The following is a 66,821-nucleotide window of genomic DNA, read 5'->3' as shown; positions in this document are numbered from 1 at the left end:
CATTCACATCGCCCATCCTCAGAGACCCCTTCAGCTCTTCATAGAATAGAATCATAGAATTGTTAAGGTTGGAAAAGACCTTTAAGATCACTGAGTCCAACCATTAACCTAATACTGCCAAGTCCGCTACTAAACCATGTCCTTAAGCACCACATCTACACGTCTTTCTAATACCTCCAGGGATGGGGACTCCACCGCTTCCCTGGGCAGCCTGGTCCAGTGCCTGACTACCCTTTTGGTGAAGAAATTTTTCCTAAAATCCAATCTAAATCTGCCCTGGCGCAGCTTGAGGCTGTTTCCTCTTGTCCTATCGCTTGTTACTTGGGAGAAGAGACTGACCCCCACCTCGCTACAACCTCCTTTCAGGTAGTTGTAGAGAGTGATAAGGTCTCCCCTCAGCTTTCTCTTCTCCCGGCTAAACAACCCCAGGTCCCTCAACCGTTCCTCCTAAGACTTGTGCTCTAACTTCCTCACACAAAACCTTCCCTGGGCCAGGGCAGAAACTTTACAGAAACAAGCTAAGCAAGGAAGTAATCTGGATTTGTTGAAGTGGTGGACACAGGCAGGACAAAGGAAAATCCTGAGGAATGATAGGCTCAGGAACAGCCAGCACTGCCAGGGAACTTGTGATGAAACAGGTTCAGGTCCTTACTGGAGACATTGGAGTCTAGGCAGGCTGGAGAGTAGTAGACATGCTATTTTGAACTTTGCTAGTAGTGGTTCAAGCCAAAGTACTCAGCTATCAGCAACCATCACCTTTCTTATGAGTTGCAATTAAATAACCATTCTGGCATTCATTTCAAATGTATGGTTACTGGGTATCACCAGAATTAGGATCCGTAAAGCTCAGTAATTCCCTTTTGGTATGACATGTGGTATGACATGTTTGTTGTGTGTTCACTATCTGGATGGCTTTGGTGGGTTACATCTATCTTGAAATGAACGTGGCCACTGTGACTTCTGTGTGTTATATTCAAGTGCTACATACTTACTTCTGGAGAGGAGGCTACCTGTGTTTCTGCAATTTTTAATTATCACAGCTGTGTTAAACCAGTTGTAATTGCCAATGCCTGTACAGCCTACACAGACAAGCTATTTATCTAGGCACAGACTGTATTCTAACTTCTCCACACTGCATGGGTTAGTACCTCATAGCTATTAAAAGCAATAGCACATGGTCACATTGAAGTTCTAGTTTGGTAGCTCTGGTTACACTGGGTCATACAAATGTCCTTCCAATGCTATAGAGCATTTGTGGAAAAGTTAAGATAAAATTTATATGCAATACATTGGCTCATTGCTAGATAAAGATCCCACTAGGAAAAAATAAAAATATTTCCACTACTAACATAAGAGATTTTGTGGATGCTGAGAAAAGCCCTAGCTCCAAAAACAATTAAAACACAATCCAGGGGTACATGATTCTATTCACCTTATTTCCATGTTCAGCCTTGGTCAGAAGGCCCTACGGATTTTGCAAAACATAAATAAGAAAAGCAAAGTTACAGCAGTACATTAAGTATACTTAAAGTCAGCATATATAGGCCATATCTCCATTGGAATGATTGAGGAGTCTGCAATTCCAAAAAGGGTTGTGTGTGTACTCATAAACCCATTATACAATTGCTTTGATGCCATTTACTGTAAGAATGTTTCTTACTCTTACATTTCTTTGAGCACCAGGGTTTCTCCTCTCTGTTTCCATATTTGCATATTTGAAGTTGCAGGGTTGCAGTGAATTTTAAATTCTCTGTCCATCAAATATTTTATTGGCAGCTAGTCAGTCTATTTTGTTTATAATACTGTGACTCAGTTTCTGCTCTCCAGACCTGAAGGAAAGCTGTGCTGATCCTAGCACATGGCAAAGCAACACTGGAGAACCAGTTACAAGCATAACAGAATACTACTTTTTCAGCTTCTAAGGACAGTTGTGTTTTGGTTTTGTTTTGGGTTTTTTTTTTTAATACTGGTTGGTTATTGGAAAGCTTCAGGGAACAGAAGGGAAGGTTTGGATGCAGAGAACAAGTTGACTGACAGAGCTCCAAGCACTAGGAACAAAACGGAAGACATCATAGTTTGTTTTTCCTTCTACCCCTACACTTGCAGAGTCTGTCATTCCAGCAGGCCCAATACATCTTGGATCTGGAACCAGCTGTGCTGCTTGGGAGGCCCAGTATTGCATACTGGCACCATGGTGGTCTGCCTAATGCTGTGTCATCAGAATCCAGCCTTACGGTTCCCATCTCTTTTTTACACCAGCAAAACTCTCATTGCAGTCATAGACAGAGTAAGGACTACAGGGTTCAGATTGATTTAATTTTCTCTTGATTTAGATTAAATCAAAGCACCTTCCTGCTCCCACGCATTTTAAATTACCTTCCCCCCACTCAAAGAAACAGTTCAAACAACTACATTTCATCAGCTAATTAGCTATATGTAATCAAATGCAAACCTCCAACACAGATCAGCCTCAGTCCCCTGGTGTTGGTGCAAGGCACCATGTAATGAACTGGGCATGTCCTCAAAGTCGAAATGAAGCTATGTCAGCTATGACTAAAAAGGCCCTGTAACTCATACACGGAGTATCTCCTGTTAATGGAAAGAGGTACATCACATTAGCAGATTACTACTGCATTAGGGTACTAAAATAGCAGTGGTACAGTACTAAAAATAGTGGTGCTTTGCAGTAGACTTGTAACCAAGCCTGTAGCACACTGTATGCCTAAATATGTGATATTTCAAACAATATCTGAAACGTTACTGCTCAAGAGGGGGTGCTCTAGCACTGAATTTTATACTGCAGTGCAGCATAACGTAACTTCTTGAAGGAGATGCTCTTCCTATACTAGCTATCATACTTGTCCTTTTTGAAATTCCAGGACAGATTTTGTCTTGAACATTTCTGTTTCTCCACTGTAATTCCCTCAACAAACCTTAAGGGGCTTGAACCTTTCTTGGAGATTTCTCTCTCAGGGCATACAACCAGCCTGTGTTTGCAGCAATGAAGGGCAACATTTTCGAAACAAGGTATGGCTACAGCAAATCCCAGACTGCAATTTGCAAAGTCTTGGTAAGTGATACACAGAACCTATTAAAGAGGGAAGGTTTCCATCTGTTGATTCAAAGTATTGTTCTGGAAAGGGTATATTGTCAACAGTAGTGCAGTGGTCCAAAAGCAAGAACACCATGAGCTTTCTGGAAAGCTGGTGTTAAAGGTTATCAGATCACAGTGGTAAAGCCAAGTTTCTGTATAAGCTCAAAATCAGCATCCTGCCTAAGTTCCCATCTAACAGCAGGGCCACATGGCAAACTACTTTCATTCCTGTCTCACATTGCAACCAACCCACTTCCACGCATGCAGGCCTCTTCAACCAGTACCGCCATTAATCCTTCATGATTGACACATCTGGTCTTCCACTCCATCTTAAAGTTACCTCAATTCATAGTTCACAGTACACAAGTTCATGCCTTCATAATACAAAAAGGAATGGGGAGACTGAATCATACACAGTTCTCACCACCTGCCCCCAAACCCCTCCTCCACCCAAACGTCACAGCTTCCAATTAGCTAAGCACGAAGCAGCAGCAACAGTTTACATAGCATAAATAATCATATTATCACAGCCAGAGATGTTTGATCACTAATGTTAAGCATTTTAGATCTCACGTGTGTGCCTGTAAGTCAGAAGATGAATCAATAGTGGAGCCAGGAGGCTTGGACAGTTACCCCTTTATGTTCTTCTCAACTTGGGGGAGACAGGGGACAAGAATGATGCTTGACTGCTTTTATAAAGCTCTTGAGAATTATGATCTGGAAGGCTGATATAGCCTCTAAAATAATGATTTTTGCCTTTATGCTCTTTATAGATCTGTATTTGTTCCTCTCTATAAAGAGCACAAAGGCAAAAAGTCTTCTCTTATAGGCAGAGGATGACACAGAAGCCATGAAACATGATGACTTCAAAAGGTATATATTACTCTTTCCAATCGCAGTTATGAGCTACTATTGGAATAGAGTTACACATCTCGCAGAAGAAAATAAAGTTCTTAAATAAAAGAAGTAGGATTTCTATGTTTTATTATCATCTACTGAATTAGTACAGTCCTTACAACTATGAATTACCCCAGGTAAAAATGATCAAAGCGAATCCGATTTATTAGAATGAATTAATTTATGCAATACTTGGCTACCCTCTTTCATCTAGCCATAAAAGCACAGTAAATGCCCATTTCTAATGCATTCAATGCAATGCAATGACCCAGGTCTAGCACTTCCTTCCATCAAAAGATTCTGAAGTATACTTTAAACTAATAAATTCAGCATTGCCGAACTTCGGTTGAACAAAGCAAGTATTTTAAGTCCTGTTATAAAATTAGAAGAGTGAAGAACAGAGTATTTTAGTGACTTATTGCATGTCCCCCATTATCTGAGAAATGGCACTGTAAAGCAGTCTCCAGCTCTCCCAGGCTCACACCATGAACGTACAGCTGTCACCTTTCCAGGCTCTCTGGAGATTAACCAACAGAACAAACATACCACAGTTCTAAGGATCTTTAACAGATCAAAGGATCTCCTTGCTGATACAAATGAAACTTGGGCAGATCAAGTAACACCTTACAATTAACATCATAAATATCCACTCAACATCTTTTGTAGAGGCCAGCCCGTCTTCTCTGCATCCCAATAAACTCTTTAATAACATATCTACCCAAAATCTCCTCTGGCTAGAGGAGAATTTAACTGGGCACACTGAAACAAACCAAAAAGCACTGCATGTTTATTCCTCCAGTATATACCATCTCCTAATATCTTTCTATTTATTCCGTATTACAGTTCATTCAGAAATACTGATGATTTTGCCCGAGGCTGATTTGTAACAGGGGTTAGTATGATTTACAGTACAGTTCAGACAAGCCTGGTCCATATGAGATACCTAGTCTTGACGAGACCAGGCCGGATGACTGGGATGCATGAGTTGACTACTTGTGAGGAAAACACCAAGCTAGCAGAAAGACAAGTATTTAACAGCTCAGAAGACTTACTAAACAAGTCTTAGTAAAATAAGAAGAGTATCCCCTTAAAATTGAACAAAGCAGAGGAGCAATTGTGGAAAACATTACCTCACCGCAGTAAGACACAAATCTGATGAAAGCAGATGATCATACATATGTTTAATGCTCACATTTCATGTGGACCAACACATTTGCTTTCAACTTCTAAATCCAGTAATCTGAATCAACCCTTTAAAACAGTACTTCAATAAAAATTAAAGGTTTCCTTCAGGTTCTGTCTTTAAGATTGGTGTCTGTAAGATTTGTAGAGACAAAAAAAACACAAGCAGCAACACACTCTTCCCCAGGTCCGATACTGAAGCCGCACACTTAACAAAAGACTAGTACTAACACTCATGTCTGCCTGTTGCCTTAAAACAAGTAGGCAAAACAACGCATGTACACAAAAAAGCTTGATTTTAGAAAACTCACTTCTTCAATCAATTTTCAATCACCTCCTCCAAAAAGAATTTCTTTTTAGTAATTACTTAAGGAAATTAGGTAGTATATAATATAAATAGGTAATATATTATTTTGAACCACTGCTAAGACATCTCAATATATTTCTCAGATCCATTTTTTCCCTGCTTTCACATTCAGAGGAGCAGCATGGTGAAATGCAGTTATCCAGACCACGGATGTGTTGACTAAATCACCTGATCAGCAGGAGTGAAACCAGCCACAGGTCACATTACAGACATGATTAGTCTCAAAAATCACAAGATAAGATCCCTACTTAGCAAGTTGAAGTCTGTTGAGCAGCACATCTTAATCATTGCTGTTTATTTAGATTCTTACATTATACAAAGCAATAGAGAAGCTTCAGCACTAAAAAGTGAATTTTAATATGAAAACATCCATGCCAATAAACTCACATGTACTGTTAATGTCAGAAGCTGTGCACAAACTCCTGATCCTACTTTACAAAAAAAAAAAAAAAAAAAAAAGGAACTTTGACATACACTTCTATACAGCCACATTTATTAACTTACTGTTTAAAAGCGACAAGCTCTTTCTGGTAGAACTATGGTAGTTTTCTCTGGAGAAGAAAATTCCCTGCTCAGCCTCTTCTGTAACTAAACAGTGATGATACACTCAATTACTTAACCGCTCACCACCTTTCCTGTAATATTCTTGTTCAGTATCAGTCCAACAGACTCAGTTACAAAGCACTTGACTCTCTGGTGCAGATGCAGGCTAAAAAAAAAAGAGAGACAGAGAAATATAGAATTGCTTCACAGCCATTTCCTGTATCTCATCCAAATTTAGCGGAAGTGAGTTTATGACACCATTAAAAGTTTGGGACATTGTTTATTTATGAAAATAACAACAACATAGTAACAGCATTTGACATTTCTTTACTTGTACCATTTCATAGTTGCTTCATTAATGCAAAAATATACTCCACCAACATGGGACAAGTTCGGTTATATGTTTATTAAACTTAGAGACCTACTTTATTACCAGAAATATCAAACTTAGAGAAGGGAAATAATATTTTTGCTGCTGTAGTACTTAGGTTCCCCAGGTATTATCTGAACCCAGACAGTGATAGGTTCTGTGTGTAACAAGTTAATCATAGCTCCTGTAACAGTGGGAAAAACACCAGAAAGGATCTATTGATAGACTACATGAACCGTGCATGTCAAGTTACTCTCCTGATGTTTCCAGAGCAGATCACTCATTCCTTTGATTAAATTATTATGAAAATTATGTATTTATGAAGTAGCAATTTCTAAGTGTTCTGTGATTTACTCATCAGTGCAGCTGTACTTTGCACTAAGGAAGGTTTTATTGAGTAGAGCAACAACTTCTTCTAAGAAAGCTACTTAACTCGCAGCCTCATTAATGACATCAAGGACTGAGTGAAAGGTAGATGAAATGATTCTTTTACCATTGCTGGTAAGTCCTTCTGGTCAAAAAAGACACATGTAACATTTTCAATGGGAGAAGAATAATTTCATTAACAAGATTAGTATGGAATGTACTTTCTACACCAAAAATCTCTAATCTTGTGTCAAATTTGGCACTAGATTAACGTCAAAAATATAATGAATCAAAAAAAAGCGTAAGCTGAAATTTTCCAGAAGAAAATATATAAACAGCTAAAACCTCATTTTTCCCGTCCATGTTCTCCTGTATTAAGTTCAACAATCATAAAGCTGTCATGCCCATTTAAAAAAAGAAAAATTTTTCCCTCTTGGATAGTGAGAGTTCACGGTTTCAGAAAACATCACGAAAACTGAAGTTCATAGATGGCTTCTCAACTGTAGTATTTACTTAAACAACACAGAATTGAAGTGTTACAGCTGTGTCTCCTCTAACTAGGGGGAAAGTAGCTGCCTCCACATATTGTCAGACAAGTTTATTAAGCTGTTTTATATTGAAGAGAATACGGAAGAAACCTCCGTACTAACATGTTCAGGACTTACCTACAAATGAAGCATTCTTGAATTTGAAATAAACACTGCCTGCAAAGTCATTTTTTAAAAGTTTAAAATTAAACACAATTGAAAGTGTATTTCTCTTACATTAAAAAAAAATCCCTTTTGTACAGTGCTTTTAGTTTTGAATATTATTTTAATTACACTTTTCAACATATAAAAATAAACCTAAGGTACAGGCTGAAAACTTTTTTTCTGTTTACATATTAGCAAACAAAATTAAGTTTTAGATTCTCTTTAGGTAATAACACTTCACGATATCTACAAATTTTAATTGTCCACACTCCAATCTCTGGTGAGAAAACTACATCTCTCTGAACTCAGCACCTACTGATTTACGTTACTTTAGCCATTTACAGATGTCAGCATTTGTGTCACTATGTCCAATTCTCACTTTTAAAATTGGGATAACACCAAAGGCAAGAATCGATTGCTATAAAACTGAAAGTATCACCAAGTGGCAGGCAGGACCCATAATATGCCCCAATTAGTAAATCATTGTTCAGAATTCACACCTTTAAGATTATTTGTTTTACCATTATAATGCAATTTTCACGTTAACATTTACAAAATTCAAGATTATTTTTGTCTGGCTTTTTTTTCCTCTAAGTGAACGGTTAGCAAAATTAAAATACATGAACTCTAACCTTGTTTTGTTACAAACTAACAAAAAGACAGTGATGCAGAGATGCTTCAGACCTAAAAGTAGAAGATACACACATCACTATGGCATTACTGCTTGCACCGGTCATACACGTGAATGAAAAAAATAACACAGTAATAAGGACAGGTATGAAGTATACAATAATTTGTAACATACAAATCAGCCTTTACTTCCTATCTCTTCCTTAGACCAAAAGAAAATCACAAAAATCCCTAAATCTAATAACTATTACAAAATACCAGTACAAGATAAGGGCAACACAGAGAAGCTACCATGTAACGAACACATTTGCAGAGTTTCAAAGTAATTTCAGGTATTACCTTAGATGTAACTGGGCCAGAGAACACTAGTGAGCAATGCAAAGCATGCTATAGACTACAGAATTTACCTTCTTCGCAGCAGACTAAACACACTCAAGTGGCCACAGCTCAGTTCAGAATCCAAGCTGTGCGTATGTTGCTGCTGTTAGCCAGCTAATGTAAAGCTAGTTCAGATGTATCTATCTGAAATTACCATCAAAAAAATTAGCAGGTGACTAATGAGTAGGCAGAACCCACATCTCACCGACTTCTCAGGTATTCTTCAGATGTTTCTAGTTTCCAACTGAAGTGCTTTTTCCCCCTTTTAGTTCTAATTCTGAAATATGAAAAACAATATTCTTTACATACCATACTACTATCAGTGTTTGCAAACAAAATTTCATCCCTCACACCTGTGTAAACCTATTGACTTCAATGAATTTATCTAAGTCACAGCCACCCCTACTTTGAGCTTGGAATCCTGCTTCATCTGTCTTCTGCTACCTTCTTCTTTCAAAATCCAAAGAAAAACCCTATCTGTTATCCAGAAACACTGTTGTGAAATAACTGTGGTCACTAATGGAAGCTTATGCATATTCTTTACATGGTCTTAGCAAAATGGCACCATATCATTACTTTTCTGAGCAATTATGAGTCATGACATTTTCAAATAAAGACTGACTCACATGAAATTACATATAAAACAATACAGCTATCATGAACTACACTGTTCTCAAAACCTCCACTCAATTTAATCTCATTTCTAAAGTGCAAAACCGAACAATCTTACATGGCAGCTCAGCATGCAAACTTGTTAATGACGAAGGCAATGCGCTGCCAGTGGACAATGGACACATTTAATGAATGATGCACACAGTCCTGTTGGAGCAAGCAGGAACTTCATGACTGTGCTACACTACTGGTTTAAAAATGAGCTACCCTCTGCAAAGATAGGCATTTTACAGAATAATAGTTCTCTAGTAGTGGCTTTTTAGGAAGAGGGTAACTGTAAAACACCTAACAAACAGAAACAGACAGAACTTAACTACCTCACAGATCTGCACAGTATTTACAAAGCAAACCCAGAAAATACAACATTTGTAAGAAAATATGACTTGAGGTGGGGAGGAAATGTGTGTGTTTGGTGATTCGTTGTTTTTTGAGGGGTTTTTGCCTTTTTTTTTTTTTAAAAAAAAAAAACCTTTTTGTAAGGGAACCATTAATTCACATACAATATAATGATGTGCTGCATATGGACTTACACGTGGTAAGTTAGCTAGCAAGGCTGCCATCCTTAACTATTAATTTCCAAAGGCATGTTTCTTAGCTAACTGTACACAATCCTTTACATACTCTGTAACTGCTATATAATAGAGCTATGCAAGTTCAGGATAACAAAACTCAAGAACTCAAACTAATATCAGCTGAAACATGACACACTGCAAGAATTCTAATTCCTCCCAAAGGAGAAACTTAGATTTTCAAAGATACTATAAATAATACATGTATATTTTCACTGGTAGCCACATTTCAAATCAAAGGAGCTGCATGAATAAGACCAGGTCAACTAAAAATATTCCTTTAATAAGTATGTACCAGCAGAAACTTCCCTCTAAAATACTTAATTTTATTAGTGAAATGGTACCAAAGATAACAAGTATACAAACAATCTTTGCTCTATGCTACTTACACATCATAAATAAGACAGCTGTTGTTGCAAGACACAATCCTTCACAGTCTTCCTGTAAGCATACAGATTTGTCATTCATTTATCAGAATAAGCTGTTTACCAGCCAACAGCGTGTGGCTTAAACATCACAAAAATGACTGTCTATACTTTACATGGTAAAGCATTTTCTATAGTCTTAAATGTACACAGTGGCAAGAACATTAAATCCTATCGAAAATGAAGAGTGATTAAGCAGCTTCACAATCAAATGGGGTTTCATTACCTTAGGAATTGGGCAAATTTTTCATTCCCTGTAATATGCTTTCTCCTCCACCCCCCACCCCCCCGAAAAATTAACTATGCAAAGGAAAAGAAAAACAAATTGAAAGCAAATAGCTAATGTGCTATTCTTTTAACTGAAAGAAATAACTCTTCCCATGAGGTAAGGCAATTAAGTCATTTGATTGTATTAAGTTGTATTAAAAATAATTTACTCAATTTTAGGTATAAGTAAGTTTTAAAGGTATGACTCTTAAGAAATCTCATGTAACCGATTAAATTAGTTCAGAGAACACAAGCCATGTTTTACCTTGACAAAAATATTTGCTTTGTCATTCTCTTCTTACATGCTTTCTCCCCAAAAGAATGAAAACAGAATCTCTACCATATAACTCCTGTGTAAACTAGAACTTTTTCCCCCAAATTATTTATCCCCCCTTCTTTGCATACAATTCCTTTTATATTACCCAACAGGTATCAGAGATGATGGAGAGGTAACAATTAAGGCCATCCAAACGTAGATTAAATGTCTAAAGGGCTGTCTTTGATGCAGGTGATCAGAAAATGCTTTGTATTCAGCTACTACTTCTTTACAGTGGTGGTCCCCAAATTGCATCTTTGCTTTCATCTATAAATCTCTTCTAAAAATAAAAAATGAAAGTAAAAATGGAGCTTTAGTATTTTAACAAGTGAATCAAACAACCGTTCTGACAAATCACTTGCATTCTTCTCTACAGTATGGTGGTGGCAAAATAGCAATAGAGATCATGTAAGATTTAGCTGAAAATGCGTAATAGCACATATACATTTCTAGAAAATACCACATTTTAAGAAGGCACTAAAGCTTCTGCTTGTGCTCCTATATTTTTTAAACAAATAAGAAAAATTTATTTTCATAATGGCACCTGTACTGTTTGCAGCTGAACAGACATGCTGCAGTACGGCTCAAAACAAAGCTGTAAGTTCTGATAATATCATACAGATGTGCTCACTTCTGGAAGGACAAAAGAAAACAACAAAACAAAACAACCCCAAAATAACCCACTAAGCTAACCTATTACCTATAACATGGCAATGTTCCTTTTAGGAACAGAAAAGTAGCATGCATTGTTCAAATACTTTAAAAGAAATATTAATTTTAGGGATATTAGTAAGAAATTCTTTTAAATAATAGAATCCAAGAATCTCAAGCAGTGAGCAAATGAAAAACATACTAGTCAGTGGGTATTTAACATAAAAACCAAAAATCTGTGTTTATGTTTAAAAACCCTTTCCCTACAGTTGTCATTTACAACAAAAGAAAGTGTGTATATTTATGCACCATTTCCAAGCACATCAAACAGTACACATTGAAGTTTTTGTGGATTTTTTAACCCACAAGGTAAAACAATACAAAATTCACCAACAAGTAGTATTTTAAACAACCTTCAATGCATATCTTCAGCTTTTTTTGGGTAGTACAGGTTTACATCTTTCAGTTTCTACTTATTTGTAACAGCTTATGGCAAAACTTAACGTAAATAATTTTAGAAATAAGTACAGCCATCATGGAAATGCATGGATTTTCAGAGATGAATAGTTCTGATGGCATCTGCCTTTTCATGGTATAACTACTGGTCCGTGCTCTCTTGCTTTACAGCAAGAAGACAACAAAGCTATGACAAGAATTGGAAGAGCTACTAGTACTATCAACACGTTCAGGTTGATTGCTTTGACATTTTCTTCTTCATTCTGGGAAATAAAAAGCTTTGGATTTCATTCCTTAGTTGAATCAGAGGTCCATTCTTTGCTTTAAACCTCTTCGATTTTAATTGAGAGGTTTTCTTCATTTGGTTGACAGTTTCCATTCTGTTGTAGTTTGACTTCATCTGTCCTTTGTGTATCTCTGTTGTCTACTTCCTTGTCAGTTTCTGAATTCTGATCCTCTTTAGTGTGATCTTTGTCCTACCAAAGATAAAATTATTTTACAAAAAAAATCATATTCTTAGCATTATAAGATATGACTTCCAACCAACTCTTGGTATTTTTATTGTCTTGATTTTTACATGCCTATCTTGTCTCAGCAATTTTTAGAATAGTGGTGTCAGCTTCTTTTCCTTGGTTGCTTTTTTTTTTTTTTTTTTTAAAAAAAAAAAAAAAAAGCTTTCTTTTCAATTGGCTGAAGTTAGGCACTCTTAACAACCCGTCATCCAAGAAATCACTGCTATAAAGTGATCTGTCTTTATCACCAATGTCCAGAAAAAAATAGAACAAGCAGCATCATGGAACCTATGAGAAACAGCTCCAGAAATTAAGATTTTACCGTATTTTCTAAATAAAACAGGACTAAATTTTTTTTTTCATATTTTTTGCCAGGCATCTGATGCATTTTAAGAGAGTTCTTGGGTAAGATAATTACTTAAACATGTGGACAGAGTCACCTAAACCAGGTGTTTTATAACAGTTGAGTAATTCTGACTATAACAAACTACTCTTTAAAGGCATGCTGCTTTTCAAGTTCTAAGATTAAACAATTTGAAGATGTTTCTTTTCTTAATCACACCACCTTCTGTTTTGCAGGGGAAAATCCCATACCGCTCTTCCCCAGCTCATCAACTTTACTCCTGGAGAGTCCAATATGCAAGACCAGGATCAAAGCAACCAAGGAGAGGTTGAACTGCAGAGTGAAAGTTTATGCAGCTTGACAGCCAAGCTATCCCTCAACGCTGCTCCTTAGTTGCACGTTCTGCTTCCTGCTTCCTATCATACAGATAGGCAGCCAGCCAAGTCCTAACATGGCACAGAACAGGAAAGAGAAACCAAAACAAAGTGTTTCCATAACCTATTCACACAAGCTCCTATAGGTCCACTAAAGTTAAAACACGGAGACTTATCAAACTGGCCCACTAACGCCAACTGTAGGTCTCCAACGGGCAAAAGCTAAACCTGAATGGTAATAATTTGATAAGGAAAACAGAAGAAAAAGAAGGGAGGAAAAGAAAGAAAAAGAAAGGAGAGAATTTCAATAATGGCTCCACTAGCACAACTTCACTCTGCTTATCACTTGGTCACAGAGCTTACCTTCAAAGCAGTGGTGCTTTTGTCAGATTTCTCCTTTCCCTCTTTTTCTTTACTACTTTTTTTCTTGGACGTGGAGCGTTCTCTTTCTCTTCTTTCATTATTTGTATCTCTTTCTCTTTTTTTTTCTTTCTTGTTTCTGTTTAAGAAAATTTTTACTCAAATCAGAATTTGATCCAACAGCAACAACCTTCAAACCATTTAACTGCAAACTAAACTCTCATCTGCGGGTCTTCCGAAAAAAACCAAAGTGTAACCAAAATCCCTTCATAAAGACAAGGGGATTTTTTGACTGAAGAGAGCTAAGGAATGCATGGTATTTGCAAAGAGAAAACCAAATTAATTTGTTTAATTACAAAGCCCTGTTGAAGGGCTTTTATTGATTTGAAGCAAATTTGCATTGCTGACAGATTTTAAACTCTCTAGTCGAAAGCATACCAAAGCTCAAATCCATGAAGGTTTTTGTTTTGGTTTTGTTTGGTTTTAAATTAAAACTGAATCATACTGACGAACTGAAATCATCTGAGACACAAAGGCAGTAACAAAATGAAAATATTATAAATTCTTTCTCCTTTACTGCTCTTTAACTTTTATGTTTACATCAAACTGACCTTCTTGGAGAAGGAGTTCGTGAAGACTTTCTTTTTGTTGTTTTGGATGTTTTAGGAGACTTGGAGGGACTTCTACTCTTCCTTTTACGCCTTTCTCTACAGGAAGGAAAATTCAAGATCATGAAAGAATAAAAATAATAAACTCAGGAACCAGATAAAAACAGAAAACTCTTAACATGATCTGACACAACAACTAAGTAAATAGTAAATATCCCTGAATTTAACATTATATATCACCAACAATATATGAACTGTACAAAGCAAAAAAATAATTTCCTATGTTTTAGTTTGGTGGCAAAGGGGAGGCTAGAAGTGGGAAAAAAAAAGGTTGTGCCCTTTCAGATTTTAGTTTTTTGTTTATTCTCACATGCTTTTACTTATACCTGATAACAATGGAAACACACTGAATTCACTAATACTGTATTAAGTAAGAGTTTCTTCAGTCAGGAAAAGAATCCAATTGAATGAAGAGCCACATTAAGACAAAAGGCATAACTTGAGCAACACGAACTTCAACACGTAACATTACAATCTGAAGATCACCGTAATTTCAGTTCAGCCTGACTGAGGCTTAATTCCTAAATACATGAGCTAGCATTCTTATTGGTTTAGAAGCAAACAGTGCAAAATGAAGCTCAAGATGTTGTCAAAATCAGAATAAGTTAATATCTGTTGTTTTTCTAGCAGTCCTTGCTCAGCAAACAGAATGTTACCATTCTGTAAACACACTGAAGAGTTCGCAGTATTTTACAAAACAGCTGTTTAACATAGATAGATGGCATTTGCTGAAGTTGCTATTATGGAGTCTGATCTTGAATAGAACAAAACATTAAATAACTGATTGCAAACATACTGAGGCACATGTTAAAATAAAGCAAAAACTGAGCCAGTAAAGCTTAATTCATCATAAACATAGAACCTATCTCTGTCAAAGTAAGATGATTTTTTTCCTATTACCTCTTCATAGAGTAGAAAAAGCGGACAGGAAGAACCATCAAAGAAAAACAGGGAAGTTAAAAACTAATTGAGAGGGCACTTCAAGATATGGCACAAAAGCTACACTTATGCATACCAGCTTTTGCAGTTCATACCATTAGGTGTGAACATTTATATCTTCAGCATTTAGAAAGGCCAAGCAATCAACATTTGTTAGATAAATTACAAAAGGATATATTAAGATATGCCTAGTATCACTATCTGGATTGATACTCTGACAATACCATCTACTGTGGCCTCCTGAAGCTGCACAGGACAAAATTTCTTAACTATTTTGTTCAGCAAGCTCTTAAGCTTCATTCGATCTTTGGTAAACAAAAATATAAAGTGGCCTCAAAATCATGGGAAAATAAAACAATTGTTGATCAGCTGTTCACTAGTTAACATGCATCTCATTTTTGACATCTTCACATTTATCATTACCTTTTTTCAAATGAGGATACTGGAAACTGATATATTATTCTGACAGTGCTCCCACCTGGGCTACATTGAGTACATCCCCACTTTATTTTGCTTTCCAGCATATATATCTGTGAGTAATCAAGTGCCTTAGTAATTCTATTCAAACTAGAAATCATGTATTCATGAAATCTAATTTTCAGTTTCTGCTATTCATATTTCAAGTTGAAGAACTACAACCGTGTCTGACAGTATTTGTTCCCATCTCTATTACATTTGTCTACACAAAGATTTTTCTGCACCTGTTTTTTTAATGCTTTTAAGCAAAACTTAAGAAAAAACAAGTCTGACTATTTTGATGGTGATCCTGTGTCTCTTAATCATACACAGAACTAATATTCTGTACCTATCTCCCCTGCTAGCCTGTAGATGTCTGTTGGAAAAGGAGACAGATACTTTTTCCTCTAGTCTGTGTCTATTCCTTCAGCTAGGAATCACGAATAGCCATCTGATTTCTAGTATTTGCATGCTGTCTGTCAGTAAAGCAAGGTCAGTTGCCACCTAGTTCTCAGGAGGTCCTGTATGTCCTATTCCACCTTCACCTCTTCTCCAAAAAGGTGACTATTTGTCTACCCTTTTACACTCATCAGGTAAAGGATCAGCAGTCTCACCTCAGTGCTGCATTGTAAATCCAGGCAGCTGAAACGCCAGTTTGTTGGATAATCTTCTCCAGAAAGGTTTGTAACCATTTCAACTAGGCAATGTCAATCACCAAAGTAAACAGATACCCCTAAATGCAACCTAACTGGAACTCTGTAGCCCAACCTATTCACACTTACTTTTCAGAGAATAACAGAATTACTGAGGTTGGAAGAGCCCTCTGGAGACCACCTAGTCCAAACCCTCCCTCCCCCACCTTAAAACAGAGTCAACTACAGCAGGTTACTCAGGGCCACATCCAGTCAGATTTTTAGTATCTCCACGGATGGAGACTCCACAGTCTCTCAGGGTAACTGGTTCCAGTTTGCCCAGAAAAAGCACAATTTAAACATTAGAAAAAACCCTTTATTTCCCATATGTTAATATATGTCTACTGCCTCTTAGCCTGTCAATGGCCCCCACTGAGAAGTCTGGCTCTGTCTTCTTCACACTGGTAAGATACTGCCTCAGCCTTCTCTTCGCCTGGCTAAATAATCCCAGCTCCCTCAGTCTCTCCTTGTATGACAATGCTCCAAGTCCTTTAGCAGTTTCATGGCCCTTCACTGGACTCATTCCAGTATGTCTGTGTGTATCTTGCCATGGGGAGCCCAGAACCAGACACAGGATTCCAGACTTGGCCTCACCAGTGCTGAGGAGAGGGAAAGAATCACCTTCCTTGACCTACTCACAACGCTCTGCCTAATGCAGCTCAGCATACTGCTGGCCTTCTTGGCTGCAAGGACCCCTAGGTCCTTTTCTGCCAACCAACCTTCCAGCCAGTCAGCCTCCATGCTGTAGTGGTGCAACGGAGTTATTCCTGCCAGGGTGCAGGACTTGGCCTTTCTCTTTGTTCAACTCCATGAGATGCCTGTCAGCCCATTTTTCCTGTCCGTCGAGGTCTCTCTGAATGGCACCACACTCCTCGTGTACCAGCCTCTCCCCAGAGATGTCTGCAAACTCGCTGAGGGTGCACTCTGTCCCACTGTCTAGGCCACTGATGAAGATGTTCAACAGTACTGGCCCCAGCATTGATATTCTAAGGATAATGCTATATCTGAAGAACTGTAAATCCGTATTTAAAAAGTGTATTTCTCTCATCCTCCATCTTCAAAAGAACATTGTCCTTGTTTAGTAACATCTGTATAAAAAAATTAACTTCATATCAAAGTAGGGTTTTGTACTGTGAGTCCACTAGAAAAGATACACTGATTTTCACTAGAATTCTTTGCCCAACTACATGGCATTTGAGCCTTTCTTAAATAGCAAGATCCTAAAAGGGGAACATAATAGTTGCAAACCAGAGTATGAATTTTTGGTAACATCCAGGTAACTACACTTGCTACCTGACATTAGGAACTCAGTCTGCCACCGACGTTCTTATATAAGCTACACGTTGTTAAAATCTTAAATCTTTTTTTCTACACTTACCTAATTCAACGCTCCTGAGGCCTGCAGACACAAAATGTTGTCTCAAAGCTGACAGAACTACCTCTACTCTCTGTAGGTCTTTAACCCGCGAAATAATGTTACAAATGCATTAAAATAAGAAGTTGCATATGCTTAAAGAAGCCACAGTATTTTGCCCACTAACCTCCAAAACAACATGGACAGTTCATATAATGGAAGCAGAATGTTCAGAAACAATTACACCCTTTTCTGCCTTGTATGAACCATGAACTCCTGAGTTTTGAGGACTGTGGAAATTTTGCTTTTGTCCAGTGAAATGATTATAATAGGTAGAACTTTTCCCAATTCATCCAGCATTTCATTCTCTCAAGGTAACAGATAAAATTTGGTATCTAAATTTGATATGTGATATTACTGAACTCCCTAATTCCTGAGGTATTCAGAAAGGACTTTTTCCACCAAAGCTTCTGAACTTAAGTTAGCTGCAACGCTTTTAGAATATGCCTGAGTTAGTCCACTTACAGAGCCTATAATCAATCTCACAGCCTCCTTTTGCCGTACTGAATTTATCCAGACTTCCACCTAGTTTAGCATCTCTCAAGAGGCGCAAACAACAGCTACAATAATCTGAATGTTTTCCTGTTTACTATCAGCATCATTAAGGAATGTTACTTTTTACTGGCCATCTAACCAGCTAAACAACGTATCCTTATCTTCCAACTGAGATACATTCACCTTTTGAATGGCTAGCCAGCCAAGGGACATGCTTGCTTCCTGCTCTTCAGCCATCCAGCTGAAGAGTGGCAAGTACTATCACTCAACTGTTAGTAAGTACTACAGACCAACACCGTACAGTATGTAAGTAACCAAGGAACTATGTAACAGTGACTCAAAATTTCATCAGGACAAAGATGATGTGTGACATCACTTTATCAGAACTTTTGGGTGGCTCCAACGCAGAGAAATGGCACAAGAATCATTTACTTACTGTCCTCAAGGACTATACTATATGGTTATGTGAAAGGCAAGCACCAGCAGCCCAACAAGAAACTATGTTCTATCAGGCATCACACAGAGCTCTTTGTAATAGATTTTACTTTATAGGAAAATCTACAAAACAGAAATAATACAAATTTAATTAGTAACACACATGGTGATATCGATACATAAAAACTAGGATGGTGCCTCACTGAACTGAAAAGTCAAAAAAAGTGTGAAAAAATTCTAAACAAACCTGCTGGAGCTACGAGATCTTCTTGAAGAGCTATAGCTTCTTGGGGGTGTTCTGGATCTCTTCTCTTTCTTCTTTTTATCATCTCTCTCTTTTTCTCTTTCTCGTTCCTTCTCCTTATCCCCATCTTTTTCCTTTTCTTTGTCTCTGTCCTTCTCTTTGTCCCCTCCTTTGTCCTTATCTCCCTCCTTGTCCTTAATCTTCTCTCTGTCCTTCTCTCCTTCTTTCTCAGTATCTTCTTTTTCCTTGTTCTGGTCTACCTCTTCCCGGTCTTTTTCCTTCTCCTTATCTTTCTCCTTTTCCCTGTCCTTGTCCCTGTCTTTGTCCTTATCCTTGTCCCTGTCCCTATCCCTATCTTTGTCTCTGACTCTCTCCCGATCTTTGTTTCGCTCTTTATCTCTCTCCCTGTTCCTCTCTTTATCTCGCTCTCTTTCCCTGTCTTTGTCTCGGTCTCGGTCTCTCTCCTTCTCCTTGTCTCGGTCTCTCTCTTTCTCCTTTTCTTTTGCCTTTTCCTTTTCCTTGACCTTTTCTTTGTCTCTTTTCTTGTCCCTGTGAAAAGCCAAACACAAATCTATTAATTCATCTTTGGACTTTCCAATTAAAATTACAACTAACTCTTTAGCATACATTAATTGCTCAAGATAAAGTATATGTCTCTGTTGAAAAATAGTAATTAATCAGTATTTTAATTTTCCACCCCTGTTCACCATGAGGGAAAGGTTATATAGCTAGGAAAAATATGGAAACCAAATTGGTGAAGGGGAGGCCAAAATCAAATCAAACTGTGATCTTCAGAGCGATGTTATTACACTCTGAGAGAATATGTCTCTTCACAGTTATTATACGTACACAAACTTTCTACATTTTGTCAAGAATGAGACAAACTCTGCAATCTGTAAATCTTTACTAAAAGTGTGTCCACATAAAATGGACTGCAGATTAATCACCCTCACATGAATAATGACAGCTGACTGACAGAAGTCTTTATACTACAGTGTTCTCTCACAGATATCCTACAACTGCCTGGAAGTCCAACAACAATTAATACATAGAAATAAAAAACAGGGATAAAATTTCACCAAACAAATTCCCTCAAAAGGCAAACATAAGGTCAAAACTCAATCAAGACAATTCAATCATCTGTAATATCACGATGTTCATAAAAATGATATATGTTCATAAAAAGAACAGTGAGGAAAATTCCAACTGGTGTTCTAGTCGTCAAGCCAAACAAAAACTGATTAGATCAGAGCTTTGGCTGGAAGATTACATTTTGGTATAGGATTATTTGCAAGTGCAAGACTCTTATCTTTCCTTTCTAGCAGAGAGACACGCAACTCCTAGACCTGCCTCTAGGACATATGAAAATGAACAGTTGTTCAGAGAGAGAAACAGGAGAAAGCACAAAAGAGAAGTTGATTTAGCAGGCCTTTACATGTCCAAGAGAACCAGAATGACAGAAGTTGCTGTGTCCATTGGTATTGGTACCTATTTATTCTAGGATTTTTAAAGATTCTCAAAGAGACTCCTTCACACATGAAAGGTCCTAAGCACAGCCCCCAGCTTTCTTCAACAGAAGAAGTGTTTGGCTCTATCTTCTTCTCAGCTGCTAATAAATAGTAGGCTGTTGTATGCTCTGTGACCTGACAACTTTGGTTCCCATCAGCCTTTGGCAAATACTTCTTTAGAAGTCTCAGAGAAGGAATGTAAGATCATAAAGATGAAACAGCATGCAATCCCTGCAATAGCAAAGAGTCTCACAATGACCCAAGAAGTGCCTTCCAGTTAATTTATCACAGAGATTTCATTGGACTTGCCCTTTCCAGTGAGCAGACATCTCAAGAAGCTCCAGACAACAACAACAAAGAATCAAAAGGATCCATCAGTAAAGCCCAGCTAGCTACATAGGGTATTCCTGTTTCCACTGAGGTCCACAGATCTGCTCTTTCCCACAAAACTTCTTCCCTCAAAAAACAAGAGGCAACTGCACAACCTAAGTATGAAGCTCCCTTTAAATGAATCAGGCGAATTACAGAGATGAAACAGAAAGAAAAGTACCAAGACTTCTATTCATGAAGCTAATTTCATAGGCACTTTTGTTTTGTGAACATTCACTACTTCACTCCTCAGAAAATTATGTTATTATCTTGTTGGAAATTCACAGTCCAATAATTAGATGATCAGACTTAAAGATTAATAGAACAGGTAAAGTATAGGTGTATTAAATCCTGAAATGCAAATATGCCATATAACTAACACATGAATTTGTGCCCACAGCATTGTATGGCCAATATGAGATAGTCAAGGGTGAAAACAGAAGTTCATGCACAAAAACTTTATGTATGTTCTCAGAATGCGGGATAAAGTTCAGCCTGAATCCAGCCTTCTCAACAGCTATAGATCGAACAAGCATCATCCACTTTTTTGTGGGTTGCACAGGCTACACAGAACATTCCTGATCTATTGGTTAAAGTCTGGAAATTAAAGTTACCTATTTTTGGTCAGCTTACGTGTTGGTATAAATGTAGACTAGACTATCAAAGTTCAGGTACTTCAGTGTGGCGACGTAACCCCTGTAGGCACCATATGAGCTATTCTGAAGAAAATTACCTCTATCACAGTCAAAACCAGTACACTCAGCATTAAAATTTACTTTCTATTCTTTTGTCCCACAGACTAAGCCCAGGGACAGGCTAAAGCCTTTAGAGATTCCACTCTTTACCATCATCTAAAGGTTTGTTGGATTTTTTTCAAAAACTCTGTACTGTGTGCTAAGAAGAACAGTATCATTTCTTGGGAACAGAACTCACCGAGAACGAGAGCGACTTCTTGATTTCCGCCTTTCCCTAGATCTAGACCGTTTTTTCAGGGGACTTCTGGATCTGCGTCTCTCCTTGTGTCTTGAGAGTGATCTGTTGCCAGATCTACTTCTATATGAACAATGCCAGAAGAAAATACTTTAATATTGAAACTTCATAAAAATTAGGTCAACCAACAAAGGAAAAAAAACATAAATCTTGCCTCACTACATAAAATCATATAGGGTTACACCTCGGTAATATACTGCCTAACAACATTTTTGCAAATATGTATACTTTGTGGTTCACATGGTGCACATGCCCTCCTTTGAACTATGCACCATTTAAGTAATACCAATGTTTCATAATAACCTCCATGACCATTTGGGAAAACATAAATTCTTATCATATTAGGAAAGCTGTCCTTAGTAAATTACAGTGCATAAAATCTACTATAGACAATTTCTAGCAGGTTGTAAAAATAATTAGTTACATTTTGCTTCTTTTCCAGGCCCAGTCACTTATTGCAGTCTTGGTCACTGAAGAAAGATGGCTTTAACTGGTCTCTTTTTGCTGTGTTCTCCAGCTTTACAATTTAAATGAACTTTAAAAAAACCAAACCAAACCAAAAAAACCCCATGCTATCTGTGGTTCAGCATTTAGACCAGTTACCTTCACAGTTGAAAGGATTTGTTAGCATGGACTTCAATTATAAGAATTCTCAAGGAAAGGAATGAGCATTTACTACATGATAAATACGGAATGCAAATAATGTGCAGATACTCTGATAAAAATCCAGTTAAAGTCTTCTGATAAACATATATAATATACTCGCAGATTTGATGAAGAAAATAAGACTTTCAAAAATTACTATATTCTTTTTTCCAAAATATTCCCTATTTTTGGAAGATCATACTCCCTAGGAAAGCAAAAAAAAAAAAAAGCTGAATTTGAACATTAAGTTTCAAAGAACGACATCATTGGATACTTTGCCTGAGAGGTTACGGTAACATGGAGCTTAACTTACAAAAAATACCAGCTCCACCTGTCTTCTGCAGCTCAAGACACACAGAGTAATATATACCAAGAGGGGAGGAGAGGCAACTAATTTTTACCTACAGCTTTCCTCTGCTTATCAGTGCAGAAATACAAACTAATTACAGGCCAAATTAATTACAATTGAGTCAAAGTAAGATCTTGAATAAATTTTATGTCATAGAGATGAAAACAATTTAAGTATTTTATAAAACAGTAAAAGAGGGAAGTGGTAAGGATAGTTTATTCTTAGGGATGAAGTTGCCTCAACAGATCAGACTGGCCTTTTTTCAGCATGTTCTCAAAACTGACAGTAGCAGTGGTAAATCATTTAAAAAAAAAAAAAAAAAAGTAACCATCAACAGCCGTCTAAAGCACAGGTCTTGCACAAGTTAAAAAATGCAAGTTTATCTTCTAAAAATCAATTTGGTTTGTGTCAATACAAAATAGTATGGAGATTACTGCAGTTATACAAAACAAAGATTGTTTTTCAGTTATGTTTTGAGTTAGAGAAACAGCAGAGAAGAAAGCAATAAGGAAGTGATCAAATGGTTCTTCTTGCATTAAAAAGGTACCTAATATTTTGATGTCATTAGATAACATGTACTGTGCTGTCTCGCTGTTGCAAAACAGAAGCCTTCACTTATACCACATTTGTTTGGTAGTACAATTGATGATAACTCCCTCTGGCCAGCTTTTCTGTATCTAAAAGAATTCTAGTTGCCTTGTTAAAAGACAATGTATGAAAGGATGCAACAGAGCTGTTGCTGCAACACTAACAACACTCACCTTTTTAAAGTGTAAGCTGTCGAATAAATTCTGAATCTTTTTTTTTCTTTTTTGATACTTAACATAGCCAAACTTCTTTAGATTGATTATGTAAACGCTCAGAAGACATTCCTGACATTGAAAGAATCCGAACCATTTCAGGAAGCATCTGTAAGTCTCACACAGCAAGACTACCTCATTCTTAGAAAAAATCTTAATCAGTGTACTTTAAGGGTGATCTAGTAATTTTATTTCCTCCCATATTCCAAAGCATGTTTCAGAACTGAACAAATTTAGCAAAGCAAACAAAATCTGCAGAATGAAAAACTGCCCCTAAAGCCTTTTTCTTCTGCTTTTAAAACCTTAGCTTTACATTTACAGTACAGTAAATAACAATACTGCATTCGTTAACTCGATATTTAGAAGTTCAGGACATGAGAAACTTTCTGCTAGCCAAACCAGCTAGCCTAGGGTGTTAACAGTAAACTACATGTTCGATCCACAAAATACAGGTAACTGTTTATTTTTAAAATACAGGTCACAAAATGATATTATGCTACATGGCACAAAACGTACCATGAAACCACAGAAATGGTTACGTTACATGGCACAAAAAGTGCCTTCTAGTGTGTTTTAACTGAAAGGAATCCTGAAAACATTTACCATTTAGAGGGAAAGAGTATCTGCTCAGAGACAAAGTTCCTGGTTACTCTGATCTGCTCAGTGTAAGTTAGTCATCTTCTCTACAGGGATACTTGTCTTACAACTCTGTAAGAAATCGCAGTAACCACCACCACTCGAAAACCTCCAGTACGATCTCTTAGTCCAAAATAAAAACCGTACCTACCTGTGTTTTGAGTGTGATCTTTTCCTTCTAGATCGGGATTTTGAGCTAGACCTGGATTCTGAACGAGAATGGGAACGAGATCGACCGCCTTTTCTTTCACTGCTCTTTCCAGACTCTGAGAGGAAAAAACCACTTTGCAGTGTAAGCTCAGAACATTTAAAGATCCCAGTTAACAATCTGGCACAAGTGGAATGTACCACATATAGTGCAAGGGGCCTACTCTTTGCACATCTTCCTTCTTTGCAAATATCCTTCAGAAACATCCAAGAAAGTCATTGCATATACTCGTTGAGTGCAGCCATCCTGCAGCAGTACACATAAACCAGATAATTATAAACAGCTAGCTCTATTAGGAATGGGATTTATGTTGCTGCCACAATGCACAAGATCACAACATGTTCTCTTCTTGGTCTATTATTTAATATAATTACTTTTTTTTTAAATAACCTGAGAAGAATAGAGTAAATTTAGAGGGCATAACTTTGAAAACAAGCATAAAATGTAAATAGTAATTAGTACTTGCTATACTTTTAGATATTTCAACCCTTGTACAAATACTGGAGTTTTATTCCTTAAACATTGTTTTGTGGGAGGAAGGGATGGAGAGGACAGGGTGAAAAGTTTGATCCAAAGGCCAGGAAATCAGCAGAAACCTTAACAGTGACCTCACCAGACTTTGGTTCAGACTCTACAAGACTATTATTCTGCTGCTTAACATTGAGAAAATGTTAGAGCTGTTTTTTTCCAACCCTAAAAAACAACAGAAAATACTCACCCACCGCCCCAAAAAAAACCCTCAAGACTCCACACTGTCTAACCTATATAAGACAATGTCTGGGTTTGTTAGGAAGAAGAATGACAAAATCTCACTGATGAGAAGAAAAAAGAGGATCTCAACTGCAAGTTTAACAAGTTGAGATTTTTTTTATGCTGTGGTTTTGCTAACAGTTTAAGTCAGCATAAATCATCACTGAAATGTCTGTCTAACCTCTCAACCCACCAACACCTTCCTCCTTGACCTGGCATCTCAGTGTTAACAGGGATCAGGGGACCAATCTGGATGAAAAAAAGTCCTTTACAATATACTAAATTTTATCCCAGATTCATTCTCTGATCCCATTTGCTATGAGGATGCACACAGTCTTGAGCCAGCATGAAAAAGAGCATAGCAAGGGAGAAAATTAACCTGCTGCAGATAAGGAAAGCATAATATTACTGCTTTCAGAACCATGCTAGCTCTCTCTGATCATGAAACTATGGCATTAATGGGTGCTAGAGGAGAACAAAACAAAATATAAAGCATTTTCTTTTAAAAGTTTGTAAGTACTCTGAATTTAAAAAGCACCAACGTTCAGTATTAATTTAGTATTAACTTTGTATTTTTTAAAACATTCAGTGAACATGTATCTGAAAATAAGACATGATGAAATAAAAAGCTTCATTCCACTGCTTTGTTGCATGAACACAATTTTGATTATCTTCTTTTTTTTCCCCAACACATATTGTTCACATTTGAGTACCCTTTTCCTGTGTTTGAAAATGCTCTTAAAAACATGTGCCAAGGTGCACACAGAACGTGTCTGTTAGGTAATGAACGTAATATACCTACCTGGCTCAATAGCAGCAGATATGAAAGACTGAGCTTCCCTTACTCTCTTCATCACTTCTTCCAGCTCTTTGGCAGCAGCTTGTGGTGTCATTTCAGGAGGCTTCACTATTGCATTATTGGAGTGATTTATTCTAAATTAAGCAAAAATAAACCCTATAACTCCTAGACACTCGAAAAGGAAAAATGAAAAACAACTAAGAAAGGAAAACACCTCAACTTCCATGTATGACTAAAAACTTCAAAGTTCAGCAAAACTACAGATTTGTCCTAACACTCATCTGTTGTATATATGTGAAATGTCTGTTATTGATTTCAAACCTTGCCACTTTTAAATAGATGTGACACAATATTTCTGTGTTAAAATATTTTCTATTAGAAGTCTAGGAATCTATGTCTCTATTTCAGATCAAATCTCTACATTAAGGCCTACTAACTACATACACATCATATAGAAAGCTTAATTAGTACTAAGGACTTTGCAGATTCTTTCATTATTATAGCTTCCACTACCTCAAGATTAAATGTAAATATATTTTACTCAATGCCATCCATATTCTTCCCAGAGAAAGTTATGCCCAACCTTGAAATGTGAGTTTATAAAAATGTTCCAGTTTGCTAACAATAGGTGCTTATATTGAAAAAAAATTCACACACATCAGAGTCATAAATGTATAAGGATACAAAGAAATCTCTCATTCATCAGTCATATGCATAATTAATTTCTTACTTCAGTGGCCTGTCTCCAAACATAACTCCATTAAAGGCAAGAGCTCGAGGTACAGAATTTTGATCTGCAAACTCCACAAAAGCAAATCGTGTTGGTTGAGTCTCATCACCTGCCATTCGCACAAATTTGACTTCTCCAACTTGCTTAAAGAATTCAAGCAGCTGATCTGCTGTTGTAGTCTAGAAAGAGTCAAAGAGCTCAGCTGAAGTAAAATATATAATGAAAACCACTTATCCAATATATCAGGTAATCTAAGAGCTACAGATTTTGGAAAGATACCTCACCATTGTTACACAGGCAACATGAATTTGGTAATGTTACACTTTAAGAAAGACAGGTATTTTTTCTTCCATTAATCTAAAGAACATACTACAATTTAAAATAGTGCAACCACAAGACCTGAAGTCCTAAATCTAGGTTAAAAAGCATTTGCACAGGATTTTGCACTTTTCAGGCAACTCATTTGAAATAACTGATGAGGAATTACCTTATACACCTGTGTCCAAGCTATTGACTCTGAATTTGATCAATTAAAAAAAAAACCAAACAATATTACAAGACTTAGCTTTTATCTGTTTTTCTACTAGCTTCCAGCGTGTTTTATTTTATCACGATCAATAGTACTTTACACTTTAGTAGCTACTTTGGCAGTCAAAAAATCCCAAAATAAAATACTTATATTGCCATCAGTCAAAAGCAAATCCATTTTCAATTAGTTCCATCAATTGCTGAAAAACCAAGCTCCTGACAGACCCAACTTTCCTGTTACAGATGCTCAAAGGTATTTATGCTAATTTTGCCGTTTCCGCTAGGACACATCATTCAATCTTACTGTGCTTAAGTAACTGCACACTGTTCTGGGGGACAGCTACCATGATCTCACGACTTCTGAGGCATTGCTCAGCTAACATAACCCAGCTGGACACTTGATCAACACACACAATCATAAGTATGTTTCTTGAATTCAGCTGCAGTGTGATTTCTCTGGTATCCTGCCAGAATGCACTGCACAGTCTGGTCTGATCTGATTGGCACAGGAGCATTCAAAATTAGAAATATCACTAGTAATCAAAAAGAATTTTTTTTTTTAAATTCCTGTTGTCATCAACTAATGAAAACTCTTCAACATGTAAGATTAGAATTCATAAATTGCAATTCTACACCTTCCATTAGTAGCTACCTGGGAATTCAAGTTTCCAACATAGACTGTTCTCCTGATTTCATCAATTTTGGATGGATCTACATTCCCCATAATTGGTGGTTGTGGTATTTCTCCCAGTGCTGTAATGTTAGGGTCCAGTGCTGCTGCTGGTATAGCCCCCAAAGTGCCAAGCGAAACACCAAGCTGGAAAACATAAAAACAGAATATGCTTTTCAACCAAGCACTGGTGGGAGATACTTCACTTGTTAATACTTGCCTGCCTTGTGCATTTCTGTAAAAATAAATCTAATGAATACAAGCAATACTTTAAACTTTAAGGCCCCAGCTGAGCACTTTTTTTAAAGAACAAAAATCTACCCATAAATAACCTCCAATAGTTAAGATTTCCTGTGGGCTATCAGTTAACGCCTTATCAAAGAGGTCTGGCCAGGGATGCAGTATATCAATCAGAAAACATATAGGCTTGAATTTCTAATGCTTGCAGTCTAATCAAATTGACTAAGATGCCTTCAGACACTGCTAATATTCTTATTTTTCCACAACAAGTATTAGGAGTAGATGAGGAACTGCTAAGCCCTTGCCCAGCAAAGGAAGAAGGGAATTTGCAGTGCCCAGGGCCAATTTGTTCTGTAATAGGTATCAGTCCATCAAAGGGACAGATAAGGTACCTTTTGGACAAATATATCACGTAAGGCAAAATCAGTTACAGTTGAAATGCAAAGGATATTAAGTCTATGTTCTTTCCCTACAAACACAGTCACTTCCTGGAGAATGAGGACAATATAGCCCTCATTTTTGGAACTGGGAATTGAAATCTCTCCTGGGGAATGTTATTTTAAAAAAGTCACTTAATCACTACTAAATTCGTCTACTGAGTTCCTGGCTTGAATTTTATTTTCTCCACCCAAAAAGCAACTGCCTTTCCAGCAAACAAATTTTCTAACAAGTGTGAGAATTTTTCAATTCTCAGCAAGCCACCAGCAATTTTTTTTTATGTAACAAAAGACAAAACTACTCTATTTTAACTTGAAATTTTCCGTGAACGGGTCACAGCAGCCTGCTGATGTCAAGAAAGGCTTACAGAGGCAAAAGGGATCTGAGCAGAAGTAGCGGCAGCTAGCTCTTTTGCTTTTTGTAGTGAAAACATTGTTAAGCAAACAGTCAAAAGCTCTGTCATAGAGATATCAAGTAAAAGCACCCTAACGCAGCATTTTAATATTCTAAAGAACTGTGTCAATGTAACTATTATGTTTTAACAAATTTTTAGAAGGTGGATAGCACTGCCACTGGACCAAATTAATGAGTCTAGGGAAGGACAACAATTAAAATGGATAAAACCAAAATCATTATTTACCCACTATTTTGCAAAATAATAGTCTGAAAGGAAAACCCAGGAAAGGTAGTGCATGGACATCTTGTGACTTACCCTCAAAAGAGGCACCACAGCTAAACCCTCACTGATCTAGCATACAAGAGGACAACATCCACAGATCAGATAGTTTTTGTTCTCTAAACACAGAAAAGGCAACTGAGTATAGAGGAAACCAGAAATCAAACAGTGACTGAATTTTACTTACTGTAGTCAAAGGGGTGGGTGTAGGTATAGGAAGCAACCCTGCACCAGGCATCAGGCTTGTCATAGTAGGAGCAGGTGCCAATAGAGAAAGGGCTTTGGCTTCATCTGGGATTTTACCTGAAGAAGCAAATGAAAGCGTTACACAGAGTTGGACCACTACACAGATGTTACTCTTTCTATGATTTTACAATTACCCTTGCATTTAAAAATGTAATAAATAACAATGAATCTATCTACCAGATCCTTACAAAGAAACAAATAAGAACTTAAGTTTTTCCTTTTACCCTGCTCTACTAGGAAAAACAAAAGTGAGCAAAACTTCAAAGACTAGCAATCTCATTAATGGATTATTATTTTAAAAACTGAATAATGTATACAATTATTTAACACTTTGAGCTATGGGTCACCTGTACTGGAAACTTAATGTTCATGAACCAAACGATATCAAGCATGGACGCTTTCCCAGGGCGGTGTTTTCGCGGTGATCGAAAGTTGTTTTACACATGACAACCGTTCGTGTTGGCTGCATCACTAATAGCACACAGAACATCAGATACAGAAAAGAAGAACATTTTTTAAAGTTTAATCCCCAGAAATGGCAAATAACCAAATCAGTAAAAGAAAAAAAAAAAAGAAAAAACAAAGTATGTGCTAACTGAAATTTGTGCTTTTTTTTTATTCCTCTGGTGCTACCTACTTTGGATGTAAAAATAAATAAAAATAAAATAAAAACCACTGAACTACTGTGACTCCACACAATACATGGTACAAGTGAAGTTGGAGGTGGAGGAGGGGAGGGCAGAAAAAATTTAGATTTGTACTGTCTCACATTCTAGGTCACCTCAGTTTATCCGAAACTTTGATAAATTAGCTTTATATCTACTGAGATTGAAGAAAATCATAACTGATCAGCTAAACAAGCTATACTTTCCCAGAATATGTATTTCCTACTATGTCAACCAGATTATATTCCCCCTGTCATGCTAAAAGTTTAAGTTGTATCTAATCTGAATTAAATGCAGGTTTCATTCAACGTTAGTCACAATTAGGCTGCTAAATGAACCCCCAAAAAATCTTCAAAAATCACAATAGTTAAACAATTATGATTACAATTAAATGTACATATTAAATTTGAAATGCACAGGGATTTCAACTGTTACAAACATAAAACACTAAACTGAAAAACTACAGAAGTTCTAATTATACTAGGTATCTATGATCTATTCAAAATTACTGGCATAATCGTATATATGCTATCCAATTGAGCCCTTTGGTATTACCCCATGCACTTTTCCTTTTATTTAAACATTGTTTTAAAAGTCAAGGTATATACAAATACTGTGCCAGTGGCTTTTACTGCTTTGGTTCAAACTCTAGACGTTTTAACTATAAAACGCCTAACTTCAGGATTTAAAAATGAATATATAAATATTCTTATCAAAAAGTAAAATATGAGGTAAGTTTCAAAACAGTTTGAAGTTTTAGCTATATGAGTTCCAACAGACCCCACAGGAAACATACCACTTTAAAAAAATAAGAAGAAAAAACTGTTGCAAACCTGTTCTACAGATCTGCAGCAAGGACTGGGTTACAGTTGGATATGACCAAAGGACAAAACAAATCTAAATGAAACTTAATTTTTATGTAGCATGGGTGTAATAGAAAAGATAAAATAACAGTACCCATTTTTTCTCATGCTTCCTATTTACGTTTATTTTATTTATGTTAAATTTTGAGGCACCTTGCTCCTTAACATGTAACAAACCACTTGATTTTGCTATCTAAAGGAGAAAAATAGGAAAATTATTAGCACTTTAGAATTAACTGTGCAATAATGACTTCCAGGGCTTTTTTAAAAACATGCATGAATTTGAGTCATCATCACAATGTTCAGCACTCTTTCCAGATCTCACTTTGAAGTCAGGCATGCAATGAGAGGTGTACCTGATTTGCCTGGCTGCTCATGAGTACCAGGTACTTTGCTGCACATCCTGCCTAAGATGTAGCTAACTAACAGGCTTTCGAATATACAGTTCCAGCAGCTGTGCATGCAAATTAGGCATAGAATTATGTACCAGTTCTTCTCAAAATCGAAATACTTAAGTGTTTTCAAATGACTAATGAACCAGACCTTATCCTGAACAGCTAGCATCTTGCAATTAACTGGATACTCATGCAGGTTTCTACAGGATCAACAGACATGGCTCAAGTAAATCCAATGGCAGAAATGGCTCCTAAAGTGGTGTGTCTGCATTCTAATTTAGATCCTTGGTCGCTAATGTACATAAGTATATGCCTAATTTAAGTATGCGCTTACATACAGCCAATTCAGTATACACTTAACCAGATAAACTTAAGAGATGCTTAGGCATTTAGCCCTTTTAAATAGGAATTGAGTTAGGCACATAACTAAACAGACAATGACTCAAGTTCAGAAAGGTACTTAAATACAAGCCTAAACTTTAAGTATATGGGTCGTCTTACTGAAAAAATTGGTATTATTCATTTGTTCAAATGTTGCTCAAGGAATCCACTGAACACTTGAAGTTAAGTGCACCATTATAGCAGTTCAAAGAATGAATAACATGCATACCTAAACTGTAAAGTTAGCAGCATTATTTCCAGAATACTTTGGTCCTTCAACAATGTAATGTTTTATTTTAAATACAAAATCTAGTTGGTCAGTTTCATGCCACAAACAAAGATTCATTTATTTTATTCAAGAATGAGACAGAGTCTACCTCTACAGACAGAATCCTGAAAATTTGCCTGTATATTCAAAGATACTGTCTTTTCAAAAGATCCTTCTCCAGTTTTTAAGATCAGATCAAACTTTTAAATAGTAATTCTATAGAATTATTATTATTAATATTATTATTGTTATTATTATAGAACTTATTATAGGATGTATTATATATTATTATATTATAGAACTATTATTTTAACAATTCTATAGAAAACAAACTGTTGGGGGGGAAAAAAAACCCTGAAATATCTTGCAAATTTACTTCCCTGTTTTTAGACAGTTTTGAAAAACAAATTAGTACGTGAGGCCAAACAACCTCACGAGTTACAGGCTTTAAGTTTTGGAGTTTTGTCTCCATGAATTTATTTATAAAAGGAATACAAACCCACAAAGATACAACAAAACATGTGGGCTATGACACAACAAATTAGGATACCTTAGTTTAACTGTTTAATTTTCTAAACTCATGGTACTTAAAAGCTGAATGGAAATGAGGTTAAGATATTTATTTTCTAATGAGGGAAACAGACAAAATAAATATGATGCATCTATACCACATCCTTAGAAAGATGTCTTAGAAGCTGTTGTGTTTAGTAAATTACAGATTCTATAATCATTTATCTATTGATTCTTCACTTTGCAAAGGAATCCAAAAGCAGATGTAGATAAGCTCTGCATTGCCTAGAGACACCTTATGCTTCTTAGGAAATCTATAGTTGTCCTAAATATCAGTTATGATTGTTACTTTTTTGTATCATCAAAGTGCTTAAGAGCCCTAGTCAACCTAGTCCATACCAGAATCCATTTTGCTAAATGCTGAACAGAAGTATCTGTGTTAAGCAAGTACTAATCACAGTATTTTTATCCCCCTCCAAGTGCTCAGAAGAAATTTATTTCCTACTCTTTGTACTGAAACTATGTGGTTAATCCTCCCCCCCCAAAACTGCTTCTGCAATAAGTAAGTTTGCTTGTTTTAAAAATACTTAGAGTTCACATCTACTCTAAACATTGTTAAAGGAATTTTCCTGCTATTTTAAATCAATGCAAAATGCACACTTACAAATAAAATAATTTCTGTGTGATACAATTCATGATTCTTATTGGATTTAGCAGCAGTGATTAAAGAGATTACACCTACTGGCAATTACCTCAAGAGCCACAGCTAAATCCAACAGAGATCATGAAGCAAAGCTCTTCCCCAGCTGCAGTGCACAGCCTGGTGCACTACCAGAGTGAAACCAACTGATCCCAATGCAGCTGGCTGGGAAGAGCAATGCCTGAGGACTAGACACACCACCTGGTCCACCACTTCTGTTTCAGGGCTTCTGTTTCACAAGAAGTAACATCATTTAGGGATGAGAACCTTCTCCACCACTCCAACATGAACTGCCAGGGCTTCTGAGATTGTGAGATGACTGAGAAGACACTTTTTTTTCTTTCTTTTTTCTTTTTTGTAAAAACCTCTTCTTTGAAATAACCACCACCAGAGCATGTCAAAATGCAATATACACATACATACATACACACGCACACAGAATTGATTCAATCTTCCCACAAATAACAGTGTTAAAAGACAATGTGCCTCACACAACACATTCCAACCAAAACTTCAGGCGGCATTTGTACTTATGAGTGGTAAACAGATTTTTCTGAGAATTACAAAAACAGAAGGATGAAATCTTACTGCCATTGACCTCACTGGAGCAAGGTTTCATCAGAAGCAAACGAGTATTTCATGACATTCAATATTCATGAAAGTTCAATTTCAGAAATAATTAAACTCTTCATATTAGACATAAATAGTAAGCCTTCTTTTAAACAGACCATGCAACCCAAAATAAAACTACTCTGCTGAGAAGAGAAAAATAGCAGAGAAACATCATGACTTTACTTTGTAAAGCCAATTTCTCCAGAAGTAAGAGTTTCAACTGTCCTTTTCCAAGATAAAGTCATAAAGCATAACATATGAAAGAATGTATCTTAAAACTGATATATTTTTCACTATTCCTGTCTTCTGACACAATGTGCTCGTCTGTTGAATTTAGATGCTTAAACATATTCCAAATCAAATTTATCTGTAATTCATAGCATAAAAATTAATCATATTCTAAATTCTGTGTATACCATCCACCATTCATAAGCAGCTGCAGGTCAACTTCAAAATGAAACACTGTGAACCCTTTACAAAACACCATTTTTACAGAACTGAAGTACCAGTTCACAAGTACAAGGGAAAGAGATTTAACAGAACAAAACAAAAAAAGGGACAAAATAAAATAAAAATAAAAATAAAAGAAACAAAGGAAAGAAAGCAAAATAAAATAAAAACAGAGACAGGGCGTCCATCTTCAGCAGGCCAGACTTCGATCTCATTTCCCCCATGAAGGTTTCACTTGGCGGCAGGTTTAGTGGCATGGCAAACAATGCCTAACTCAGGCAAGTGTAACAGGTCTGCCTTGGCCAGTCTAGTCATCTAATAATGCACAAATATCACACAGAGAAAACATACAAAACCAAATTAATAGTCAAAATCCATCTACCAGATAATGTGGACATAAAATTTAGAATGATTAGGGTGGCATCTTTGTTTACCTTTCAACCTTTGCGTTCTCAAAGTATAACGTTTAAAGAAAAACCTACTGATACGCACACAAAAAAGTCATATTTTGACAGCTTAATAATGTTACTTCATTTACAATTACATTTTTGTTAAATTGTTTATTAAATGTCACAAAATTAACATTGTTTTCATTGTGTAATGATTCCCTCCTCATACTCCCTTGATTTACCAATGTTTAAATACACTCCAAATTTCAGATATTATTCTGGTTTTTAAAACCCAGTTTTCAGAGTCCCATTTTACCTCTCCTCTATGTTCAATTCGGCGCACGAAATGTTTTATTACTGGCACCGTTGGCCAAGGATATAATTTTACCTCCTGGTAGAGTATAGCCATCACTACTTCTAAAGCCCGTGATACACTCCACTGACTCCATTAACAATGCATCATATGACACATAGTGAATAAAAAATCTTGCGCTGTGGTCTCCAAAGCCATACTTATTCCACACAATAAATTTCTCAGAAAGTTAAACCTATATAAATTCACATCTTCATAAATTAAAATTAGTGATTCTGTTAGACAGTTACATGGAAACAGCATTCTGACATTAAAAAAAATTTGACCTCACAACTCAATCACTTGTTCACCTAATTATGCATAAATATTTGTGGGGTCCAGAATGATTTTGAACAGTGACAATTTTTCTGTAATACGTTTTCTCAGAAATGCCTAATCAGTCAGCTACAGATGGGGTTGGAACAAGATTTGTTAGAACTTTGATTTTATTCTCCTTCCATTCATTGTCTACCATCAAGAGAGACAGGAAAATGTAGCTTTACCTGCCTGTTGCCATATCACGTCAGGCAGTGATCTCACCACAAGAAAAACACCAGGAAGTGTTGTTCATTCATTAGGCGGCAATCTTCCCTCTCTGGCAATACTGAACCAGTGGTAAGGTCTTTTCGATGAAACGTAAAACTAAGATCCTGAATAATTTGTAGTCAATTATTTAGGGGCAATTTTCCAATAATAAGGACTCTGGTCCCATTAGCCTCTACAGAGCTTCAAGTAGATACAGCAATATCCTCTTTGTAGTTTAAGAACAAATTCAAAAAATAAAACCAAAAAGGCCCAAAACAAGGCATAAAAGCAACTAAAAATCTAGGCTTCACAAAGACAAATATATGTGCCATGTGCTCCTATTAAGAAGGCTACAAGAACAGGCAATATATTGCAGGTCAATACAGACTTTAGTGAAAGTACTCATAGAGTCTATGACATTTTGGAGACTTGTCAGAGTTTGCTAGGAACATCCCAGACCATTATTATAGCAGCACTAATCTCATACTATCCAGATCATGATGGGGCAAACATGCCATAACATGGTACTCTGGGACTGCTGTTAACAAACCCCAAGAAGTCAACAGTATTTTTTGAAACAAAACCTGACTCTTGCATTTAGAAAAGTTATGTTAACAGGAGGTATTATTTCCAGACTTGCTGCAGTTTACGGTTCAATCATTCTAAATATTGTTGTTCATGGCAATACAGCTACCATGTTCAAAGTGAAGTTAGGTTCACTTCACCAGCTGGAATGTTTCCACTCCAAAAAGGCAAAAAGTACAAAACCAAATGGGCAGATGCTCAATTCCACAATGATCCCAATGAAGTCAATGGGGCTCTGCGTAACTCCAGCAATACGCCTACTGTAGGGCCATGCTTCATATAACTGTATTCAGATCTGGACTATTATATTAACAATACAAACTACCTTGTATTCCACACATCTGTAAAAGTATGGTCTCAAAGCTAGTTAAAGAACACTTGCAAATTTAGTATTCACCAAGGATTTTATTTGATTTAGAGTTTTAAAAATATTTTAAGCTCGAAGCATTCTGTACAGATCATTGCATATTTAAAGAGATACCTTAAACCAAGAAGGAATACCAGTATACATAAGAAAGCCTTTTTATGGCACACAAAGTAATATTTTCCACAGTAACAAGAAAGGAAAATTGAAATTTTTTTATTAAACTAGCAGGTAAACATTTATATTCAAACAGTAATTATCACCATGAATACTAAGTATGTTAGATTAGATTAATCTAAAATGGCCAAATGCATAGATCACATGTCTACAAGACAAAACTGAGATTCAGTCTAAAAAAAATGGAAAAACAATCAGTATCTTAAAAAAAAAACCAAAAAACAAAACAAAACAAAACCAAAAAACCCCACCACACCAAAGGTGATTCATTAAGATCCAAACTGCAATGTTATTGGTGCCAGGAAATTGCCTAATTTTTTCAGTGCTCCATTGACTTCAGTGAGAACTCTGTGTGAGAATAAGCTTACCAACACACACCATACTGAAGGGAATTATTTTACCTTCTTTTCCCTCAAAATTTTCCTTATGGAAAATTGAATTATCCTAATTTAAATCAACTATCTTTTCTCTCATGCTGAATTTCAATTCAATCTATGTAATTGGGTTTCTTCATTCAATTTTCAATTTTGTTCCAAGATTTTTTTTCAAAAAGCAATAAAATAAAATAAAATAACAACAGAGCACCACCTCTTTACATGGAAAGCTTAAAACAATTAGCAGACACGACAAAGACCAACATTACAGAAGAATGTCTAAAATACCAACCTTCTGCGCAGGGCACAACTATCAAAGCTCTGTCAATAAAAACCGTGTTAGTTAGATGCTGGGCCACACCAACACTCGATGCTTCACGAAACTTAATATAACATACTTTGGAGGAAAAAGCAAGAGGTGCGTTGCTGCAAGATAAAAGGAAAAAAAAACATTAGTCACATTAAATAATTGTATGCATGTATTTTTAACTATTACTCCTAATAAAAAAATAGGTTTTAGACTTCCTGGAAAATTTAGCAAAAAGGCACCACTACAGAAATTTACTAACTTACCTACTTACTATGTCAATGAAAAAAGCATAGCCTAGCACCTCCTCCTTTTTAATTGAAACTTATGGAAGCCAAAATCCCAAATTAAGAAGGCTAATTTTCTTTTTAGCAATCTTGCTAAACAACATTGACCAGTACATTCCAAATTACTATTGTAAGTTGCATATTTACTTGGCACATTGGTCAAGTAAATAATTGATATTTTATCTTTTTTCCTCCAAATAATCCTGGTTTAGGAAAGTCAAACAACAAGCCCAGTCATTTTTCAGTGGGTCCTTCAGATATTAGCCCATAACAACTGATACTCTTTCTTAGGTCTTCATGAAAGCAGTTTCATTAATTCTTATTAAGATAAAAGCAGATCTTGAGAGTTCTTTCAAATGTTAGGTCTAAGTTCACTAATATAACAAAAATCCTTTTTATCATCTGCCTCAGTTTGGCATAGTGTAGTACGGGATAACACTGGAGGCAGTAGGAGGAATTCACTATTCAGCTAGAAGAAGGAAGAAAATTTGTAATTTGCTTTTCCATTAGAAAGTATACCGACAGAGATGTCAAAAAGCACAACACATAAACATTGTCATTTTGATCAAAACCAAAGAAGTTTGCTTTAAAAAATGTATTCCCTAGTCAAGGTCTGTAACCTTTATACAAGCAGTTTACTTCTTCATATGAAGGAAGTACAGGTGAAATCCTCTAAGACAGAATGCAATAGGATATTGCTGGAACATCACGAATTTCCATTTGAAAAGACCACCCCTCTTCTAGCAAAGAGGTAACTCATGGAAAATACGCTGCATAAACTGTTTCATCCTGACCCTCCCTCAACTGAAACACTTGTCAGCTTTCTGGAAGTACCAGAAGCAGTTCAAGTTCAGCCCAACCCATCTTGTAGCCCCTCAAATTCCAAGCAGGTACTCCCAAAGTTGTTGTATGGAATTAATTAGACTTCAGTATTTAAATACAAGCTCAGAAGTTTTAGACACATTATTTCATCATATTAATTGCATAAATGAACAAAGAACTTAGTCTGAGGCAGGCAGACTGGTGTGTTTCTGGTTACCAGAAAGGTAACATGTAGGTAAAATATCTAGAGAGCCAGCCACTTCAGAATGGCGTTCAGAAACACTTACTATGGAAAATTCTGCGAAAACAGATACACTGAGGAGGCAAAAATAAACAGGGAGTAGGAGAGACATAAATATGAAAGTCAACCTTATACAATTTAGAAAAACATTGCAAGATAACTACATTTCTTCTGCCCATTTATTTTGTTTGTAGTGGCCAATGTTTCTAGTCTCAAGTTTCCACATTCAGGAAGGAAATAATTGTTTAGAATGGCTTCTGAGCCACCTGTAAGGTCTTGGTTCAGAACTGTTTTCAACATCGGAGGTGACACTGAGCTATGACTTTCTCAGTACATAGCAGAAATGTTTGCATACAACTTTTAATCATACGTATTCTGAAGAGCCAGACTTCGTTCACTGCAAAGATTTTTATTTTTTTTTTATGTCCACAGGAATTTTTTGTTTGTTTTGGTTTGTTGACAGGAGGGTGGAAGGGGGTCTGGTGGGGGGAGGGTTGGGAGGAGAACGTGTTTTGGGTTTTTTGTTGTTGTTGTTTGGGGTTTGTTTGTTTGTTTTTAAATACACATGCCAGTGTTACAACCCAAATGGCTGAAGCCTCCACTGAAGATTCTGTGGTCCAGGTTGTTGAAGACTTCTAACATCTCCTGTTTTTTTCTTCTTTTGTTTTCATTGCTAACTGAAGAACATAATTCTGTTCCAGGCAGTTTCAGGCCCCATAAATAATCCTTATAAATTTCAACATCTATAGAGCCAGCTCTGACAAGTGTATTTGAAATATTATTATCCCTCTTGTATTTCCTGGATTTCAATCACAAAAGCTATGTGGAAAGTATGTTAAAAATATTAAAATAATATTAAAAATATTTAAAAATAATATTAAGTCTTGGTACAAAGTGTTCTCTGAAGGTTACAGAGGAGAAATTCTCCATAAGGAGATCACCTCTTCTGGAAACATATCAATGCTGCATCTACATCAAGGGAGATGATTAAGACCCAAAAGATCTAAAATTCTAAAAGGTTTCACAGTGATTGAGTCCTCTCCTTTTACAAAGTGGGCCTCCTAAACCTCCCCAGCATGCTTCTTAAGAAGTCGTTCTTAAAACAGAAAAGTTCTATTCTCTTTTAATTCTTTTTGTTCCATTTTCTTCTGCTAACCTTTTCTGAGGCTGAATCACAGTCTTCTTCCTAGGGTTACAAAGCACCGATGCAAAAAAGCAACTCCTACATCTTTCATTCAAGGTTACTATAATCCAATTTCTTTAGGAAAGCAAGAAAACTCAAAAAGGAAATAAATATCTAAATAGTACTCAGACGTTTTTGCCATTTTTGTTTTCCTTTGTAGGGAGACAGTAACATCCATCTCCCAACAGAATAACAACCAACCAAAAACATTTCCTAAGAATGACCTATTCAGAAAGCTACAGTGAAAAATCAAATAAAAGGCTACAAAACATTCCCCTAAGGGTCTGGATTTTCTCAGGGTGGTGGTGGTGGAGGAGAAAACAGAAATTAAAAACTTATCAAAATACGATGTTATGGAATAATTGTGCATATCACATTTAAATAAGGCTGTGTGTGTTTTATCTCAAAGGCCTCATCTATACTGCAGTCACTGCAGGATATAGCAATGCCTAAGAAACACTTGCATGTTCTAGCCTCCAAAACCACTCCAGACCATCCAGAAGCAAACAGTATTACACAGCAGGGCTTTCAACACCTAATGGAGACCGTTTCTGCCTCCCTGCTTTCAAACAACTCATTCTGCAAAAATCCAACTTTTGCTCAGTAAAGCTTTTCAATATTTAACTGTTCAAAAATCCTCTCACAGCCACATTGGAAGGCTTATCGCTACAAATGTAATTTTGAAGGCTTCTCTGAAACACAGACTTCAACTGGGTGACAAGTGTAACACAAAAGCATCTCCTAATAAGCCGAAAAACAACTCTAAGTTGTGTAAATGGCTGGCATACTGGAGTACATACCCAAGGCAAAAGACCTGTCACGCCCTGCAAACCAGCTTCAGATTTCAGCTGTACTGCAAACTGAAAGTCATCTATAAAAACTGGTCTTGGTCTTGTTCAGAACTGTGAGAAAAAGAAGCCATACTTCATCTTCTCACAAAAGTCTATTTAAACAGCCAACAGAAAGGTACCAAATCAATACTTTCTTGAACAACACATTTTGTAAATTTAAATGTAAGTAACTTTAGGCTGTTAAAAGCAACACACAACAAAGAGACAAAAGTTCCAGGGAATGTTCTACAGAGCAGGGAAGACAGTATACCCTCTCATGCTCTTGCATATTCAAATGTGGCATCATCACACAAGAAAACAACCCTTTTTCCACCTCCACACAACTTACACTTCTTTACTGATGTTACTCAAGGTCCACAAATAGGTGCATCCAATTTTTCAATTAACGTTTCAATGGAAAGCCTTCCAGAGAGCAGAACAGTATATAGTTGTACAATCAAGTCAAATTTGAAATTTTTTTGTAAGAAATTAAGTAAATACAAACAACAGCCACCAGTAACAAGCTTATTTCTGACCCACTGAAAGGTGATTCATGTTAATGGTTTTTCAATTAAAAGAAATATCGCTTTCAGTGCCAATGACGCCTCACTGACAAGTAGCTAAAACTGGGATGATGACCGTATGGAAACAACTTCTTCAGTGCCAAGTTTCCAATGCCCTCAACACTTGCAGTTCACATAGGCCTCTTCGGAACATAACAGTAATAATAAAGTACCATTTACTGCCATCTGTATAGAATGTGAAAGCCTCCAATATACAAGACAGAAACTTCTCCAGAAAGAACTAGCCTTTCAGAAACAGGGCAGGTATGAAATCCATCCTTCTTAAAGGGATGTCTGATCAGCAGTGACTGAAAAAACTGAAGGGGTTTGATCAAGGAAGATGACATGAAGTGACAAACTACCAAAAAGGATAGCATGATTTAACTCAACATTCATAGAAAAAGTCCTCCCAATCAATTTGAGATATAAAATAAAGGACCCTAAAAGAAACTGCTACTTTAAAACCACAGTCTTAAGATATTAATTGCTGGGAAAAGTCACTGAGTTCAGGAAGGTTGCTGGGAATACTGAAGAGTCACCTTAAAGAGCCTAAATTTTAATGCATTAAAAAACTGAGGTGGTTTCTCTCTTCCTCTCCACATTTTGCAAGCTTACAAGAACTTTAAGTAAACTACTCTAACATTAACATGCTTTCTATTTAATATCATCTGTAAGTAATTACATTCGGCAATTGAGACTTCCTTTTAGTTTTTTAAGGAAATCCTCTGCTGAATCCTATAAAACCGAGATACATGTTAATGACAGGAAAAATGTAGAAAATGGGTAAAAAGGAACTCTTCTCTCTAATAATGCCTCTAATAAAACCATAGCATAGCCGTGTACTTTGCTCTACAATCACTGAAGCACAAAACCTACAGGTGCCAGAGACATCATCCTCACTCCCTAGTAAGTCAAAAATCTTATCTTTTTTCATTCAATTCAGTGGTAGAGTGTTGCACAATGAATTAGAGTAGAACAGTGCTATCAAAGGAATTTCTTATAAGGTGGAAATGATCACCTGATTAGATTCACCACTTCTACAGTCCTCTTGGATTGCTCTGACAGAGCAAAATATCAGAGGATTAGGGAAAAACAATCCAAAGCTAACATGCAAAGCTGCATCTTCCAAGAATGGGAAAAAATATTTCAAAAAGAAATTAAATTGTCAAGAGCAATGCTCCAAAATGGTCCATGTCCTTGACCAAGTTAATGCACAAGTACCAGAATGAGACTTGTTCCAGACTTGCTGCTCCAACTGGATGAACTTAAGTCTATGGGGTCCGACGGGATTCATCCCAGAGTTATTGTGGGACCTCTCCATTATTTTTCGATGGTCTTGGGAGTCTGGAGAGGTCCCAGTCGACTGGAAGCTGGCAAATGTTGTCCCGATTTTCAAGAAGGGTAAGGAGGAAGAACCTGGTAATTACAGACCTGTCAGTCTCACTTCAGTGCCTGGTAAAATTACAGAGATGATGATTCTGGGAGTTACTGAAAAACACTTGAGAGGCAACGCAGTCATTGGTCATAGCCAACATGGGCTCACAAAGGAAAGTCCTGCTTAACAAACTTAATTTCCTTTTATGACAAGGTCACCCATCTAGTTGACCAAGGGAAGCCAGTAGATGTGGGGTTTTTAGATTTTAGCAAAGCTTTTGATACTGTCTGGACAGAATGTCCACCACACAGCTAGACAAGTCCTTAATATGTTGGGTGAGCAACTGGCTGATGGGTCTGGCTCAAAGAGGTTACATCAGGCTGGTGGCCAGTCACCAGCGGGGTTCCCCAGCGCTCGATTTTAGGGTTAGGGCCAGTGCTCTTTAATGTCTTTATAAATGATCAGGACGCAGGAACTGAGTGTACATTAAGTAAGTTTGCTGATGATAGTAAACTAGGAGGAGCTGTGGACTCCCTCAAGGGTAGAGAGGCCTTACAGAGAGATCTGGATAGACTAGAGAGCTGGGCAATCACCAGTTATGAAATTTAACAAGAGCAACTGCCGGATTCTCCATCTGGGGAAGGATAATCCTGGTTATACGTACAAATTGGGGGACGAGAGACTGGAGAGCAGCCCTGTGAAAAGAGATCTGGGGTTTTGGGTTGACAGCAAGTTGAATATGAGTCAACAGTGTGCCCTGGCAGCCAAAAGGGCCAGCCGTGTCCTGGGGTGCATCAAGCTAGCGTAGCCAGCCGGTCAAGGGAGGTGACTGTCCCACTCTACACTGCACGGGTGTGGTCCCACCTCAAGCACTGTGTGCAGTTTTGGGTGCCTCAATATAGGAAGGACAACAGACTGTTAGAGTGTGTCCAGAGGAGGGTGACCAAGACGGTGAAAGGTCTTGAGGGCAAGACTTAGGAGGAGTGGCTGATGTCACTTGGTTTGTTCAGCTTGCAGAAGAGAAGGCTGAGGGGTGACCTCATTGCAGCCTACAACTTCTCACAGCGGGGCGGGGGGGGGGGGCGCAGCGGATGGGGAGGTGCTGACCTCCTCTCTCTGGTGACCAGCGATAGGACATGAGGAGATGGGATGAAGCTGCATCAGCAGAAGTTCAGGTTGGGCATTAGGAGAAGGTTCTTCACTGAGAGCGTGGTTGGTCACTGGGACAGGCTCCCCAGGGAAGGGGTCAAGGCACCAAGCCTGCCAGAGTTCAAGGAGCGTCTGGATGAAGCTCTTAGTCATATGGTTTAGTTTTAGGTAGTCCTGCAAGGAGCAGGGAGTTGGACTCGATGATGCTTACAAGTCCCTTCCAACTCAAATTATTCTATGATTCTATTTCCTTTCAATTAAAAAAAGTAGCCTTGCAATTAAAATATTGGGATATTTAATACAATCGGATTTTATGGATTAGACTTCAGTAGATTAAGGGAGAAAGTAGAAGGCTGACAGACATGACTGACTTGGAAGAGGGGAGGGATAAGTTACACTTTTATTTGGAAAGATCATAGAGAAAAGGGAGTTAATACACTTTATAAAGTGTGTGTATGCGTGTACGTATACATACATCTGTATATATATATATTCTGTTTACTGTTGTTCACATCCAGTAGAAATAAACATGCCCAGCAAAGGCAATGGGATTACAAACATTACAGTAAATTCCTTAACATGAATTCCCTTTTTTTTATATACATGAAATGATGCATATAGAAGAGAACACAACTTCACTCTGCTCTGCAAACTCACGCTTGACTAACTAAAAATAATTTGTGTCTAAGCTGAATATCTTCAATACAGAATTAGAGAGAAAACAGGTTGCAATTCTACACGATGCAACATGTAACTTTATTTCACCTCATTGGTTAATCTATTAAAAAAATCAGGATAATACTCTTCTAATATTACACCATATATTATTCTTGAAACAAGAATTGTTGGCTTTATTTTTTTAACTAAGTGTTTCTGTACAAAGGCCAGCAAATGGGGTCCCAATCTCAGTGAAAGCTTTTACTTAACTTAGGTAACACAAATACTCTCAGATGACTAGAAGCTACTATGTCACCTTCCTCTTATTCCTCAGCATGAAATAAACTAAAAAGAGCGTATTAATATTTGTTGTCCGGTAGTCAATATCCATGAGACCTGTAGTTCACTAATTAAACTTTCTGAATTATGTTTTTCATCTAGAAACTGGACTGAAAAGTGAGTTTCCACTGTTCCACGAAGGTAACAAAATTCATGCCCTAGAATACACCGGGAGTTTGGGTTTCTGACAGAATTGTTTTTAAAGCTAAGACTGAGATGATGTCATTTTTTGTCCAATGTTGATTCTAATGTAAAAAGCAAATTTCCGTTTTACTTTAATTAACAGAAAGAATTGATTTTTAAAAATCTAAGCCTTAAATTGTTAAATACTTAGGGAAAAAAACAGTAGCAGAAAATAATTTTAAGAAATTGCAGACATCTATTGTAGCATCTTTTTGCTTGGGACACCTTTGCTTCCCATGCACTCATCAATGAAATGCTGTTTTCTGTATTTATCATAATATTATTCAAATATACTTTCAGAGAGTGAATAGGAACCATGTCTTTTTATTTGTTTCACAAGAAGGGCATTAGAGTAAATACTTATTTTTTTTCCAAGGTAATAATTTGAAAGTCAGGTCAAATGTCCATAACTGCTAGGCAAGGAAATCCATCTTTCTAAAAGTTATGCATAAAAACTGTAAGTAAAACTAAGTAATCACAATCACACATCCTATCTCAGAAAATTAATTAATCGTTTAGAACTGATGTTTACAGCACCATAACCTTAACATTTCCAAGTCAAACCCTACTATGGTAATGGATTTTAATATTTTATGTGTATATACATACTGGCAAAATTTTATATATAGGCACAAACATTATTCACATATGAATGTCAAAAAAGTATCTATTTGCCTTAAAACCTGTTATATACCAGCGAAAACTAAGAGCAACAGCTATAACAAAAAATACATTCGGTCAGGAGAAAACTCAAGTGTATTAAGAAGCAAGTGTGGAACAAGTCAAAAGTAAAACCCTAGAAAACTGTATAAAAATCACCATAAATCTATTAAAGAGTGTTTAAAACTCAGTAAGGCTGTTTTAAGCATATCATTACATGAATAGATGCCTATTACATATACTTTTGTGCTGGTTTTGGCTGGGGTAGAGTTAATTTTCTTCAGAGTAGCTAGTATGGGGCTATGTTTTGGATTTGTGCTGAAAACAGTGGCGATAGTACAGGGATGTCTTAGTTACTGCTGAGCAGTGATTATACAGAGTCAAGGCCTTTTCTGCTTCTCACCCCACCCCACCAGTGAGGAGGCTGGGGGTGCACAAGAAGCTTGGAGGGGGCACAGCCAGGACAGCTGAGCCCAACTGACCAAAGGGATATTCCACATCATATGACATCATGCTCAGCATATAAAGGTGGGGGAAGAAGAAGGAAGGGGGGGACGTTCAGAGTGATGGCGTTTGTCTTGCCAAGTAACCGTTACATGTGATGGAGCCCTGCTCTCCTGGAGATGGCTGAACACCTGCCTGCCGGTGGGCAGTACTGAATCAATTCCTTGTTTTGCTTTGCTTGTGTGCGTGGCTTTTGCTTTACCTATTAAACTGTCTTTATCTCAACCCATGAGTTTTCTCACTTTTATTCTTCCGATTCTCTCCCCCATCCGACTGGGGAGAGGGAGTGAGCGAGCGGCTGTGTGGGGCTTAGTTGCTGGCTGGGGTTAAACTACTACAACTTTATACACATATTAAATCATATTTAATTTTTCTGAATGGTCCTCATTCAAAGCTACTCAGATGTAATGTAGTAACATATAGAAATGGATAAATACCAATTTTTTTGCTATTTAGTTTTAAAAATCGAAATGTTATTCATCTGAACGTCTTCTTTGCATTAAAATTGAAGTATCTGGATGTGAATGACTCCCTCCTCTTTCTGCCATTATTAAATTTTCATAAGAAAAAAGATAAATGGTTTGAAAGGACACATCTGTCATTCGCTTCCTAATACAACAGACGCGTTAAGAAAAAAATATCTTTTCCTCCCCTGTTCTGTTCATCATCATCTGCTTGGGAGAAACAATATTGTTATTTTGTGAACCTCACTACCTCCCGTCTGAGCGCATCCCTCACACGCAGCTGACATAATGAGAACAGCTACAATTTAGAGAAACGTGTAATGTCCGTTATTAACTTTCAGGTACTGCACACGTCTTATCAGGGGCATTTCTGAGCACAAGGCAGGGCAGGTTCCGTCCCTCTGTGAACATCTATTTTGGCTTCTGTTCGAGCGGCCCCTGCTCGGAGAACAGAGCCCTTCGAACCAAAAAAAAGAAAAAAAAAAAAAAAAGAAAAAAAAAGAAAAAAAAAAAAGAGAGAGCTGGTCCCGCCGGCACGCACCGGCCGGGCAGCGCGGCCTGGCAGCCAGCCGGGAGGGGGTGAGGCCTGGGGCTCTCTCGCCCGACCCCCCTGCACTCGGTCCGAGCGAAGAGGAAGGTGGGCCACAGAAAGGGGGATTTCAGGAAAAGCGGGTAAGAAGACCTGCGCCGGGGAAGCGCTGCGGGGCAGCCTAGGAGCACGCTCCTCGCCAGGCCGCTGGCTGTGACCGAGTGCCGGCGCCTCGGCCGCCGCCACGACAGCACAAAACCCGCCGCTCCGGAGCTGCCGCGGCTGCTCCCCTCCTCCGGGCCGGGGCCGCCATCTTAAGTGCGGGCGAAGCGCCTTTCCCCTGCCGCTCCTGCCACACAAAGGCGTGGGACCACGTGACCCCCTCCCCGCGCGGCAGGCGCCGATGCCCGCACTCAAGATGGCACGCGGGGCCTTCTGCCTCGTCCCTTCCCTCCGCCCGCCCGGCCCCTCTCGGCCTCTTCCTCCTCCTCCTCCCAAATCTCTGCCGCTCCGGAGGCCGGCGCAGGCCCCACTTACTCCGGGGGATAGAGGCGCAGCTCCTCGATATCTCCCAAGAAGCCGAAAAGCGTCCGCATCTGCTCGCTGGTCACTGCCGAGGACAGGTTCGTGACCTGGATGACAGAGGTGGGGCCCAGGGGGAAGCCCAGCGGCACCCCGATGCCTCCGCTGTTCATCATGGCGCAGCCTGCACGACCGCTCCGCTCGCGCCGGTGCCACACGCAGCCGGAGAGGCGGGCCCGACGACAGAGAGGAGCGCGCGGCGCCTGCCAGAGAGTCCTAGCGCGCGGGCGCTCTAGCGGCGGACTCGACTGCTCCCAGGCGGAGTTTCTGGGCGGGCAGCCGCTCGTCCCCCGGCGGAGCGGCCGCCCCCGCCCCGCCCGGAGCGGCCGCCGGCGGCCGCGCTCCCGCCTGGGCGGCGCGGGAGAGCCCTTCGCTGCCCGCGGAGCCGGCCGGGCCGCCGTTGCTAGGGCGGGACCGGCGCGGGGCAGAGGCGCCGCCTAGAAAGGGGCGCGGGGCCGCGCGCGCGGCCTGGCCGTTGGCGGCTGCGTCCCCCCCGCCCCGGCCTCCCTCAGCCCGGGGAGCGAGGCGGTGGGGCGCGGCGCTGGGCGCCGCGGGGTGACCCCCGCGGGAGCGCGGCCCCGGCGCCTCGCTAGCTGGGTTTCCTTCTCCTTCAGCAAAGCGAAACGATTCAGTTTAAACCCGGAGTACCAAGGGCCTAGGTACAAAACGCCAGCCGTAGTAGGGCAGCGTTGGGTCCGTTAATGGATTTGGCATGAAATTCACAGAACGCTCTGCCAGCAAATTAAAATAGGCCCACAAGAAATGGGAGAAAAAATAGATTTTCCCATTTAAATGCTCTTTGGGTAGCCAAGTTCAATAAGAGGCAGTTTAATTACCCTAGGGAATAAACCCTTGAAAACACCCTAACTACATTTAAACAGGAAGGGGTTGTAATGAAATAAGTTGTTAATGGTTTTGTTATAACTTGGCTGTGAATCTATCCCAATTAAATTGATTTCACCTGGAGTTACGGTTCAAGTTCTCTTTAAAAATTAAATTGACTGGAGAAAATGAGACTGAGGAGTATGTGTGTGGGCGATCACTATTCAGGATCTAACTGCAGTCTTAGGTGGTAAAGAGCTGTGCATCTTGGCACTGAAAGATTTAAGGTTTCAGGCATGAATATTTTAGTTTTTAAGACTTCCCATACCCCAAACCTGAACTGAGAAGGGACTGAAGTATTTGTGAAGCTATCTATCTGGGCTGAAAAAGATTGCAAATTTGTGACACTTCCCTGAGCAAGTAGGTCAGTTGTTATGGAATCTCCATAGATAAGTCTGGGTAGTGCTTCCTTTATTGATGCTTTATATGTTACAGAATTTTAAGTAATTCCAAGCAATTGTCAGAGATTTATTTTATTTAAAAATGCCTATGCATGTGTTTCAGGTAGTGCTTATTTCAAAATGATAATTGGTGCACTCATATTCTTTTTCTAAATTGAATCCGTATTCCAAAGGTACAAGATTTAAGATGAAAGTTAAATCATTTCTTTCAGCCATCCTGGTAGCTTTTAATTAGCTTAAGTTTAGAGAAGTTTAACTGGAGAATTCAAGATCTTTTCTTACATACTGTGCAAAATTAAACTCTGGTATGATTATTCTGTCTATAGGAACGTTACATAAAGATTTCCTGTGTTTTGACTAGTCCATCTCATCCAAAGGCGATTAGCAGAGGTGTAGAAGCTATTACTGCTCTGAACATTCGTGTCCTTTCTCCTTGCATCTCTCAGTGAAGGGTACCAGAAAAAGGAGCTCCAAAATTCGCAAATACAAAAAAGGTCTGTGATGTCAGAACTGACAGGGATACCTTCCTTCAGGTAAAGCCTCTAACAGTACATAAAAAATTCTGAGCTACTGGTCAGCTTCCCAAAAACAAAACAGAAGGAAAACACTGTTTAAATTTTGTACTTGTCAGTCCCTGCCACAGGGCAAAATTAGCTTGGAAAATAATACAAAGAAATAAATTAGTTTGGATTTCAGAATACCCCCCCCCCCCAAAAAAAAAAACCAACCACAAAAAAAAACAAAACGGAAAACCCAGTGCTACAAGCCTTGGTTCACACAGGCTGCCATTAAAACGCCAGATGCAAACAATGACTCTATTTTAGCCAAACTGTTCAAAATTTACAAGTATTTTAAGAGCCACTCCCTCTCCTATAATAAAAAACAGAGCTATTGAGAAAAAAAGTTAAATAAAATGGGTAGACATGCAGAGGGGGAATCCATGTACAAGCAGTGCCCAAACATCATCTTCTCTCTCATCATCGGTTGACAGACCTGCATTAACATCTTATGGGTTGCAGGAGGCCAAGAGAAAACTTTAGTTGTGATCTATGTGGATTAAAACATGTAGGAGCTTCTTTTCAATTTTGCTCACCTGTTCTTATACTTTCTAGTAACTGCGTTGGTACGCTTAGAGTCAGTAACTAAATTCTTTCATTTCCGCATCCCCTTGCTCGTACGGGCAATGATGCCAGGTTAACTAGCGAAGACCAAGGCCTTCCGTCCCTGCAGTGCAGAAATCCTTCAGCTTCCCCCAGCTGGGGATCCAGCATCGGTCTCCTCACAACCCACACCGTGGATTTTGACTGAGCTCCAGTCCTGGAACTCTGACCATGGTTTCGGAAAGCCCTTTGCAATTGCAGAGTTATCCGGAGTTGATGGGGTGCTTGGGAGAACAGCTTTACAGTCATTGCATTAAATTCTCAAAAATATGTGTTAACACCTTTCTGGAAGAGGAAAGTTATTACTTAAAGATTTCTATTCTTAATCTGTAGAAACAGGTGCAAACTATGCTTTGAAGAGAACTGATTTATCAGCAGCCATTGTGTAGTCAAAATTCTTTCCCTTTCCTTTGAAGTTGCTCCAGAAATTAGACTGAGAGGGACTTTGCAATTCATAGGGGTCCCCTGGTGAGCACAGTTTTCAGGCACTGTGAAGGCAAGTGATAAATGATAAACGATCCATGCATCAAGAATGTGCATGTTCATGAGGGCAAATAAGCAATCCTTTCTGAAAACAAAAATGGGGTTTTTTAGAGGTACAGGGCAAATCTCAGAATATGGAGCATTTGCTTGCCCTTACAACAACATACCTTGTCTGTTTCATTAATCAGGTGAGTTTTTCCTGTGTATGGAAAGTAATCTTCCCCTAAAACTGCATCATTCCCTCTTCTTTTTAGATTCTGAAAAACAAGAGCAATACATTACCTTTACAGAGATCACGAAACTTAAATTCCGTGTTACCTACATGTAATATAGTAATGATGTCTTTAAACAAAAGCAGCTATTAATCTTTCCTCTAAGACTGTGTTTCCCGATCTTTTCACAAGGTTTAAACAGCACAGTGAAACCTCTTTTAGATGGTCAGGAGAAAAGTCTTTTTCATTACAAGATGTCACCTTTAGAGTAGGCAGTGGGTGGTCTGTTAGAGGTGGACATCAGTGTGGTACTTGCTGGGCTTGCAGGGGCAGGGAATGGAAATCAAATGAGGTGAGATAAAGACAGAAACATTAGAAAGCATTCATTAGCCTTCTTTGAATCAAGCCTTAAAGACTTCCAAAAGAATGTTATCCACAGAGCACATCTGTTTGATATAAAATCAAATAGTTCTAAGTTTTAAGCAATTTATGAAAAGTAACATTTAACTTCAGATTCGACTACTCCTGGGGCACTGGTAAAACTTGTCTCTGGAAATCCCAAGCCCCTGAGGCCAGTGAGAAGGTCTGGAGCAAGGACGACATACCCTTGGCAGAGGAGAATCGGGTGAAACCAATGTGCAGAGGCGAGCCCATGGGACCTGATGGGATGTCCCTGTGACTGTTGAGGAATCTAGCCAATGCCCCTGTGAGACCACCATTAATTATCTTTGAAAGGCTGTAGTGTTTGGGGGAGGTGAATGTCACCCCTAGATTCCAGATGGGCAAGAAGGAGCATCTGGAAAACTACAGGCCAGTCAGCCTCATCTCAATCCCTGGGAAAGTGACAGAGCAAATCTTCCTGGAAGCCATTTTCAGACATGTTAAGGACGAGAAGGTGAGTGGGAGTTGTGAGCATGGATTTATGAAGAGAAAATTATGCCTGACCACCTGATAGCCTTCTGCAATGAAATTACTGGCTCCGTGAGTGAGGGGAGAGCAGCTAATAGTGTTTATCTTGACTTTTGCAAGGTTTTTGTGACTGCGTCCCATAACATCCTCATAGACAAACCGATGAAGTACAGATTCGATGAGCCGGCAATTGTGCATTGGAAGCTGGCTGAACTTCCCTGCTCAAAGGGTTGGGATCAGTGGCACAAAATCCAGCTGGCAGTGAATCAATAGTGATGTACCCCAGGGTCAGTATTGGGTCCAATACTGTTCTATCGTCATTATGTCTTCATTAACGACCTGGACAGTGGGACATAGTGCAACCTCAGCAGGTTTGCAGATGATTCAGAATGCAGAGGAGCAGCTGATACCTTAGAGTGTACGTGCTGCCATTCAGAGGGACCTCAAAAGACTGGAGAAATGGGCTGAGAGTCATCTTACGTTGTTGAGCAAAGGGAAATGCAAAGTCCTGCACAGGTGCAGGAACAACCCCGTGCACCAGTACGTGCTGGAGGCTAACTGGCTGGAAAGCCGGCTGGCAGAAAGGGACCTGGGAATCCTGTTTAACAAGTTTAACATGAGCAAGCCATGCGCCCTTGTTGCAAAGAAGGCCAACAGCCCCCTGGGCTGCACTAGCAAGAGCATCACCAGCAGGTTGAGGAAGGGGATCCTTGCCCTCTGCTCAGCACCGGTGAGGCCACATCTGGAACGTGGTGTCCAGTGCTGGGCTCCCCAGCTCAGGAGGCTTCTTACCAATGTGACTAAGTACCAGATAAGCAAGACAGCCAGACTCTTCTCCATGGCGTCCACTGACAGGACAAGAGGCAATGGGCACAAATTGAAATACAGGAAATTTCATTCAATCATGAGAAAAAACCCCTTTGTTTTCCTGGAACTGGTTGCCCAAAGAGGCTGTGGAGTCTCTATTCCTGGAGATACTCAAAACCTGGACTGAGTAACCTGCTCTAGTTGGCCTTGTTTTGAGCACTGTGTGGTTGGACTGGGTGATCTCCAGAGGGCCCTTCCAGCCGCAGGAACTCTGTGATTCTGTGAGAATTAAAGGTGCTTTCCTGAACAGAGTTCACTTATTCAATCATTCTTAATTGATAAGAAGCTTAGAATAATACTTTTTGTTAACTTCCTATAATAATGGAGATATTCTTTAGTAGTCTCAGGAAGTCTTTGAATATCCATTAAAAGTGTTTCATTACTGCTACCTTGCTCAGAATGTCTGTAGTCAGTGCAGGTCTACAGGTGGTAGAATGGTTTGTTCTTTCATTATTTTTTACGTATATTACCAGATCTTTGAACTACTTCCCTGATATTTTCCATAATCATGTATCTTCTTCAGGGAGAGAGAATCTAACAGACTTTAATTCTTACTGTCATTGCCAAAACTATTGATTAGAGAGAACCAGCAATGCTTTGCTCAGTTACAACGACATTGAACAGGATTTGATGGAATGTGATCAAGTGAGACTAGCATTCCTAATTCAAATAGGAGAACAAGCATGAAGAACTTATTTGTTTTTCTGTTCTCCTGTAATAATAGAAAGGAACAATGCTTGACTTCTACCAACACACGATTAAGAACAAACAGCATTTCTGCAAGGAAAGCCTAGCTGCCAGCTTCACAGTTAATGCTGTAGCAAACAATGTTTGGAATTGCTCAGTAGGTCATATAAAGTAATACTTTGTATTGGCCAAGCAGCACATAGAATATCAAGCATATTATTGCCAACCTCAGTACAACTGTAAGATAGTCTACAAAAAGCTTCGTCTGAGAAGCCTTCTGTAGGTACATGAAAATCTCAAAGAATTTGCATCACTGTCAGCAAAACCTGTTAATCTCAGAGGTTTATATCTGTCAAAGTATTTGGCTGTATGTCAAACTGCTTTTCACACTTGTAATATTTTTCTCAATCACCAGTTATTCTTTGTGTGGTGTGGTAGCACCTGTTACTCACCTGGCTTACTCAACACTCCTTTAAACAGACGAAAAAGACTGATAAGTACGTTGTTCGGGGAAGAACCGTGTATGTGGTGGTAGGATGGCCCTATGACGGATACTCCTTCCAGTGGGCATTTCTCAGCTGAGTTTAGCTGTCAAATGACTAGATGTTTCAGTGTAGGCTATTTACGTATCAGCTCACATTAACACATTTGCAGGATGCTAAACAACACACTCTTTGTTCTGGTTTTTTTTAGTCAGGCTTTCATAATTCTGCAATTATGCACTGAACTAAAAAAAAAAAGCTAGCAGTCTTTAGGGAAAAAAAAAATGTCCAAACATTACAATAATCATTGTATAACGCAGTTCGAATTTAGGGAACTTTTGACATCTTATTGAGACTTCGAGAAAATTTTGATTGAATGGTACAAATGTTTAAAATACTGTCATAGCTAGCACCTTTGGTTGTCATTAAAGCATTCAAGTTGTGTTCAGTATACTACTTTTTATTTATTTAAGATGATGAATTTATATGTTTAACTTAATCTTTCGGTATAAGTGATTAAAATAGACATGTATCAATCTGGTGAAGAGATCCAAATAAAAGTAAAGCGTTTTTCTTCTGAATGTTCTTTCACAAGCAGTACTAGAATGCCACTAAAAGCCAGTATATTTGTATAGCTTTTGCTATGGAAATTTGTTTCCAGACACAATAACTTTACACCATTTGCCTTACCGTACAACGAAAATTCCAATGTTTTGCATAGATAGGGGATGCAGAACACAGGAAACGTGTCTTTTACAACACAAATATTCCTTCTCTTGTGAATTAAAAAGGCATAATCTTCAAATGCCAGTCTGCTACTACTACCCACAGTAGACTGCCTGTTCAGATTGACTGCTGATAATACTCTTACCTTCTCAGTTTTTGCCCAGACATGCAGTCCAGGTTGGGATATTTTTCTGCCTCTCATAATCAGTCAGGAATTTTACTCAATGTGTAAGTTCACACTGAGATGCTTGCCAAGTTCTGCACGTGGCCAACACCTCAGTTGTGATAGCATCAACTGTTTCTCATCAAAGTAGGCGGTTAACATGAAATCTGACAATAACAGTATATGTTTTGTCTACATCTACAGTTATTTCAGCACATTTTATTTTGGAATAAAACTGCACGTGGAAATAGGATTTTTGAAATATCTAATGCAATTCAGATTCACACCTCAGTTTAACTTGAACAAACTTTCAAATATATTAAATCAATCAAAATCAAAGATATTAACTTTGTAGCGTTTCACAGACAATAGACTTCATTCTAAACTCCGACAAATCCACAGTTCTTCCCAAATGCTGGAAATTGCTTTCACCCCCTTTCCATCGTTATACTATTCAGGTTTATCAGGTAGCTGCTCTCTTTTTTGTATATGCATTAGTATAATTTGTTGGGTTTTTTTTAATGACTGTTGTGTAGTACTGGAAAACATCTTACAGAAAACAAACTCTTAATTTTGTGAAGTAATCCCTAATCCACCACATCTGTAATCTAAAAAATGATACAAAATGCATTTAACAAGACCTGTTTTTCACAAAGTATGAGAACAATTTCATATGCCTACCCAGAAAAATGATAGAAAGATTTTTCTAGCATAAAATTTGTCTAGTAGTTGTTTTTCCCAGATGAAACTTGATCTAGAAGTCTTAAAATCCTGCTTATATTGAGATTAACAGAGAACTCTACATAGTCAATATAAGCAGCTGAAACCCTTTCAAAATTCCTGCCTCTGGATGGCAGTCATCTGTATAAACTGGCATTGATAAACTGAAACAGCTGTGAGATTTCTGCATCTGCTTTTCATGTTTTATGGCAAACATATGAAAAATGTTAGGATTGTTGCATTTAGCATAGCAGTATCAGTTATAAGAGTCATTAGCAGCTCTGTGAGTGTGTTTATAATGAAGTTCCCCTTCTCCCCATGAAATTGCTTAAATCAAAGATGGAGCCGCTTTTCTCAGCTTTCAATTCCTTTTAAACTTGCTCCAAAATAAGATGAGGGACTTAGCTGACAACCAGTAGTATCTAGATAGTATTTTTGTCTCTGAATCTCCAAGTGCATATTAAAGGAAAATTATCTCCATCCTTTACAGACTGGGAAAATGCACCAAAGCAAGTGAGACAGAGATCTGAGAACCAATTCTGCATCCAGTTATCGTTTCAGGGCAGCATTTCTTCAGTCACTTATGAAATCTAGTATCTGTTTTCCAGACAACACTGCTTGGATTACAGAAGCATTTCTTCTTCAAAAGGGCTTTTTAGAAGACCCTCTTTTAAGCTGTATAAAATTCTACATACCACATTTGTAAGTTTATATTAAACTAAAAGTTTTATAATATACTTTTAAAATCCATATGTGTGAATATGTATGTGGAGGAGGAGGAAAATAAAATGTTAAAAGTCAGCTTTTAAAATTTTTTCTATTTAATTGAGTGCCTGCTGAGAGCTGCTACTTGCTATTTTTCTTGCAGGACATGCTATTGGAACTGTTTGGGTAGGTCTCTGCTATTTCTGGAGGAGAAAAAGCATCTTTTTCCTTTGCTGTGAGGTTCGTCCTGCTGTGAGTCACAGCATATAACTCTACATAATGGGAAGATGTTTTTAAATCTCAAAAATACCTATCTGAACAAGATAGTTCAAAGGAGTTTGATAGAAAATTCTGGAATTCACTGGGAAGAACTTCCTCTGCCTTCCAGCTACAGTTTGAAGGAGCAGGGCACGCAGTTTAAATACATTTAGGACATGAAAATTTCATTCCTCTAAAGCCAAATAATTTCACGTATAGTGGAGAAACTGTGGAAATGGGCCTTTCAATTTTAGTGCCTGACTCTGGAACGCAAACACACTTCCAGTCTACCCATTAGATATGAAATTTCCTTTTTTTGTGCAATAGTTGAATTACTGTCATCATATGTATTGGTTTGGTAAACTGGGCTTCATGGATTGTCATCTTCAGCTGGCTAATATCACCTGGGACTGAAAAAATCACAACAGTAGTGCATTTTTAGTTTCGGGATATTGTTTTGAAGGCCAATAATCCAGGTATTGTTGCAGCTAAGGTGGTTGCTTTAATTTGCTCTTGCATGCTGACTTTCAAAGAATACTTCTTTTGCCTGAAGTTGGAAAAATAATATCAGTTTTGCTCATATGAGTCAACCAAATTCTTCTTATCTGAGACACAGAAAAAAATATGAATAATGGTAATTTGCACACTTAAAAATCTAATCATGTGTGTCGTGCTGCATTACAAGATGAGGAGGTCTGGGCACAGTCACCCTTTGCCAGTAGTTCTAGTTCCCAGCCTCCTTTCATGGCATCAGAATATAGGCTTCCACTGACAATAAAAGGAAAAATCTTTATAATTGTGAAGTTTGAAAACATACCGGAGTATAACTCAGTGCAAATAAACATTAACATTTTATTTATAACATTTATTTGAAAGTAGTATAAAATAGACATTGCAAACCAAATCGAGTTCAGTAAGTACTAATGCTGGAAATTCTTTTTGGTATCTTAAGATGTTTTGGTATCTTAAGATGTCTTAAAATATAAGCACATCATGATTAATGCTGTAATAGAATAATTACAATCTACAATTAAAAGCCCACCACGTCATTTACTGCAGAGTCTGTCCCATTATTCAAATCACCAAGTGTATTTTCATAGCTTTTTTAATCAAAATGCAGCAGAAAAAAATTGCTTGGAGGTTTTATCTGTTTAGAGGCTTTTCAGGATGGTTTCTAACCCTTGCATCAACTTCAACCTCATCAGTCATTTCTCATAGTGAGCAAATCAGACAATTTTACATGATTATTTCATTTTCCCCAGCACTTAGTATCATGTCAGCTAACCAGCTGTTAAAATCCATTTCAATATTTATTAGTAACCCTCACTTTCTCAGTAGAGGAACCATGGCTTTCAACTGAAGTACTTCTTGCAGAAACATTCTCAGCAAAAATACCTTCTCCATATTCAAAAACAGTTGTTGATTATTCTGTTGTGAGTGGAAGCTGTTGCAGACAAAAATCAATCAAATATGCTAAAAAGTTATGATGTCAGGAGCCTTGGCACAATACTTTCAAATCATGTATTTTGCCAGTGCATACTTACAGTTCAATAGAAAGCTTTTCCCCCTTTTTGTTGTTTTGTTGTTTGTTTTTCTCCAAAGTTTCCTTCACAAATCATCAACATTAGCAACTGAATGAGAATTTCTCTGTAGAGCATCTGGTCCATCTGCTACCAGTTTCTCTATTATGAGACACTCCTTGAGAATTTTGTCCAAATCGATATTTTCACGTCTGGCAAACGAGTGAATATTCCGTCACAGTTTTTTCATTAATTTGAACAATACTGAAACACAAACAGTTCATCAATTTTGCAGTGTCCAGCCATGCCTCATGAAATGTATGCAGTGCAGAGCCGTATTCCCCTTTGTGTGATGCAGCTGCAAAAATAGATGTTGCAGACTACTGTAACCAGAAATTCAATTCCTGATGCTCAAAAGTCTGGGCCATGCAGAAAAGCTATGTCATTTCAGCAAGGTGACCTTTCACGGGGAGCTGTTCTCAGCCGTCTCGGGAACCTTGCCAGCCCAGTCACACGATCCTTGTTCCCTCACACCTTCTTGTTACATCTCTAAAACTTTTACTGTGGTGTTCGTATGAATGTGAGTGGCTGAAAGTGTCCGCACTCAGCCACTACAAGTTACATCTTGTATGATGCTTAACTGCATCTTTCACAGCTCTGTAACATTTACCCATAGCTACTAAATAGATTTTTCCCTCAAGTGAAATAATTGCAACCTACTTTTGAAATGCACAAAATCTTCTGCAGAGTATTTCTGATGCAGTCTAAAATATGTAGGTTGTAATGCTTATTTCACGTTTTCTCTTCCTTTAGGCCAAATAGCTGCTTCTTTTTCTATACTTAATTCTTATCCTTAATACAAAGCAGTATTTCAAATTGCAGTATGGAAATAAAGTCATGTTCTTGCAGACAGTATCAGGAAAAGCACACGCAAGATGGCAGAGAACTGGAAATTGGGGAGTGCGACAGAGGAGCGGGGCTGGGGTGCGAGGAGGGGCGATGCTGTCCCTGAAACGAGGCTCTTAGAAAGCGGTAGGAGAGGGGGACTCCTGGGAACTCTCTGAGAAACCGGAGGGTGCCTGCTGCTGCCGGGTACGAGGCACGGGGAGCCACAGGGCTGTGGGCCTGGGGAAGCTCTGGCAGCTTCCAGCCAGCGTGGCCAGCAGCCCTGGGCACTGGGTGCCTGGAGCCTTTGTTGCAGCTGCCCCTGCTTCAGGAGGGTGACGCTGCCGCTCTTTTAGCCGGGGCTAGGGTGCGGCCTGTGGCAGAGCCTGGTGGATCAGAGCGAGGGCCTGGGGCCTCTCCGGGACCTCTCCTGCAGGAGTGCGCTGCTGTTGGGAGAGCTGTACTGCCAAGCAGAGGAGTTACGGCAGTCAGGAGGCTGCGCAGCATCGGAGAGAGACAGGATCTCCTCAGAGACCCTACAGCCTCAAGAGCCCTGGACCCCCACCGCAGCGCAGACCTGGGCAGACTCCGTCACCAGCAGAACTGCAAGTGGAAAATCAGTGGAAGGCAATGGTGGGAAGCTGCTGTCTTCCAGCACCACCTGTAAGGCTCCTGCTCCACCTGCGGTTCACCACCCTCAAAGCTGAGGAAGAGCTGACCCTCAGCCACACCAGGCCTCCCGGAGGAAGCAGTGAGCGATGCGGTGGGCAGCTCCCTGCTGCGGGGCACAGGGGCACCCACCTGCTGACCTGACCCACTGGCTACAGAAGCGTGCTGCGTGCTGGGGACCCAGGTCCAGGATGTCGTGAAGAAACCGCCAAAGCTCGTCCAGCCCTCTGACTGTGACCCCCTGCCGCGCTCCCATGTGGGCCCCAGCGATACCGCCGGGGAGAGAGGAGACCAGGAGAGGATCTGTCACCCCCAGCCTCTGGGAGGGCAGTCAGGCGGTGGGGTCCCAGGTGCCTTCCTCCTCAGTCCTGCTCGTGAGGGGAGAGGGCGTGAGGAGGAGGGGACTGGTACTGAGCATCAACAGCTGCGTGCAGAGCTGGGGTCAGCAACAGAGTTTTGGTTCTGTCACCATCCAAGCCTCTCTGAGGATGAATCCCTGCTTGGAGAGATAGGATCCACCTTGCTAAGTGGTGATGGGGATGTAGGAACTCTTAAGATTCACATAGTTAAGTAATCATATAATCTCCGGACATCACTTTCAAAAATGTGTCAAGTCTAGAAATTAAAAATACTTTCACTCTTGGAACATACATTTCTGCAGAAACTGTATGCACCTCCCCTGGGTTACCTGAAAGCCCCAGCTACTGAATGAATAGCATGGATAGCTGTAGAAAGCTTAATTTCTTAAACAAAAATAAACTACAAAGACAGCGATATGATGTGAAATGTGATATGAAATTGATTTTTATCAGTTTCCAGTGGCTTTTTTTCTTAGCTTAGCATTATAAAAGCTTCCTCTCACTGCCAACAGTCATCGGTAATTTTCTTTAGTCTTCATAATCTTCATAATTGCAAGAAGAATTAGATGAAGTCATGTCACAGAAAATTAAATCAGGTATTTTATTGCTTACTTGTTGAGGTTGAATAACAACATGAATTAAAAGCATTGGGTTCCCAAGCCTAGAAGCAACTGCCTCATAGATACATAATGCTTCTGCCAGCTGGTTGCAGTAATACTTCTGTACATTGGAGATCATTCTGCTTAGTGAAACAGTAACATTTAGCAACTGTCAGTTCAAGTATAAAACTGTAAGTTCCTAAACACCCATGGCTGTTATATGGGCTGAGCAAGAACTACCTAAACGACCTCTGCTGTGCTAAATATGCATCAGTGCTTTAGTGGAACAGAACATTAAGTTCATTCATTCCTGACAAATGTGAACATACTCTTAAAATTTCTCACATGGAGTGAGAATATACAAGATGTCACTTAAGGTACAATTCCGTGGAGGGAGTAAAGACAAACCCAGTTTTTCCAAAATCACCTGCTGTGGCTTAAGGTAAGGTTTTCTTTATGGATGTTTACTTTCAAATCCAAGCTGTAAGGCAGAACTTGACCTTCATTTGGAATTAGCCAGTCGTTCAAAGCAAGAGTTGGTTTTTTGTCTTGTGCTGAAGGCAGTTTAGAAACTTACAGGTTTATCCTCTTGGGAAAAGTGAAAAAACACCAAAAAGCCCCTGAAAATCCCAGAAATAGAGTACTCATGTGATCTGAGATTCTCCGATAGCACAGAGCACTTGGGGCCAGCATTATTTGATAACATATATTATTATATATAATATAAACACCTACACAGAGTGCTCTAGTACTTCTTTAGTTTTCCATGTAAGACCATTCAGAACATGTGATCTAATCTGAGGCACTCAAAAACTTCTTAAATTTACTTATTCAGGTGGCCCTCTGGGAAAGATAATTCTTGATGGCAGAAGAGCAGAAGTTATTTGATACTGTAAGTTGAAAAAAGTTTCCTAAAATCAGCTATACCCAATGGAGTAGCAAAAATTGAACAAAGGGAGATTTTGAGAAAGATGTTTCTTCTGTTGTTTGATCTTTTTGTTTTGTTTTCTAACACATGCCACAGGGAAAACTTAGTGAAATCCTGTCCTTGTTCATGACAAAATATGGCTCCAATTATACAGACTGTGAGAAATCACAGAATCACATAAAACTGGCCAAGATGGATTCAGACGCTATAGCAAATAAGCAATTTCTAGCCATATTTTATACACTTCAGCCAAGAATTCACCAATGCTGCAGGACCGTAGGTAGCATATTGCCTAAGCAAGGCATTGAACTGACAGCCATTAGGTCCGAGCTTTTTTCTGCTGACTTCAGTTGACCAGTGTATGATCTTAAATAGAAATTTTCACTTCTCTTAGTTTGGCTACTTCAGTTTTTCATGTAACAGCAACTTGACAGGGACAATTTTATAGTGTAGTTGTGACATTTGGTGTAGTGGAACCCCAGTTTCTGCAACAGAATCTTTTGGACACATTCCAAAATTGAACTTAATCAAAGGCAATAGAAATAACACACCAGATATACACTCTCCCTTTGACAAAGTGCCTCCAGTCAAAAAAGTACAAGCTGGACCCAGCATTCTCAGGTGCCTGATGAAAAAGTAAACTGTTGAGTTATGAAATATAGTAGGAGACCAAAGGCTCAGTTGCACAGGAATGAGGCTTACCTAACAAATAATACCTGTGAAATGGGAAAGAACAAATTTGAAGTCTGAGGCATAAAAGGCAGAAAAGACAACAAAAAGGTCTTCAAAAAGAGAGCTCACAAGCAAAAAAAATGAAGGCAGAAAAAAATTCCAAAGTCCAAGTAGGGAGCAGATACAGAAAACCTTAAGTAAGGAGGGGCCCAATACTCCAGGGTCATCAGGGCCGTAACCTGTAACAGTTAGAATCAGTTTTCTCTGTAGAGGAAGTAGGAAGTCAAGTACTGAGTGATATTGATATGCCAGATCCACATATACAAGGAAAAAAGACTAAACAGTTTGTGTTACTACATTGCCAGGTGGTTTCCAAGAAAACTGGATGTAAACCTGCATTTACCTCTCCTATGGAATTCCGTGCCTAGCTCTTCACTTTCTTTACCACATAACCCTTGTACCTCTCACCAGAGCACTCTCAAGACACTCTCAATTTTAACCCTGCTCCTTGACTTAGTCACCCTGCTCTGCTATTGAAACTACTTAGTTCGCATCAAATAAAGACCACTCACCTCTTCAGAAGAGAAGCCACTGGCTGCCCTAGCTGATTTCACTGCAAGACTGGGTTATTCTCAAAAGTATGTCTTTATTGTGAACAACCCAGTCTTGCAAGGAAACCGCCTAGAGCAGACCCCGGGGCACTGAGATGCACAGAGCCAGGAACACAGTAAGACTTTACTAGTGTATACTGGTAAGACTTCAAAGGTCTACAGAAACTATAGAAGAATAAAATTGCGTTATGGAGAATTTCCTAGAACTTAAATAAGTCAATTACACACAGCTTTAAAGAGCATTAGTTTATTATCTATTCTCCTTGTGTTACCTCAGAAAGAGTCTAATTATATACAAAAATTTGGAATGTTGAATAAATGCTGATCAATAAAAACATTTCATAGCTGTTGACAAGAGAATATTTCTAAACAAAACCAAAATAATCATAAAGGTTTGATTCTGTGTGTTGTTTATTGCTATGTTTGTGTTCATAGAATGCTTTCAAGTATATATACATTTTTTTTAACCCCAGTCCAAAAAAGAACCTAAAAAAATATTTACATAATAAATACGTGGGAGACTTCATCTTTTCATTACATCAGTTGAACTGATTCTTTAATGAACTATTAAGAATAGAAAGAATTAAGAGAGTTTGCATCAACTCATTGCCATGCTGAGTAACTTAGGCTGCTGATGGATTTTATTCTATTCAAAATGTAGTTTAAGATGCAGTCAAAATGAAAAGTGCCAATATTGTCTCTCCTCCTGCTGAATCCTGGCTGGACTAGTTCAGGAGACATCTTTCTCCCACTCTCTGCAAAATCATCTAGTTTGACATGTGTTTACCTTTACACACAGACACTGAAGGAACAAACACATTTCAATCCACTGAAAACTCCAACATTTACTAAGTAAAATCAGCATAATCCATGTTTTATTAGATGGTTAACTTGCTAATTTACTGAAGACAAGCTTTGGCCAAGTATTTCCACAAGAAGTACTAAACTTCTTGCTATAAAACTTTACTTCTACCACAACCAAACAGTTTTTGGTAGGATTTTCCTGTGATATGTAAATCTGAAAATTAAGTGACACAACAACACTTAAAACTTCTGTTACCATTAAAGCAAAATACAATACAGTATAATACCTCAGTGATATATTTAAATGTACTACAAAAATGTATACAAAGTCAGTCCAAGATCAGTAAAGAATCAGTTCTGCTTTTTGGACTTTTCCCTTCCCAAAGATACATACAGGCTATGTAGAAGACCAAGACAATTTAGGACTTGGCTGTATGCATTCCCTTTAAAAGGCAGTGTGTGATAAAAATAACATGTTTAAAAGTAATGAACATGCGATGTGAACATTTTGCGTTTTCAATAAAAAAATAGAAACTAAACAACAACAAAACACATCTTTGAAGGGGAACACTGAAGCCTGCCATTATATAGCTATGTTTCTCATTTTTTTCTTCGAAGATTAACAGCACACAGAAATAAGTGGATTTTATCAAAATACAGCACATTTCTTCTAATATATCAAAAAAATCATTTTCTATGTAAATATTACTGAAAATCAACTAAAAAGAATTAAAATATACAAAGTGTTAAAGGGTTTCAATTAAAATTATTAGAACTATACACAGTACAATAAGCAATAGTTAACATCTTTGAAAGAAGTGCAATAATATTGGAGTTCACTTATTTAAAAAGTACTGCCTGTTTATTACCACTAGCTATGTATAATTCCTCTCTCTTCGAGCTCATTGTCCCAAAACTAAAGGAAGCTGGTGGTTTTGCTAGCTTTATTAAAAGCATTTACTTTTGTACACATGGGTTGAAAAAAGCAACTTATACCTGTCTCAAACTACCAACTTATATGTAATTAAAAATGAACTACAATAACTGAATATTGCTCCAATGACAGGCTAATCATTAGCCCTGATTGAAAACAGTTATTGGTCTTCTATGGCACTTTTCCCTGGTCCATAACAACCGTGTATTAATTATCACTGCAGATTACGCAGTCTCTATTCAATTACAAAGGAGAAAGAGAAAAATAAAGTTAATGTTTCTGGTAAACAAAATTAATAGAAACATAATTGAATATTTTATACAGTAATAAGGAACAAAGGCAGCCTGTGGTAAATCACTATTACATTAATATAGTTAGAAACCCTTTAATGACTCTGAAGTGTCTAGTTCACATTTAATGTTACCTGTAGGAACAGCCCTTTAAGAAACATCATTACAAACTGGTGGGTTTTAGGTACACCCTCCCTTTGCTCTCCATCTCACCACAGCAATTCTCCGTCACTGTTCGAAGTTTCACAAACTTGCTTTGGTTACCTAGCTCCATGCGTATGGTTTCCTCTTTGAACAAGGCAATGCAAAGGCCAAACAAAAATTGAGATGTCTTTCATAACCCTTCCTGCATCATTTACTCTGTGTGTGTTTAAATATATATTACAGGCAACAACCTTAAAAACTGGCCATTTCAGTTTCATTTTTAAAATCTATAAGGTTAAAATGGAATACTTTTCATAAAGATAAAAGTATCACCATTTGCTCAAAATTGGGGATTTCCACGGCAGAGAAAAACCTCTGGGCACATTTCCACAGTACAGCTGAAAGAATTATGTATGCAAGAAAACCCAAATAAACATGAATCACATGTGGCAAATGAATATTCAATGACTACATTAAGAACAAATCCTGTAGAATATCACAAATTTGTAGTTACAGTCTTCCTAAAAAACACCATAAGCTTTTATTGCATTTTCTATTGGTAGACGTACACTCCAGAACTAAACACTCTTCCTTCTTTCCTGAATCCAGATTTAGATAGCAGATAGTTGTTTCACCTGACCTTTATTCTGTCCAGCCAACACCACCTTCCATCTACCCATTCATCTATACAATGTGCACATAGCAAAGCCAACATTTCGTATCTCCTGTCTTATCTACAGAAGTGGTTTCAGCATAACACATTAATATCTGGTGAATAAAAATAAAGGCAATAAACAGCTACAGGACAGACAGCCCTGCCATCTGTCCATTGGCTACAACCGAGGCTTTGCAAAACCTTGCACAAAGTTTAGTAATGTGTATGAATTATCCAAAAATAAACCTACCATGCGTACAAAAAAGCAACACAGGTTTGTTCTTGGAGGAGTGATCCTTAGATTGCTATAATGCTTAAAAACAAGTTTATTCACCATATGCATTTCCAAAATTATTTTCTGTACGTTCTATACAGTGGTTTTTCCCCCTTTAACCACAAGTTCAGTATTTCCTGTACAAATTTTGATCATAATTCTTTTCAAGTTCCTTTCATGTATAAAAATAGGCAAAATATTCAGTTTCCCACAAGTCCTTCAATGAATCCTGCTGGCTTTTTTCCCCAATCCACAGTATTTATGAAGAAACTTCTCGCACAATGATGAGTTCCACTGCATTCTGAAAAGTCTTTAGCAAAGATACTGCTTGCCCATGATCAATATTGATGAAGCTGTAGCCATTAGCCTAAAAAGAAATATTTAATATTGAAAGTTACAGTCTCATATGCCACGTTAGTGAAACATGTCTCATATTTCATGTTAGTTTATTTAAGCTTTAAGGTTTAAAATAACAAAATTCTATACAAATGCAGACAATAAAACACTGCAGATTTGCAGATTACACTGTTCATGTGAGTTGAACATGTACCTGTATGCTACAAGAAATTAAATTACTGTGTTAGCCTTGGAGGAATTTTGCCCCAAAGATATTGCCAATAACCAAAAGAACTGAACTTTAAACCATTAACATCAGACATCTAATTCATCAGCCTTAATACAGCAACACCAAAAAAAAAAAAAAGGAAATGCAGTACAAATGATACATCCCAGTTTAAATATCAGAATATTAGAAATGGTATTTTTGACAAATTAAAACTATTGAAGCCTTTAACAAAAAACATTAATGGCATTGGGAGCCATTTTAGGGTGCGAGACCTCTTGAGGTCATCCCTGGTTTGAATTTTCCTATGACTCTAAACAACATTGTCATTCTTGGGACAGGTTTGGCTTAGCAAACACAGGCAGGCCCAAGTGGCCTACAAAGACAGGAAAACATGGCTACGGTTCAACTTCTCAGGGTGTACTACTGCAAATTCATGTTCAGTCTGGGTGGTAAAATCTTGCAGAATGACAGATCCATCCAGTTTAAACTGTTATTGGTTCCAGCTGTGCATCCCACCTTTCTCCCTGAGCTACTGCCCCTTATGCGGTGACAAAGAAAACTGGTCATGCGGTCTGCACCTTAG

The 66,821-nt window shown here is 38.2% G+C and overlaps 2 protein-coding genes across 9 annotated transcripts in view; both read right to left on the bottom strand.

The window, feature by feature from the left end:
- Positions 1-6,125: 6,125 nt before the first annotated feature.
- On the bottom strand, positions 6,126-47,965 carry SREK1 (splicing regulatory glutamic acid and lysine rich protein 1). 8 transcript variants are annotated; one of them, XR_014230632.1, is made up of 13 exons: positions 47,630-47,963; positions 37,292-37,425; positions 29,331-29,446; positions 27,772-27,936; positions 26,592-26,770; positions 25,865-25,995; positions 24,256-24,370; positions 21,618-21,737; positions 18,811-19,356; positions 14,076-14,171; positions 13,468-13,603; positions 8,144-12,351; positions 6,126-6,249 (listed from the first exon to the last, which is right to left on the bottom strand). XR_014230632.1 is itself a non-coding variant. In XM_082335499.1 (13 exons), the coding sequence occupies exons 4-13, from the start codon at positions 29,391-29,393 to the stop codon at positions 12,199-12,201; spliced, it is 1,704 nt and encodes a 567-aa protein (XP_082191625.1). In that variant the 5' UTR covers positions 29,394-29,446; positions 29,737-29,860; positions 35,478-35,624; positions 37,292-37,371; the 3' UTR covers positions 6,431-12,198. The 8 variants fall into 8 exon arrangements, 6 of the variants coding, with proteins under 6 accessions (XP_082191625.1, XP_082191622.1, XP_082191623.1 ...); XR_014230633.1 differs by lacking the exon at positions 6,126-6,249 and having other exon boundaries at positions 6,431-8,796; positions 10,150-12,351; XM_082335499.1 differs by lacking the exons at positions 6,126-6,249; positions 47,630-47,963 and adding exons at positions 29,737-29,860; positions 35,478-35,624 and having other exon boundaries at positions 6,431-12,351; positions 37,292-37,371.
- A 14,468-nt stretch (positions 47,966-62,433) lies between these two features.
- The window catches only part of LOC309602089 (erbin-like), a gene marked incomplete at its 5' end in the record, with an annotated part of 33,480 nt that continues 29,092 nt past the window's right edge, over positions 62,434-66,821 (bottom strand). Inside the window, one exon of the mRNA XM_082335394.1 lies at positions 62,434-66,040. Coding sequence (XP_082191520.1) covers positions 65,933-66,040 — 108 coding nt within the window. The 3' untranslated portion in view covers positions 62,434-65,932. The remainder of the gene's footprint in view (positions 66,041-66,821) is intronic.

The sequence above is a fragment of the Platalea leucorodia genome, assembly GCF_965183815.1.
Source record: "Platalea leucorodia genome assembly, chromosome: Z".
Lineage (NCBI taxonomy): Eukaryota > Metazoa > Chordata > Aves > Pelecaniformes > Threskiornithidae > Platalea > Platalea leucorodia.
The sequence above is the reverse complement of the archived record's forward strand: the minus strand, read 5'-3'. Positions and strand labels throughout refer to the sequence as shown.

Coding starts and splice junctions, on each gene's coding strand:
- SREK1 (XM_082335494.1), bottom strand. CDS start 47,790: ATGATGAACAGCGGAGGCATCGGGGTGCCGCTGGGCTTCCCCCTGGGC. Junction 24,371..25,864: donor ATCTGCTGCTATTGAGCCAG/GTAGGTATATTA, acceptor TTTTCCTCTCAG/AGTCTGGAAAGAGCAGTGAA. Junction 12,352..13,467: donor AAAGCACCACTGCTTTGAAG/GTAAGCTCTGTG, acceptor TATCTTTGGTAG/GACAAAGATCACACTAAAGA.